Source organism: Nicotiana sylvestris, chromosome 10 (assembly GCF_000393655.2).
Source record: "Nicotiana sylvestris chromosome 10, ASM39365v2, whole genome shotgun sequence".
NCBI classification, from domain to species: Eukaryota; Viridiplantae; Streptophyta; class Magnoliopsida; order Solanales; family Solanaceae; genus Nicotiana; species Nicotiana sylvestris.
The window spans coordinates 7,316,589-7,388,677 of NC_091066.1; the positions used below are offsets into that span (position 1 = coordinate 7,316,589).

General features: G+C 39.7%; 1 protein-coding gene across 1 annotated transcript; it reads right to left on the reverse strand.

Moving 5' to 3' along the window:
• Window positions 1-9,331: 9,331 nt before the first annotated feature.
• LOC104234992 (novel plant SNARE 13) lies at window positions 9,332-19,272 on the reverse strand. The gene is made up of 10 exons (XM_009788660.2): window positions 18,799-19,272; window positions 14,616-14,708; window positions 13,996-14,089; window positions 13,086-13,123; window positions 12,377-12,471; window positions 10,765-10,844; window positions 10,603-10,659; window positions 10,424-10,516; window positions 10,254-10,328; window positions 9,332-9,827 (listed from the first exon to the last, which is right to left on the reverse strand). Exons 1-10 carry the CDS (start codon window positions 18,876-18,878, stop codon window positions 9,723-9,725), a joined length of 810 nt encoding a protein of 269 aa, XP_009786962.1. The 5' UTR covers window positions 18,879-19,272; the 3' UTR covers window positions 9,332-9,722.
• Between the last annotated feature and the right edge of the window lie 52,817 nt (window positions 19,273-72,089).

Sequence of the window (72,089 nt, forward strand, 5' to 3'; positions counted from 1 at the left end):
AAAGTCATGAAGCTAGAGAATAGAAGTTATACAACTATTCAAGGAACTAGGCTTAACTATATTTCTGAGGCAATTGATACGTCATAAAAGAAACGTAGTGTAGGGAGAATCATTAACATTCCCAAACATAGAGAGTTAGCCTCACATACCTTAACTTCCTGCTCTTGAGCATAATATAACATTCGCCAACCCTTTCAACTTTAATTTATATCAATACAAGTCAGAGGGATTCCATATTAGCAATAATACTCATGTTTTGGTCACTTAGACATTTTCTCAAACACTTGGTGGCATAAAGCTCCATAGTCCTTATTAATGATATTTTTACACCCAATAACCCATCCTCTTGCTCTTAAATAAATTCTAAAGTCTCAAATGATTATAATCAATATTTTTCTTTATCACTCATAAGGTAAACAACACCCTTAACCAAAAATCAATAATCAACAACCCAAACCTATAACCGTTCATGTTTTTCCATCAAACTCATCAGCTCATATCTCATGAACTAGAGTCTATAACCATTAATTCAATGATAGAATCAAGTAGAGGGTGAAGATATTACCTTTTTGACGTTCAATCTTCTTGAATTTGAGTTCTAGGGTTTCTTCTCTCAACAATAGTGTCCCCATCGAATGTCTAATGATATGGAAGGTTTATCCAAGACGTTGGGAAATCGAAATTAACTTAGAATCACCATTAAAACTTACCTTAGGTGGTGGAGGGACCTTTAAGGAGTTAGGTTTTTGAAAGCTTTCCTTTCTAGGGCTAGTTTTTATGTTTTGGGGTTGTGGGGGACGAAATAGGGCTAAAATGACTTCCCAAGACCGCCACCGCATCCCAGTAGGCTGAACGCGGTCCCGACCGTGGTAAATAGTTAGAGCACTACCTCACGACCGCGGTCGCGGTCAAACACGGTCGAACGCGGTGGTTACGCACTGTTCTGTAAAACGGGCATAACCTTTTGCACAGAGCTCCGTTTGGGATCCACAATATATCGTTGGAAAGATATTTCAAAGGCCTAAAATTTTCATGCTTTTAGTTTTCCCAAATTCCTTACAAGTTTTCGCTAAACCCTACTGGAAGACGAACCTTCTGCAAACTTAGTCGATTTTATCGAATCTTATGCACCTCACTTTTCATCTTGATTTTGAAACAACTATTTTCACTCTATAATCATCCCGATAGGACTTCATATGTCCAAAATATAACCTTTTTACTCTTTTAACCCATTCATACCTAATCCAAATGTGCGGGGTGTTACATTATCTCCCAATTGGGATCATTCGTCCTCGAATGATTGTCCTAACTGTAACTTCTGCTAAGTCCGGACCTTAAACGGGTCTGGTGGAAACAGGAACTTTCATAAACACTTGCATACTAAACTGAATGAATACATGACTACTGAACTTTTGAGATAGTGAACTGAATGACCACCACATTGACTGAATATTGGTCTGCCATGGATACGTAAATACTGAACTAACATAGATATATGAATATTAAACTGGCACGAATATTCGAGTATTGAACTAACGTCAATATCAGAGTACTAAGCTAGCATGAATGTCTAAGTATTGGACTAACATGAGTAGCTGAGTATTAAGCTGACATGAGTATCTGAGTACTGAACTGACATGAGTATCTGAGTACTGAACTGACATGAGTATTTGAGTGCTGGAAACTTGAATGTTATAACATGACACATGAAATACTGGTTGTATCACCGCTAACTCTGGTGGTAACTCCAACTCATAAGATAATTGACCGATCCTTCACAAGATTCTATATGGCCCAACATAGCAAGGACTATGCTTCCCCTTCTTTTCAAATCTCATAACGCCTTTCACAGGCAAAACTTTCAGAAACAACCAATCATCAACTTGAAACTCTAGGTCTGTATGCCGCACATTCGAATAGGACTTTTGGCGGCCTGAGCCATCTTCAAATGCTCTTGAATCAACTTAACTTTCTCTATAGTCTGATAGACCAAATTTGGTCCCATTAACTCCCTTTCACCAACTTTGGACCAACCAATTGGTGATCTACACCTTCGGCCATAAAATCATGCTTTCAAAATGAGCAAGATAATCCTATTATAAGGCCCATATTTACCATTTACACTCAAAATATGTGTATTCTGTGATAAACTGGGCTTTCTGTTGCTCGACTTTCACTTACTGATAATTCGGATACTAGTCCATAAAGTCTGCAATGTTCTTTTTCATGTCGTTCCACCAATAAATCTCCTTAAGACCATGATACATATTTGTGGTACCTGAGTAAATAGATCCTCCTTATTCCAAAGCTATCATTTTATGCCTGTGAATCCCCTCTTTCAGCTACAACAAGTAGGGATCATCAACTATTTCTCCTTCACTTCGCCTACTGGGGGGGGGGACAGGTCATATTCTAGACAACAACTCTACTATCTTTGGAGTACGCAAATTGAACTCCTTGCTAGGCTAAGCGGTGAACTTCTTTTACTAGAGTTGTCTTATCTACCTCGATCCTGAGTTATACTTCCCACACTTGATTATCTTCTTAAGCACTTCCTAAAAACACTTATAGAATTATTGTGAGCTAAGTTTATACTCCGAAGATTAGAGTCTCATGCGATGGCACTACCCTCGTAATACATAACAGGGCATGATTTTTTTTATAGCTTTTTTGTTATCACTTTATCATCAATAACTAAGATCGGTGATCATTCTACTCACCTTCTGTTTCTTACACATGCTAGACATAATCCCTGTGGTAATTATACAATTTTCCCTCATTACCGAACTGATTTTCTTTTTCATATCCCATGGTACTATTCGAGTTTCAGATCTCCAACCGGACTTACTGAAAATTTTCACATCACCCCTTAGACCAAAGGTCTTATACTTCTGGATCCTTCTCTTTTTTCTGGGATCCAAATAACTTACCTTATTCTCTGCAGTTCTTTGCACTCTACGTCAACGACGACTCATCTTCCAACTTACTTCTGAGAAATCTTTCTTACTAGGAAAAACTAAATTATTCACTTAACGGAAAGCTAATGTATTCACAACTATCATATACAATCTTAATAATTTAACTCTACTCACACTGTCAATCCTGGAGAAACCACATTACGATAACTCTTAAAGGGTATTCTTCTATAGTTTGCTCTCTCACTGCTAGCTGATTTTTTTTCCACTGCCACTGTACTTTGGGTTTAACTTAAACTTTTTGGGTTCTAACACATGTTCGGTATTTCAAACTGTCATCCACTCTCTAGGGTTAACTTGGCTAAGTGAAATCTTACCTCTACTAGCCATGTTGAGCTAATTCACAGTATCTACTCAAAACTTACTTACTATTCTGTTACTAACCACCTGCTAGCGTCAGGTGTTCATGATTTGCTTTGAATAACTAAAGTGAAGCATAAGGTTATTTCTAACTTCTCTCATCATACGACCCTATTGTGAGGTCGTATACTATCTTTTTTTTTAAAACTATGTACATATATCACACTTAGGGAAAGTTCATATAAACGAAATTGGAATATCTAACCCCCAAACTTTCTATATACTTCAAAATCACTTCAGACTATAAAACTTCGGCCTAAACACATATTCACATCATTTGAAGGGGAACTGTCATACCTTTTATCTCACAATAATAGCCATTTCTTATAGTAACTTACTAATGCGGTACTTCTAGTTCTGATTTGTATAAATCTAAACAACTTAAAATCGTTCCCTGAAATTCACTATTGGATGTTCTTGGTTCTCATTGCATACATCATTTCTTCTAGTCATTTGCATGAGTTCTACAAAAATACATCTCTAATAATAACAATTATTTTTGACTCCTAGGTATTTTACCTTTAGGCTCTTTTCTGTCCAAACTATAGTGACCAATGTTAGGGTCTGACATCTGAACTATCATCATCCAACTTGTGGCTCCATTTCGAAGAATTAAAAGAAATTGCTCTCTGAGGTAAAACACATACGATTATCATACACAAACTTATTCTTCAGCGTATACCATCATATGATAAATCACTTAATGCACCATCCGGTGAGTATTTGTCTTAATTCTTAACACATGCAGAGATTTTGCTATAATCACTGTTACTTACATTTTCTTTGAGCATCCATATGCATCATCGTATACTCACAAGTCTCCAGAAATTTTGATACACTAAAATTCGGAGATATGGTAACTGAATAACAAATAACTAGCATACTGAACAACTATAAACCTGCTAACTGAAAGATTGTATAACTGGTAACTAAGGTAAACTGATAACCATAAGACATGATGACTGCTTTTGCACTTTCTAATAAGGTTGTGCTCTAATATGTACTACTACCCATTACATCCCACTTTTAACATCATCTCATGTCTCATTTGTTACCAACCTACACTCCAAAGGAAATCATCTTCTCTAAGAACTTGAGTATTTTCCTGCACGTCTTTTGGGCATTCGATACGTTTGGAATAGGAAGAGAAGGTTAACTATTGCTCTAAGCTTCATGGCACGATCTAGAGTAGAAAAAAATGAGACAATCCTGAATGTCTTGGTAGTTAGCCATTTATATGAGTGGCCGACACACACATATAAAGAAAACTCTACTGGACACGGCTTCATAGACTCCCTAAGACACTTGAACCTAGTGCTCTGATACCAAGCTTTGTCATGCCCCAAACCTAGGCCTGGACGTAACACGACACTCGGTGCCTGATAACATGTGACCGAGTGAACCAACTGGCTGGCTGAATCAACATGTGATATCATAATATACTGAATGCGGAAGATAAACTAACACATGCTGATATACTGAAAGTCTGGATGATATAAATCAAAGTGCGAAAATACTAATACAATTCTGAAACGTATTTGTAGCCAACATAGCTTAACATGAAAAGCTTGAGACTCTGTCTAACTGTTACTGTAGTCTATGAAGCCTCTATTGAAGCACTGAAACCACGAACTATCTATAAATATTGAAAGGCTATAAAGTAATGATAAAGCCCCGAAAGAACTGGGATCACCAAAAAACTGATACGAGAGTCCTAGCGCTCTGAATTGTCAACATCTATTGTGAGATGCAGGCCCCGGACAAAAGGGACGTCAGTACATTTGAATTGCACTGGTATGTAAAGCAACTGAAAGAATGAACTATAACTGCTGAAACTAATACTCAGCTGATAATTGAGAATTGATAATTGATAACTGAAATGATAACTATTGAAACTGAAACTAAAACTAAAATAATAACTGATAGCTAATAACTGAAATGTTAACTGATAACTAAAATGATAACTGATAACGGATAACTGAAATTATAATTGATAGCTGAATTGAACAAAGGAAGTAAGGTTATGAATACTCCCTCTTCTGAATGATGAACAACCTGTTTATCTGAATAAGCTACGACCTCGGGCCCAATATATATGTGCACAAGCCACGGCCTCAGGCCCAAGTATACGTATACACAACTACGGCCTCAGGCCCAAAAATGCATAAAGCATAAACTACGGCCTTAGGCCCAAACATGCATAAAGCATAAACTACGGCCTCAGGCCCAAGTATGCATAAAGCATATAAAATACGGCCTCGGGCCCAAATACAGGTGTTCAACATTCAGGAATTTAAAATCAATAACTGAGAATCATACTGCAATACATGATAGTGAAGTACTGAATAACGCTGAGTTAGATGGTACTGGAATACTGGATCACACTGAGTTACATAATACTGGAATACTGAATAGGACTAGAATGAGACATGTTTTCTTGAACTAATTATGAACACTAAAACTTCAACTCTTTATGACATGCTGAGTAAGCTATACTGAGACTTAGGGACATCAAACCTAAGTCTATATTGAATACAAACTGAGCTCACAACATTCAGAATGAAAGTCATGAACGAGTTATGAAGGTAGAGAATATGAGTTATACAACTATTTAAGGAACTAGGCTTAACTATATTTCTGAGGCAATTAATACGTCGTAAAAGAAACGTAGTGTAAGGAGAATCATTAACATTCCCAAACATAGAGAGTTAGCCTCACCTACTTTAACTTCCTGCTCTTGAGCATAATACAATATTCGCTAACCCTTTCAACTTCAATCTATATCAATACAAGTCAGAGGGATTCCATATTAGCAATAATACTCATGTTTTGGTCACTTAGGCATTTTCTCAAACACTTGGTGGCATAAAGTTTCATAGTCCTTATTAATGGTATTTCTACACCCAATAACCCATTCTCTTGCTCTTAAATAAATTCTAAAGTCTCAAATGGTTATAATCAATATATTTCTTTGTCACCCATAAGGTAAACAACACCCTTAACCAAAAATCAATAATCAACAACCCAAACCTATAATCGTTCATATTTTTCTATCAAACCCATTAGCTCATATCTCATGAACTAGAGTCTATAACCATTAATTCAATGATAGAATCAATTAGAGGGTGAAGATATTACCTTTTTGACGTTCAATCTTCTTGAATTCGAGTTCTAGGGTTTTCTCTCTCAATAATGGTGTCCCCATCGAATGTCTAATGATATGGAGGGTTTACCCAAGATGTTTGGAAATCGAAATTAACTTAGAATCACCATTAGAACTTATCTTGGGTGGTGGAGGGACCCTTAAGGAGTTAGGATTTTGAGAGCTTTCCTTTCTAGGGTAAGTTTTTATTTTTTGGGGCTGTGGGGGACGATATAGGGCTAAAAAAACAATTTCTCAAGACTGCCACCACGTCCCAGTAGGCCTGACCATGGTCCCAACCGCGGTAAATAGCTGGAGCACTGCCTCACGACCGCTGTCGCGGTCAAACGCGGCCGAACGCGATGGTTACGCACTGTTCTATAAAACGGGCATAACTTTTTTCACAGAGCTCCGTTTGGGCTCTACAATATATCGTTGTAAAGCTATTTCAAAGGCCTGCAACTTTCATTCTTTGAGTTTTTCCAAATTCCTTACACGTTTTCACTAAACCTTGTTGGAAGACGGACCTTCTGCAAACTTAGTCGATTTTGTCGAATCTTATGCACCTCACTTTTCATTTTGATTTTGAAACAACTATTTTCACCCATAATCATCCCGATAGGACTTCATATGTCCAAAATATAACATTTCTACTCCTTTAACTCATTCATACATAATCCAAATGTGCGGGGTGTTGCAAAGAGTAATAGGAAGTCATGATCATCTTTTCTTCAAGTGCAATATTTAACAATAATATGGAGGAAGCTACTACAATGGCTGGGAATAACAAGAGATGTGCAGGGGTGGAATGCTGAGATTCAATGGGGTGTAAGGCATGCAACAGGGAAGAAGCAAATATGTGTAATCTATAGAATGTTGCTAGCTTGTATTGTGTACTACATTTGGCAGGAAAGAAATTGTAGAACATTTCGAGGAACACAAAGGAGTTGCGAGGAGCTGATCAGAGTGATAACTCAAGAGGTGCACTATCGAGGAAGTTTGAATTCTAAGATAGTTAGGAAACTGCAGGAGTTCAATTTTTATCCATAGATATTGTAGTTGAGTAGTCATGTAGAAATGAGGGCACTAGATTTGGGGCTGCATGTCCAAATCTAAGTGAGATTTGATAGGTTTTTTTTTGCTATACTTGTAAATATTTCTCCGGTAATAATAAAATTAATTACAAAAAAAATAGGTTGGATACTGAACTTTTTAAAAATGAGTTAAATATGGATAAAATCCATATTATCCACTATAAAATAGATAATCAATAAGTTTAACTTTTACATTTACAAAGATTCAAATTGCAAAGCCTCTCAAGTTTGGAAGACTAGGAACTCTCCCAAAAGTAATTTTTATATCCATATTATTCGCCGGTTAACCATTTTCGATTCGTATTAGATATGGGTCAAGCCGATTACAGTATCCGTTTTCGACCAGCCCATATCTGACCTGAACCGCCTGTTTGCCTTCCCTAGTCATACCCACGCACCTTCTTTGTTTTATCCCTATGCCAAATCATTAACCGGAGACAATTCAGTTATAGCTTTGAATTTTTTTCATCACAATCATCGCAGATAATGATTGCAGATAGGAATTCGATTTTCAACAGACATAAGAAATCACTACGTGATCTCTTCCTGTTTGTTTAACATCAGTGAACAGAGTTATTCAATATCTATACTAACGGAAAATAATAAGTATCCAATGAAATAGTCAAGGTATGCATAAACGGACTAGATACATCCATTAAGTTTGAACTCATCTTCATAAAAGAATAGCGAATATAACGATATTTTAAACTCACTAACTTTAAATCCTAAATCCGTCTATCCCGACCCCATGGCTCAGCACTTGGCACCTATTAAGGGAATAGCCAGAGGGTCCTTTGTATCTGCAGTTCCAAGTAACCAAAGGAGAAAATTGCAAACCAAACTTTGCATCATAATCCATGTGCATTATCTGCACATTTAGTCATCACTACCAATTTAAACTCTGACCATTCTTCAGAACTGTACCTAGACAGACAAATTAGCACACAGAATGAACAAGAAGTCAACTTTGGATATTTCTAGTGAATAGCAGTTTCAAGTCCAACAGCTTCATGTCACCAATGGGGAAAAGACACCGAAAAATGTGGGGCGGGGGGGGGGGGAGGGGGGGCACCATTGGCACCCGAAGAGGGATTTACCACTTCAAAGATAAAGAAATAAACGAAACTCATTCACGTGGTCATCTAAATCGACCTCAAAACAGCATTGTTGGACATACATACATGAAGAAATAGCATAAATGAGTATAGTAGTTGTTTTCTAAGCCTCCTTGCAACTCTTCTACACTCGAGAGTTTACAGAATGAATCCAATGCACCATAAAATCGAAAAGAAGGTGAATACAAGACAAATATCGTGTATGATTTACATAATAGAAAAAAGGAAACAAAAGAAAAAGAAATGCACTAACTTTAAATCCTAAATCCGTCTATCCCGACCCCATGGCTCAGCACTTGGCACCTATTAAGGGAATAGCCAGAGGGTCCTTTGTATCTGCAGTTTCAAGTAACCAAAGGAGAAAATTGCAAACCAAACTTTGCATCATAATCCATGTGCATTATCTGCACATTTAGTCATCACTACCAATTTAAACTCTGACCATTCTTCAGAACTGTACCTAGACAGACAAATTAGCACACAGAATGAACAAGAAGTCAACTTTGGATATTTCTAGTGAATAGCAGTTTCAAGTCCAACAGCTTCATGTCACCAATGGGGAAAAGACACCGAAAAATGTGGGGCGGGGGGGGGGGGGAGGGGGGGCACCATTGGCACCCGAAGAGGGATTTACCACTTCAAAGATAAAGAAATAAACGAAACTCATTCACGTGGTCATCTAAATCGACCTCAAAACAGCATTGTTGGACATACATACATGAAGAAATAGCATAAATGAGTATAGTAGTTGTTTTCTAAGCCTCCTTGCAACTCTTCTACACTCGAGAGTTTACAGAATGAATCCAATGCACCATAAAATCGAAAAGAAGGTGAATACAAGACAAATATCGTGTATGATTTACATAATAGAAAAAAGGAAACAAAAGAAAAAGAAATGCACAACAGAGCAAATACGGTATGCACAACTCAGGCAAGGAGATCACAGTAAACAAACAGCTCTCCATGAATAGCATTCCTCTGATACTTCTTTACAGTGGCACCATATAGAAAATTGGATGGATCCATCCTTACAGATTTACACGAAATCTTGTCCAGGCTTTAGATATAGCAATCTCCTTGAAGGCGCTGGAGGAGCCAGTCCAGGGATATCCCTTATGTCTTTGTTGTGAGGATTCACAATCTGAAAACATAAGAAAAGAAGCCGTTAAACAGAAAATTTAGCACATAGTCAAGTGAAAAGCTTAACAGATTGCAGACATTGAATGCAGAAATAGGCTAAAAATAGTGAGAGCCCGAAGATGTCACCAACTACAATCAACACCTTTTTTCCCTCAGCACTTGCATAGAAAAATATGAGCCCTTTTATGCATCCATGCAGACAGTAGACACTAAAGCATAGCAATAACATATAACAATCTCAAAAAGTGGAAAGCCTTATTCCGAAGTTCCATGACCTACACATCTACAATTTTAAGCAAAACGGCAGCTCCTTTTTTTTTGTAGGTGATAAGTGGCAGAACAGCAATATGTGGTCTTGAGTTGAACAAAGCAAGGATATTGACAATATATTTATTTGCTTAAACTAACCCATGGCATGAGAGACTACCTTCACAACAATAATGGCAACAACACCACAGACAATGAGGAAGAGGAAAAGCATGATGCATTTATCCGTGGCAACCTGAAAAAGTTGGGAGCTAGATTAATTAATCTACGAAGAGAAAGAAAGAACACAAAAAGTCTATGGCACAAATATGGGGGAGTTTACAAACACACCTGCCGTCCAATTTCCTTGACAAGCTGGGATGCCTTTTTAATGGAGAATTGAATTGTGTCAAGCTCATTGACAACACGACCCATTTGATCAGTCTGCGTAACAAAGAGACTACCAAAAATTATACGGATTTCCTAAAACCAACAAAACAAAGGAGATGAACAATTATGATGATACTCACTTGGCCTTTCAAGGTAGTAGCAGTTTGTGTTCCCACTTCAATTGTTTCGTGAACAACCTACAGATTAGATATAAGCTTAAGATATGAATGGTAGATATCCCAAAATAAGCTTAAAATACGGATGATAGATATCCTGAAGCAGCGCCAAAATGAACTATGTACCTGTTTGGACCGTTCAATGGCTTGATCAGTTTCATCCATTGTCTTATTTCCAGCACTGATAAGCTCCTGATTTGACATTGCTGCAAGAAAATTTAAATGAATGAGAAGACCAGAAAATGAGTCCACAAGTTGCTTGGATGCATTCTCATAACGATAAATTAAGATATGAAGTATAAACAGTCAAGTGATGCATCCAACTATTGCTAGGTCAAATTGGATATGCACAGCTAGTATAAACACAAAATTGACACATGAACATGGATGATTTTCCGCTCATCTTCACATAGATGCGGAGCAGACAAGATATAAGACGGAAAGCTTATCAGCACCATTACAAAATAGAACAGGCTGTGACACATAATTGAAATAGTGACTCCTAAGGTAGTAGGGGTAATTAGTCACATGTTATCGTTGCCGTGCCGGTAAAAAAAGATGGTGGCAAGAAAGTGCAGCAGGTCTTTTTGCAATCACAAAAGGCAAAAGGTAATATTTTAATTCTTCATAGCTTCTTAAGGTTGTTTAACAGATGCATGCCGCACTCGTGACAGACTGCCAACGATAGACAGGAAGAAAGGCGGAGAGGACGTCAAATCGGCAATGGCCCTCATGGGCTGGGCTATGCACGTGCTAAAGTGGCAATTACACTGGAAAGGAGGGCTGTAGGTGAGCGAATCCAGAGAGATTGTCTCAGTTCGGATTGTTCTCTACAACTCAGGAACGTGAAGCTGGAATCACTAGTAATCGCAGAGCACGCCGACCGGGGGATATGTACCAGGTGTTCCGGCTTCTAAGATATGGTTAAAAGGAACAAACATAGTTGAATGGAACAGCAGGCCATATACACGTTCTACAGAGCCCATATAAACACTATGCCTCTTTTTTGGGGGGGGCTAATACAGTATAAAGCAATGCATATTAAGATCTATTAATGGAAAACTAAGCAAAAATTACTTCAGAGAAATGCTTCCATCAAAGTCCGAACAATTGGAAAAGAGAAGCTAAACGAAGTCAGAACTTTATTATAAATATGCTCCCTAGACCTCTCCCCTTCAGTCAATTTTGTTTTGACAGTTAGGATTTCTCTTCAAACAAAGGGAAATGGAGCACTTTCACAAGCAAAAACTGTGACATATAGTAAAACAAAAAGCTATGTATACAAGTTGACTGTGTGAATCATGGCTTTCTCATTTCAGAATCTAAACATGGATACATGCTGAAGAGTCGTGCATGACTAGGTGGTGTTTTGTTCAGACATGATATCACACCCAGTTTCCTCCTCTTTTCCTTTTCATATAGAAGTCTATTCCCATTCCACGAATCCATGGCAGCCAATTCTTCCGTCAAGCTTTTTAGACCCCAATATGCCAAGAATCAGATAGAGGGGAAAATGAAAACAACAAGAGTCTAGTTATAAATCTATCTTCAGTTCGACTCTACAACAATCACACCTAGATGGAATTTGAAAATATGGACCACTTTGCCTCATATGTCCTAAGTTTGTGCATTTCAGATTTTGTAGCTTGTGAATTCTTGATTTAAAGTAAAATCTAATGATTTTCCCAGTTGAACCTTTGTACAAAATTTCGCTGTACTAATGGGTTATTGTTCCAACCTGATGCCATTTGGACATTTTCCTCTGCTGTTGGTTCACTTGCACCTCCCATGTCAAATAGTTCAACCCTCTTATTGCCAAGACTGCTCATATACCTGCATAGCAGCAACGGAAAGAAGAGAGGTAACAGATAGCATCCATTAACTGTATCAAAGACCTAAAATAATAATCAGATATTGAAGGAGCAGCATCAGGTTTTTAGGAATTCTTTTCGAGACTCAAATAACTATTCATTGGCCACAATTTTCTTGAACTTTTAAAAAATAAATTCCTTTTCAAAAACTTTGACTTATTAAAAATGTGGGTCTGTACTACTTTTCCATAGTTTCCAAATAGAAGAAATTTTCTTCTGAAGAAGTTAATCTAATTGATGTCAAAAACCAACCCACGAATTAGAAGGTTAGAACTTTGAATGACAAAATCGTGTCAATCAATTTTTGTAGAGTAACTTTATTGACAAGTAATAGCCTATTGATGTATACTGGGATTGCAGCCTTGAGTCGGCTTTGTGTATACACATTATATAATGGACAAACCAAGCCATGCAAATCCAAAAGTTCATTAACAGCAAAGTACATATCCAGCCTCCAAACATTCTACACAATCAAATTCTACGTGATACGGCACCCAAGTTGAGATAAAAAGAGATGAAACTTTTCTGGGAGCAGAAACCAGAGTGGAGAAAGAAAAATTGGAGGAGTTAACTCACGTTTTTCTCAGGGCCACATATGAGTTTAGCTCTTTGATCTGCAAAATTAAGCAAATTTAGAACAGTATTCCGCAGAAGTGGTATGCATAATATTAGTCCAGTAAATGGACCAAACCAAAATGTTAGTCTGGCAAAGACTACTGCTACTATTACTACGCCTCGGTCCCGAACACATTGGGGTCCGCTAAGACAATGCCCGAAATTGATATTAGCACCCACTATCTTGATCCCTTCATAACAACCTTTTTTATGGAGATCCAAAGTGGAAAAGTGCAGCTTGTGATTAATAAGAGAAGACAGACACCGAAAGACAATAACATGATGGTTTTGAAGGATGTGCCACAGGATTGGTGGCTCAAGTTTTATGTGGATTCACAGACAGCTTGATAGTACACTTGGAAGCAAAGAAAATATGAGGAAAGCAAAAATAACCAAAACTATAATGCCGAAGTGCACAAATCATGAAAGTCTCAATTCAATTCCTGTTAAAAGCATAAAAACTTATGTCAATTAGGAACTCATTGCTTATCCAGTAACCCTAAAATTGAGAGTTTAGTAACATAGAATGTCCCTTCCAAAAGTAAACAATGTTAAGTAAATCAAAAGGGATAATTGTTTCTCCATTCAAGGTAATTGCATTTTTTGTAACTACAGTAGGCTGAGACTGTGCGCTTAGTTTTGTTGGTTATTTATTATTTTTCAAATCTCACTCTTTGATAAAAGCTTATGTTCAGAACGACAGTGGCCATAGCGCAGCGCACAGGAAAAGGGAAATGGATGAATCAAAATAAGCATATGGTTATAGAATAAACTAAGATAATCAACCATTGGAGTGCATGGGTTGCTTACCACTGCAAGCCCATATGGGATTCCGACAAACCCCTTTTCTTAATAAGAGATTCCAACTTACCATTGATTGCTTCTCATCATTGAGTTGTTTGCTGATCTCAGGAGGATTTCTACTCTCCTCATCTTTAATTTCACGATCAAACTCTTTAATTAACCTTGAAGAATTGGAAAGTAAAAGTATTAATGATCACTATAACAGGAAAACTAATTATTCGAATTCACAAGTAATAACACAGTTACTTCTGATAAAAGTTGAGCATTCTAATAACCTTAGTAAACTAGAAATAAGAACTCGTAAAGAGCAGACACAATTCAGGAGCAAATAAATACTATAATGTCTTTTGGTCGGTATTGAGTTTTTAAATCTTGAGACCTTTTAGAACATCTCCAAATTCTCTCCATGTAAATTTGGTTTTCAGTGCAACCTATGTACTGATATTTATAATATATACAATAGTTACCAATTCAAAAAAAAATCTTGAGACCTTTTTCCAAAATTTAGAAAATAAAGTTTATTCGGGTTAGACATAAACCCAGTATCCTAATTGTTTGAATTCCTTAATTTATTTTGAAGGATCAAACATAATTCTCGAAAAATTGAAAGAACAAATGTGTCATCACTAAAGATGGGCAATTCCATCTATACAAGTATGGAATCGGGGAGAAGATAAAAAGTGCTACCTTTTACATTCTCTCATCTTCCCTGTAAGCTCTTCCAACTGTTTACTCTGTCTGTTGGAATCTTTGATCTTATCCAGCTTTTGAAAACCATTTCTGAGGAAAAATAGAAAAAAAAACATGCAAATAAGGGTAAAATGTAGTGAAAAGAAATGGTCAGGTCCATGCACAGGTATTGCCTGTTAAGGAACAAAAATCTGGTAGGAAAGAGAAAAGCACCACAAAGCACTCTCAATGAAACAATAGAAACAAAGCACAATCTCCAAGCTAGTGGGGACGGCGTCATGATTAAAACCAGCGAGCTAACAGTTACAATAAAATATCTTCACCGGCAGGCAAAAAGCACAATCTTAATAAGACCAGGCATCCTTTGTAACTAACAAACTATTAGAGCAAGAATGGAATGAACATAATGTATCCCCTATGTACAACTAACAAACTGGAGTATTACAATCTCTCTCAATCCATTAACTAAAGTATATATTTCAAGTTTGTCGTTTAGTGCACTACGTAACGATCTAAAAAGTTTCAATTATGAATGTATTCATAGCCGTATAAGTCTTTCAATATTTTACCATTTTAATTATAATGTCATATCATCCTTCAATTTTGTTCTTCATAATGGGATCGGGGAAAGCGGGTACGGGGATCAAACCTATACCTAAAGTTTGGAAGAATCCCACTGATACTACTAGACTATAAACCTTGGTGGTGTCATATCATCCTTCAATATTTTACTATTTTAACCAAAAAGTTATGAAGAGCGCAATAATGGACAAAGAAGCAAATAGCAATTATGCGGACACGAGTAACAAATGAAAGAGCATTAATTTGTGATATCATAATCTCCTATTATCTATCCCGGTGGAGTTCTGGAAATGCATGGGTAGGACAGGAGTGGAGTGGCTGTCCAGGTTGTTCAATGTGATCTTCAGGACTAAGAGGATGTCGGAGGAGTGGAGATGGAGTACAGTGGTGCCCTTGTATAAGAACAAAGGGGACATCCAGTGTTGTAACAACTATAGGGGTATCAAATTACTAAGCCACACCATGAAAGTCTGGGAGCGGGTGGTTGAGGCGAGGGTGAGGGAGATGATGCCTATATCCGTGAATCAGTTCGGTTTCATGCCGGGCCGCTCCACTACAGAAGCTATCCACCTTGTCAGGAGATTGGTGGAACATTTCAGGGATAAGAAGAAGGACCTGCACATGGTATTTATCGACTTGGAGAAGGCGTACGACAAGGTCCCAAGGGAGGTGCTATGGAGGTGCCTGGAGGCGAAGAGCGTGCCGGAAGCCTACATCATAGTGATCAAGGACATGTACGATGGAGCTAAGACTAGGGTTAGGACGGTGGGTGGCGACTCAGACCATTTCCCGGTAGTTATGGGGCTTCATCAAGGATCTGCGCTTAGCCCCCTCTTATTTGCTTCGGTGATGGTTGCTCTAACACGCCATATTCAAGGGGATGGGCCATGGTGTATGCTATTTGCTGATGACATAGTCTTGATAGACGAGACGAGGGTCGGTGTTAACGAGAGGTTGGAGGTCTGGAGACAGACTCTCGAGTCTAAGGGTTTCAAACTAAGCAGATCTAAGACAGAATACCTAGAGTGCAAGTTTAGCGCTGAGTCGAGCGAAGAAGAAGTAGGCAGGGACGTGAAGCTTGGATCTCAGGTCATCGCCAAGAGGGACAGTTTCAAATATCTTGGGTCGGTGATTCAGGGGGACGGAGAGATCGACGGGGATGTCACTCACCGTATAGGGGCAGGGTGGTCGAAATGGAGGCTTGCATCAGGAGTCTTGTGTGACAAGAAAGTGCCACAGAAACTCAAGGGAAAGTTTTATAGAGCTGTGGTTAAACTTGCCATGTTGTATGAGGCGGAGTGCTGGCCGGTGAAGAACTCTCATGTTCAGAGAATGAAGGTTGCGGAGATAAGGATGCTCAGGTGGATGTGCGGGCTCACCAGGTTGGATAAGATTAAGAATGAAGTTATTCGGGAAACGGTGGGGGTGGCCCCAGTGGATGAGAAGCTGCGGGAAGTGAGGCTCAGGTGGTTCGGGCATGTGCGGAGGAGAGGCCCCGATGCCCCGGTGAGGAGTTGTGAGCGGCTGGCGGTGGTTGGCGCGAGTTGAGGCAGAGGGAGGCCCAGGAGGTATTGGGGAGAGGCGATTAGGCAGGACATGGCTAGAATGCGGGTTTCCGAGGACATGGCCCTTGATAGGAAAGTCTGGAGGTCTAGTATCAGGGTTGTAGGATAGGGACTTCTAGAATTTTTCGCACTTCTTTCCCGGGGTTGGGCGGGGTTTGGTGGGGCTCTCCATAGATGATTTGTGTATTGTATTGTGCCCCCTTATGGTAGTTACTGGTCGTTGTTATTGCATGCCATTTTATTTATGGTTTATGGTTACATAATTATTTATGTGATTTCTGCTGGAGTTACTAATGTCGTTTTGTTTTTTGTTTTTGTTTATCTTTTCCTTTTGCATGCCATGTTATTTATGGTTTATGTTTACATAATTATTTATGTGATTTCTACTGGAGTTACTAATGCTATTTTGTTTTTGTTTTTGTTTTTTTCTTTTCCTTTTCCTTTTCCTTTTCCTGAGCCGAGGGTCGATTGAAAACCGCCTCTCTGCCCTTTCGGGTAGGGGTAAGACCTGCGTACGTATTACCCTCCCCAGACCCCACTCTGTGGGACTATACTGGGTAGTTGTTGTTGTTGTATAATCTCCTATTATCTGTTATTGGTCCTACGTACAGTCACTTAGTAAACGCCATAGTTTCTCATTCTCCATTAAGATAATTCATTTAGTAATTCAGTCTCTAACATTTTTTGTCTCATCTATAAAACATCTGGGGCCCATATTATGGGCTTATTTGACTAGCTAAAAAAGTAAAATGGGACTATTAAATCAAGAGCAATAACTTGACAATCATTCCTCAGAAAGAAGAGTTTAAGCAACTATAATAACTAACAAATTTACTAACCAACAAAGATAATTACTCAGTAGATACTGAAACCACATCAGAATTCATGACATGTTAGAAGACATCTCTCAAAGGAGCTCCACCACAAACTAACTTAAATCTCTAACTGACGCCGACCAAACCCCAAGTCCAAATCAATCAATTAACTAACCTTCAATGCCAAACAAGTTGGAACGGGCTATACAAAATCGTGTGTGTCATAATTAGACTATTTGTTTAGTCTAGTCATCAACCTACCACGATACTTTCCTGTGTCCAAGCTCTATGCTTTTGCACATGCACGTAGGCTGAGTTCCACCCCACTTCAAATCAATGAATCACCTAAACCTCAACCCCCAATTAGCTGGGTTGGCAATAAGAATCCCCTATATCATTAGACTATTTGTTTAGTCTATCCATTAACCTACCACAACCATCTTTTCTAATCCAAGTTCTATGCTTTTGCACATGCACACAGGTGGAGTTACACCCAAGACATCAAAATGGGAAAAAAATAAAGATTTAACAATCCGGGTTTTTCATTATAGCTATTCTGCTATGAGAGGGAGACTTCTCACATTTCATTGTTGAACCATAAGAATATAAATCAATTAAATTCAGAGCCCTTCCCGCAAAGGAAAGGCAGCCAGGTTTCATTATATTTTATAATATCTCAATTAATTGCTCTATCCTACAGTACAAGCCTGAAAGATTCCATTATTATCTCTACAACGAGAAACAACAACTACAATAACTTCAATCATATCTGAATTAACTGCTCTATCCTACAGTACAAGCTTAAAAGATTCCATTTTTATCTCTACAACAAGAAGTAACTACTACAATAACTACGACTCAATCCGAGCAGAGGCAACAAACAGTAGGTGGCTTTTTCCCATTTGCCTAAGCTTTGGCATGCAAAGTTACCCGGTACCAGTAAGGTAGCAGGTACACATCGGAATGGTTGGGGTACGCACAAGCTGGCCCAGACACCATCGTCATTAAAAATAAAATAACTATGACTCAATCCAAAACTAGTTGTGGTCGGCTATATGAATCCTCTATACCCGTGCTGCTTCATTTAGGCCCCTTTTATTTCAAATTATTATATCTAAACACAAATAATGCACATCAAAATTGGAAAGAAAAAAAAAATCAACAGTATTCAACTATTCATTAAATGAAAAAAGAATAAGAAAAGAAGGGAGAATTTACGCTAGGGCTCGGAAATTATCACGAATTTCTCCATGGATCTGCTCCATTTGTGGGTTCATTTGCAAGTCCAAATTCGCCATTTTTTGGGCCTCCAATTGTCTCCTCTTCTTCTTCGTTTATTGCCGGATTAGAACCCCAAACAAATTCCTCACCGGCAGATCAAAGATATTACAAAAATATCCAACTCTGCAAAATTTGAAAATTTACCCAGAATTCACACCATTTTTAACAAATTAGATATTAAAAGTGGCTATTTTTGCAAATAACTGAAATTGAAAACTGACAGCTCGCAAGTTAGGGTTTTTAACAAAGGACGGGAAATTACATAGAGGGAAAAGAAATTGGATTTGGAATGGTTTAGGGTTCTTGAAAGGGGAAAAAGGGGAAAAGAAGGGAAGAGAAAGAGAAAGAAAAATAAAAGAATTGATTATTTATTTATGTGTTTGGTAATAAGAAAAATAATGATGGAAGTACAGGCTGCCAATGGACTCTTTTTTCTCTTCTTTTCCTTGTCAATGTCCACATGACACCCTTGCATTAGTTTGCTACTATTAATTATTTTGACAAATATATATATATATATATATATATATATATATATATATATATATTACTTTTTAGCTATTAAATGCCATTATTTTGATCGACCGGCCAATTTTATATTTTGCCTAATTATTTTTGGGCTCCTTAAAATTTTGATTTATCTAGTGTAAGATTCATTAAGGATCGGTTGGGAAGGTGTATAAGAATAATACTGAGTATTAGTAATGCTATGATTAGTTATGCTAAATTATTTTCCATCGACTATTTGGTTTGGTATATTAAAAATGACATGCATCCCATTATTTTTTTTTAAATGATTTGTTTACAAAAATACCCTTCAACAATTTAAAAAAGATTTTGAAAAGGCAGTTTTATCTTTATACATGCTTATCCATATATTATGTCATAGTTTGATATGTATAAGAATAATACTGAATATGACATATAACTAATAGTACATACTTATTATTTTCTAATATATCCTGCCAAACGACTCTTAAAAATAGAGCACTTTCTCTTATAATTTTTTATTATTTTTAAGGCTCAAATCTAAGACGTGTGATTAATAATAAAGGAATTTTATTTATTGCACCACAATTCTTAATAGTGGCTCCTAATCTCCTGTAGTACTATCACATTCTTCAAAGATAAAAATAATAAAAAGAAAAGAATAAGTATACCTACAGTTAGTGGTTTTTGTTTATTATTGGGATAAAATCTCATGTGAGATTTTTGCCTGATGCCAGTTGATGCAACTCTACTAATAGGGGTGGGCATCGGTCGGTTCGGTTCGGTTTTAAACATTATCGGTTTTGCCTATCGGTTATCGGTTTACAAATATCATAATCCGATAACAAAACCGATAAGATATTGGCTATCGGTTAATCGGTTATATATCGTTATTGGTTCGGTTATCGGTTTACCCGATAACATAAAACAACTAAAAAAATTTGCAACATATAAAACAAAGAAATCAAACTGCCAGAACGTGTAAACTGCCAACTTTTGTTGTTTCTTAACAAAAGCACGCTCCCACTTCTGTGCAGTATCTACTGATGTCTGGCGGAGAACTGGTGGTGAGTCTTGCGTCTTGACTCTTGGGGGCTGCGACGGAAACAAGAATGAGAACTGAGAGACAAACGACTGAAGAGTGAAGAGGGAATTAGGAAAATAAATAACCCTAGTATATACTTAAGGGTAAATTAGTAAATTATATCATTCTTATTGGGTTATCGGTTTTTACCCAATAACAAAAATGCAAACCGAGCCTGAACCGATAACCCAATAAAAAAAAAATTAACTCGTTACCAAACCGTTAACCCAATACCCAATAAAGAATTAACGGTTCGGGTTATCGGTTTTACCCGATATATGCCCACCCCTACTCTACTTTACTTTTAACTCAAATACCTAGCTTTGTATATAATATTAAAATTCGAATTTAATATGTACGTCTAATCATTCAGATACCAGTTTATATTTATTGGTTTTAGTATAGTTTAATATTTTTAACATGAACCATAAATATAAATTTGAGAAATTACTAAAATTATATAATAAATAACATATTTTGAAGCTATAATTTAAAAAATATAATATGTTCATGAACCCATCAAATTTACATCTGAACCAAAACTACCTACTTATGGAGTAGTTGTTTTATCCGTCCAAAAGTTGTGTAATCAGAAATTAATTAATAATATAGCCAGTACTTGAGCTGGCAATAGACAAGAATCATTACCGTTAAGAAGTCCACTAATTACAATATTTTTCTAACAATCACTTACTTTTGAAAATATATGATTTCATCCTCTAATTTCTTAATTATTCTAATCCATGCTTTCGAGAAACTTATGTTAACTAATTAGGAGAGTCAACCAATGTTTACTGCATTTTCCAGGAGCATGAGTTTTACATAAATACACTTGTGTTTACCATAAAACGGTACAGTTGAATTTATACGTAATTTATAGATAAGCGAATTAATTTAATCTAAAAATTTAAAGATAAATTAGATAGAAATATAAGATTTAGCCTTAAAATTAAAATAGACAACAGATTTTTTGGTTCCGGGCGCAGAGCTATCGGGAGCAATAAGAACAAAGCAAATAAGCAAGAAAATAAAGTGTTATTGAGTTTTTGATAGCATATAGTATATGTTTGTCAGAGAAATCGTGTCTTTTACAATGATGATAGAGCTCACTATTTATAGTTGTACCTAAATAACAAGGTCCTATGATTAAGCTCTACTAGGATTAAGCTTCTCTTTAATGACAATTTTGAACGCCATTAAAAGGATATGTAACGGTGGCAATGAATGTCATATTCTCTGTAACAGACCATGCATTTAATGTTGTAGAATATTCTTCATTGAATGCTACCAGATGACGACATTAATTTTGTCGTTATGAGCATCCTTCTCTCCGGTGACAAGCGAGATCATTGCCTTCGGGTTTGACTATCTTCTGCATTCGGTTCCACGTGTCGCGTTCTCGTGCGATCATTAAATACGAACATATTTTACCCCATGCAAATAGTCTCCCTATTTCCGGTGACATAACTTTGTGTCATCGGGAAGTTGGTAGAAGTACCTTTTTTGGCAGGAAATTCTCTGAGCCCCCCTGAAAAGTTTCTGATGGTTCATTTGACGCATGTCTCTCTGCATTTAATGCCCCGAACACGCGTCATCCTACGACTTAACATCACTTTTGCTGGTTATTGAGGTAATTATGGCCACGATTTGAGCCGCATGTATCTTTACATATACGCATCAAACCTCTTCATTTATACTTCATAATTCTCTACACTTTCTCGAAATCTCTTTTACTCAACTCGTACTTTGTCTTTAAGCTTTCTTTAACCTTCTTCTTGAGAGAGAACTTCCCTTCTTTTCTGAAAAGAAGTGGCCTGCTCTTCCAGAAACCGAACAAAGGTAAAGCTGATGACGCCAGGAGACGGGAGAAGAGCTAACCTTAGCTCAATTGATGAACAAGTGCGGCCACCATACTCTGCTATCCATCATGGATGATGACAATGATCGTGGGTGGACCATTGTCACCAGGGACATTACTCCGGCTACGGCTTCATCCTTCTCGAAATTATGGAATCGCACTCGTAAGTTCACCATTTCTCTTTTATCCCGTTAAAGATCATTCCATATCGTTATTAACCCATTTTCTTTCGCTTATTTCAGTGACTCGGTGGATTTCACCTAGGGTTGGAGGCCTTGATTAGTGGGTCTAGAAAATTTTGGACGTTACTACACCTGATACTTGTACGTGGAAGGAAATGTCCCTTAAATATAGGTGCAAGGCCAAAATTCATGGTAAAGTAAGCTCATCTTGTTTTTACCTTTTCGTATCAGGAAGTTGTTTAACTTTTCTCTCCTATTGGACTCAGGTCTACCCAAGGCTCAGTTGTCGTCCCCGAGGAGGACATTTTTCCCAGTCCTATTGATGCGGCGAGGTTGCTGCAGGAGGCTTTTACGCATATAGGTGTCCCCGGGCTTGCTTTTGGTATGAGTGCTTCTTCTCGAAGTCCCCCTGTAACGACCCGACCGGTCATTTTTTGAATTTACGCCCCGATCCCCCATTAACTGCTTCCCTTAAGTTTATTTATGCTATTTTGGTTTGCTGGGACGTCCGGTGTTGAGTTTTAGAGAGTTTTGGGACACTTGGTCCCTAAATGAGAGCTTAAGTGTTGGAAAGTGGTCCGTAGTCGTAACAGTGTGAAGACGACCTCGGAATAGAAATCCGATGGTTTTGTTAGCTTTGTTAGGTGCTTTCGGGGTTGGGAGCATGTCCGGAATGTATTTTAGAAGTCCGTAGCTAATTAAGGCTTGAAATGCTGAAGTGTGAATTTTTGAAGTTTTCGGTCCGATAGTGAGTTTTTGATCCGAGGGTCGGAATGGAATTCTGGAAGTTTCTGTAGCACCGTCATGTCATTGGGACGTGCGTGCAAAATTTCAGGTCAATCGGACGTGTTTTGGTTGAGTTTTTTATCGAAAGCGTGTTTTGTTGAAATTTGAAGTTCTTAGGCTTAAATCATTGATTAATTCGAGTTTCAAGCATTTTTTAGGTGGTTTATGGATTGGTACAAGTTTGAATGATAATATGGGATATGTCCGTACGGTTGGTTGAGGTCCCGGGAGCCTCGGGTGTGTTTCGGATGCTCAACGGAGCATTTTGGAGTTTGAAATATTGCAGAAAATCCTTCAGCTGTGCAGGTCCCAGTTTCTTCTTCGTGTTCGCGACTCCTTTCCCGCATAAGCGTAGTTGTGGCCAGTTCCTCTTTCACGTTTGCATAACCCTTCCGTGTTCGCGAAGTTTCACTTTTTTCTCTTCGCGTTCACGACGTCGCGTTCGTGTAGCTCATGACCCCCAGGCCTTCTCGTTCGCACTCTTCCCTTTGCGATCGTGAAGGGCATTTTTGGCAACTCAGATATTTCCTTTTCGCGAACGTGACTTTACTCCCGCGTTCGCGATGCATAATGGACATGAACAGTACTTAACATTCAAAAATGAGGGTTTTGCCATTTTTATCAAAATACAAGTTTGAGAGCTCGGATTTGGGAGAAATTTCAAAGGTTTTTCGAGGGCAACTACTGGGTAACGATTCTCTACTCTCTTATGCTTATAACCCACTAATCTAATCACAAATACCCCCTTAATTTCAGATTTTTGAATGAAAATTGGGAAAAATTTCTTAGACCAAACTATTGAGTTTTGAGTGGGTGTTTGACCTCCGATTTGGGAGATTTTTATATGGTTAGACTCGTGAGTGTACGAGGGTTCCAAAAATATGAAAATTATCTGATTCCGAGACGTTGGCCTGAGGGGCATTTTGGTCATTTTACCTATTTTCGCGCCTTAGCCTTGAATTAAATAGTAGAATCAGTTGCTTGCGATGTTATTTATGATATAGAATTGAATTGAATAGATTTGGGCCATTTGGAGTCAGATACTCGTGGCAAAGGCATGGTTTCTAGTTGATTTTGTGCCGGTTCGAGGTAAGTGGCTTGTCTAACCTTGTGTGGGAGACCTTTCCCCTTAGGACATGATTTTTGATATTTGAATGCCTCGTACGTGAGGTGACGAATGCGTACTTGAGCTAATTATTGGAAATCCGTTTCTACTTGAAGAATTTAAATTGAGTTTCCTGCTTACTTGTTTATTCTAAACTGTAAGTTTAACCTGTGTTAGCTTAGAGAAGTATGTTTAGTTGACTACTTGCTTATTTGCTTAAACTATATTACTTGTACTCTGTGAAGCATGTTAGGGTAGAATTTACTATTACTTGTTCGAACTTTAGCATTTAGTCTGATACTTTGAGTTATTATTGTGTGTTTAAATTTGGGACTACGGGACGACATCCCGGGATATCCCTTGCACATGTTATGTTCTGAACTGAGGGTGCGGGATACCAAGAGATCCCTAGCACCGATGTCATATATATATATATATATATATATATATATTGAGGATACCAAGAGATCCTCGGGATACCAACAGTGGCGGAACCACTCATTGGCATGGGGAGTCAATTGATACCCCTTCGCCGGAAAATTACACTGTATAAATATGTTAAATTCTTAATTTTATGTGTATATACTATACGTTAACTCCCCTTGATTTTTTTGTTTGCTTACTTATTTATATTTTGACTCTCCTTAGTTAAAATCCTGGCTCCGCCACTGGATACCAAGAGATCCATGGCACAGATGTTATATGTATATTGAGGATACCAAGAGATGACTCGTGTATAAGATGAGGATACCAAGAGATCCTCAGAATACCAAAAGATCCCCGGTTATTCTCCATGTTGTGAGCAGTATTCCCTTGATTGTCTTGTTTTCTGCTTTTCTATTACTGCTTTTGCTTATTAATCCTGTTTAGATTCTCGCTGTAGATTTCATTTAAACTGTTTCTGTTATCTTATTACTTATTATATTGTTTAACCTCAGTAGGGCCCTGACCTTCCTCGTCACTACCCGACCGAGGTTAGTCTTGGCACTTACTAAGTACCGCTGTGGTGTACTCACGCCTCTTCTGCGCATCTTTTTCATGTGCAGATCCAGGTACCTCTACTCAGGCGCACTATCAGTGAGACAGGGAGAGCTACGAACATTTTGAGGTATATCTGCCGCGTCCGCAGACCAAAGAGTCTCCTTCTGATTCTATCATGTAGCATTTAGACTTCTGTCGTACTTTGATATAGACTATTCTGGAGTTTAGAGTTCTTATTGTACTTTCCATTAGCCTATGTTGCCCGTGAGTTTCCGGGTTTTGGGGTAAATTTGTAGACTTCTGCATTATTGAGTTGTATATGCCGAGCGGCACTTATATACATTTTGTTCTTCTAGCTGTTTAGTTTTAATTATTTAAATTCAGCAAATTATGTTGTTTTTTCTGCAATATTAGGCTTACCTAGTCATAGGGACTAGGTGCCGCCACGACATGTTCATGGAGGGAGAACTGGGATTGTGACAAGTTGGTATCAGAGCTCTAGGTTCATAGGAGTCACGGAACACAAGCTGGTTTATTAGAGTCTCGCTGATCGGCACAGAGACGTCTGTACTTATCTACGAGAGGCTATGTAACTATTTAGGAAAAAAATCTTCACTTCATTTGATTTCCCTGTCATGCGATATTTTTGACATTAGTTCTAACCTTCTATATTCTATTCTCTCACAGATGGTGAGGACACGTGCTACTCAGGATGATCAGGCACTCGCGCCCTCTACATCAGCCGTCAGAGGCAGGGGCCGGGGTAGAGGCAGTGGATGCGCACACGATGCAGCTAGATCACCTGTGCGAGCTGCCGCTGAGGTACCGCCAGCAGATCCAGCCGGAGTTCAGGCACCTGACACGCCTATAACTACTACTACTACTCTAGCCCTTCAGGAGACATTAGCTCAGTTCATGTCTATGTACACCACATTGGCTCAGGCGGGGTTGCTTCCCCTCGCTGCAGCCACATCCCAGGCCATGGAAGGAGCCCAGACCCCTGCAGCCCGCACTTCTGAGCAGAGAGCGCACATGGAGCAGGTTCCAAAGATCATTCTTGTACCGCCTGCAGCGCCAGTACAACCCGAAGATGTGTCAGCTGTTTCAAAGGAGGAGCAGTTGAGGCTTAAGAGGTTTAAGAAATACAAGCCTCCTGTCTTTAGTGGTTTAGCATCGGACGATGCCTTGGGATTTCTAGAGGAGTGCCACTGTATTCTTCGCACTATGGGTATAGCAGAGTCCAGCGGGGTTTCCTTTACTACCTTTCAGCTTCGGGGAGCCGCCTATGATTAGTGGCGCACTTATGAGATAAATTGTCCAGTCGAGGCAGCTTCACTGACCTGGACCCAGTTCTCCGATATGTTTATGAGAGAGTTTGTCCCTTAAAGCCTCAGGGACGCATGGCGCGCGGAGTTTGAGCATTTGCGCCAGGGTGCTATGACTGTTTCAGAGTATTGTATCTGTTATACCAGATTGGCTACGCATGCACCGACCTTAGTTGCTATAGTCCATGAGAGGGTTCATCGGTTAATTGAGGGTCTTATCCCACCCATCAGATCTAGCATGGCTCGAGAGTTGGAGATGGACATTCCTTATCAGTAGGTAGTGAGCATTGCTAGGAGGATCGAGGGTATGCTCGCCAAGGAGCGAGAGGAGAGAGAAGCCAAGAGGTCTCGAGAGTCGGGCCACTACTCTGGTTCCCGTACCTCAACAACAGGTCGGCATGGTAGGGGTTATATGGGTCACCCCATTCATTCAGCTCTTCCATCAGCCAGCAGTGCTCCAGCTCCTCCTAGACCCCAAGAGCCTTACTATGTACCTCCGGTTTCTAGCGCTCTTCCTGCGCGGTGTGATTTTAGAGGTCAGTCCAGCAGACCTGGCCCTAGCCAGTCACAACCACCACGTCCTCCTAGAGCTTGTTTTGAGTGTGGTGACGCCCGCCATGTGGTAAGGGATTGCCCTAGACTTGGGAGGAGTGCACCTCCACAGACTGCTCAGCCACAACGTGCTCCTCAGAGTTCTCAGGCCACGATCATAGCTCCAGCTGCCACCCCATCTGCCCAGCCAACTAGGGGCAGAGGTCGAGGAGGTAGAGGTTGCCCTCGAGTGGGAGGCCAGGCCAGATATTATGCCATTCCTGCTCGTACCAAGGCTGTTGCCTCTGATTTTGTCATTACAGGTATTATACTCGTTTGTCACAGAGATGTATCAGTTATATTCGATCCAGGCTCCACCTATTCTTATGTGTCTTCTTATTTTGCTCCGCATTTGGGTATAGCCCGAGATTCCTTGAGTTCCCTTGTTTATGTTTCTACTCATGTGAGAGATTCTTTTATTGTGGACCGCATTTATCGGTCGTGTTTGGTTACTATTCGTGGTTTTGAGACCAGAGCAGATTTATTATTACTCGGTATGGTTGATTTTGATATTATTTTGGGCATGGACTGGTTGTCGCCCCATCATGCTATTCTTGATTGTCATGCCAAGACCGTGACGCTGGCTATGCCAGGTATTTTGCGTATTGAGTGGAGTGGTACTTTAGATCACACTCCCAGTAGAGTTATCTACTTTCTTAAAGCTCAACGCATGGTTGAGAAGGGGTGTTCAGTGTATTTAGCATGTGAGAGATGTTAGTGTTGATACCCCTTCTATTGATTCTGTCCCAGTGGTACAGGATTATCCCGATGTGTTCCCAGCTGATCTTCCGGTTATGCCACCTGATAGAGACATTGATTTTGGCATTGATTTGTTGCCGGGCATTCGTCCCATCTCCATTCCCCCGTATCGTATGGCTCCTCCTGAGTTGAAGGGGTTGAAGGATCAATTACAGGAATTGCTTGATAAGGGTTTTATTCAACCTAGTGTTTCATCGTGGGGGCTCCTATCTTGTTTGTGAAGAAAAAGGATGGTTCTATGCGCATGTGTATCGATTATCGTCGGTTGAACAAACTTACAGTGAAGAACCGTTACCCCTTGCCTCGTATTGATTATCTATTTGACCAGCTTCAGGGTGCACATGTGTTTTCTAAGATTGATTTACGCTCAGGTTATCACCAATTGAAGATTCGGGAGCCGGATATCCCGAAGACTGCCTTCAGGACTCGGTATGGTCATTACAAGTTCCTTGTTATGTCATTTGGGCTGACCAATGCCCTAACAACTTTTATGCATTTGATGCACAGTGTGTTCAGGCCCTATCTTGACTCGTTCATTATTGTTTTCATAGATGATATTCTTGTATACTCTTGGAGTCGGGAAGATCATGAGCATCACCTGAGGACCGTTCTTCAGACCCCGAGAGAGAAGAATTTATATGCAAAGTCTCAAAATGTGAGTTTTGGTTGAGTTCTGTGGTATTCTTGGGCCACGTGGTATCGAGTGAGGGCATTTAGGTGGATCTGAAGAAGGTAGAGGCCGTGCAAAGTTGGCCCATGCCGTCCTCAGCTACTGAGATTCGCAACTTCCTTGGCTTGTCGGGTTACTACTATCGTTTTGTGGAGGGGTTTTCATCGATTGCGGCCCCTATGACTAGATTGACCCAGAAGGGTGCTCCATTTCAGTGGACAGAAGAGTGTGAAGTGAGCTTTCAGAAGCTCAAGATAGTTTTGACTACAACCCCTATTTTGATATTGCCCACTGGTTCGGGATCTTATATAGTTTATTATGATGCCTCATGGGTTGGCCTTGGAGCGGTGTTGATACAGGACGGTAGGGTGATTGCCTACGCGTCCAGACAGTTGAAGATACATGAGAAGAATTACCCTGTCCACGATCTTGAGCTAGCTGCTATTGTTCATGCCTTGAAGACTTGGCATCATTATTTGTACGGTGTGCCTTGTGAGATTTACACTGACCATCGGAGTTTGCAGCACTTGTTCAAGAAAAAGGATCTAAACTTGCGCCAGAGGAGGTGGTTGGAGTTACTGAAGGATTATGATATTACTATTCTTTATCACCCGGGCAAGGCCAATGTGGTAGCCGATGCCTTGAGTTGACGGGCGGAGAGTTTGGGGAGTTTGGCATATTTACCAGTTTCAGAGAGGGCTATGGCGATGGATGTTCAGGCCTTAGCTAGTCAGTTTGTGAGATTGGATCTTTCGGAGCCCAGTCTGGTTCTAGCCTCTGTGGTTTCTCGGTCTTCATTGTTCGATCGTATCAGGGAGCGGCCGTATGATGACCCTCATTTACTTGTCCTTAGGGACACAGTTCAGAATGGCGATGCCAGAGATGTGACCATTGGATATGACGGGGTATTGAGGATGCAAGGTCGAATTTGCATGCCCAATGTTGATGGGCTTCGGGAGTTAGTTTTAGTAGAGGCCCATAGTTCGCGGTATTCCATCCATCCGGGTGCCACGAAGATGTATCAGGACTTGAGACAACACTATTGGTAGAGGCGGATGAAGAAGGACATAGATGGTTTTGTATCTAGATGCCTCAACTATCAGCAGGTGAAGGCTGAGCACCAGAGACCGGGTGGGTTGCTTCAGTATATGGAGATTCCGGAGTGGAAATGAGAGAGGATCACTATGGATTTTGTAGTTGGTCTCCCTTAGACTGCGAAGAAATTCAATGCCATTTGGGTTGTTATAGATCGGCTGACTAAGTCCGCTCATTTTATCCCTGTGTGTACTACTTATTCATCGGAGCGATTGACGGAGATTTATATCCGGGAGATTGTTCGTCTGCATGGTATTCTAGTTTCTATTATTTCGGACATAGGTACTCAGTTCACATAACGGTTATGGAGAGTCATTCAGCAGGAGTTTGGTACTCAAGTGACGATGAGCACAACATTTCACCCCCAAACGGACGGACAGCCCGAGCGTACCATTCAAATTCTTGAGTATATGCTCTGTGCATGCGTGATTGAGTTTGGAGGGTCTTGGGATCAGTTCTTGCCATTGGAAGAGTTCGCTTACAATAATAATTATCAGTCCAGCACTCAGATGGCACCGTATGAGGCTTTATATGGTAGGAGGTGCAAATCTCTGGTGGGTTGGTTTGAGCCGGGTGAGGCGAGACTATTGGGCCTAGATTTGGTTCAGGATGCGGTGGAGAAGGTTAAGGTGATTCAAGACAGACTCCGTACAGCCCAGTCCAGACAGAAGAGTTACGCGGACCGGAAGGTTCGTGATGTTTCCTATATGGTTGGTGAGTGGGTTCTGCTTCGGGTTTTGCCTATGAAAGGCGTCATGAGATTTGGTAAGAAAGGGAAGTTGAGTCCGAGATTTATTGGCCCTTTTGAGATTTTGAGGCGAGTTGGGGAGGTTGCTTATAAGCTTTCCTGACCTCCCAGTTTGGCCGGGGTCCATCCAATATTTCATGTTTCAATGCTCCGAAGGTATCACGGTGATCCGTCGCACGTGTTGGATTTCAGTTCAGTCCAGTTGGACAAGGATCTATCTTATGTTGAGGAGCCATGGCTATATTGGACAGGCATGTCAGAAAGTTGAGGTCAAAGAACATTGCTTCAGTAAAGGTTCAGTGGCGGGGTTAGCCGGCCAAAAAGGCGACTTGAGAGACCGAACGGGATATGCGCAGCCGATATCCTCATCTTTTCACTACTTCAGGTATGTTCTTTATGCTCGTTCGAGGATGAACGAATGTTTAAGTGTAGGAGGATGTAACAACCCGACCGGTCGTTTTTGGAATTTATGCCCCGATCATCCATTAACTGCTTTCCCTAAGTTCATTTCTGCTATTTTGGTTTTCTGAGACGTCCGGTGTTGAGTTTCGGAGAGTTTTGGGACACTTAGTCCCTAAATGAGAGCTTAAGGGTTGGAAAGTGATCCGTAGTCGGAACAATGTAAAGACGACCTCAGAATAGAAATTCGATGGTTCCGTTAGCTCCGTTAGGTGATTTTGGGGTTAGGAGGTGTCCGGAATGTATTTTGGAAGTCTGTAGCTAATTTAGGCTTGAAATGCCGAAGTTTGAATTTTTGAAGTTTCCAGTCCGATACTGAGTTTTTGATCCGAGGGTCGGAATGGAATTCCGGAAGTTTTCGTAGCACCGTCATGTCATTTGGGACGTGCGTGCAAAATTTCAGGTCAATCGGATGTGTTTTGGTTGGATTTTTGATCGAAAGCGTGTTTTGTTGAAATTTGAAGTTCTTAGGCTCAAATCATTGATTAATTCGAGTTTCCGGCGTTGTTTTAGGTGGTTTAAGGATTGGTACAAGTTTGAATGATGATATGGGATATGTCCGTAGGGTTGGTTGAGGTCCCGGGGGCCTCGGGTGTGTTTCGGACGCTCAACGGAGCATTTTGGAGGTTGAAATATTGCAGAAAATCCTTCAGCTGTGCAGGTCCCAGTTTCTTCTTCGCGTTCGCGGCTCCTTTCCCGCGTACGCGTAGTTGTGGCCAGTTCCTCTTTCGCATTCGCATAACCCTTCTTCGTTCGCGAAGCTTCACCATTTTCTCTTTGCGTTCGCGTACACGATGTCACGTTCGCGTAGCTCATGACCCCCAGGCCTTCGCGTTCGCACTCTTCCCTTCACGATGGCAAAGGGCATTTTTGGCAACTCAGATATTTCCTCTTCACGAATGCGACCTTACTCCCGTGTTCGCGATGCATAATGGACCTGAACAGTACTTAACATTCAAAAACGAGAGTATTGCCATTTTTATCAAAATATAAGTTTGAGAGCTCGGATTTGGGAGCAATTTCGAAGGTTTTTCAAGGGCAACTACTGGGTAACGATTCTCTACTCTCTTATGCTTAAAACCCACTAATGTAATCACGAATTCCCCCTTAATTTCGTATTTTTGAATGAAAATTGGGAAAAACTTCTTAGACCAAACTATTGAGTTTTGAGTGGGTGTTTGATCTCCGATTTGGGAGATTTTTATATGGTTAGACGCGTGAGAGTACGAGGGTTCCGAAAATGTGAAAATTATCTATTTCCGAGACGCTGGCCTGAGGGGCGTTTTGGTCATTTTACGCGCCTTAGCCTTGAATTAAATCGTAGAATCAGTTGCTTGCGATGTTATTTACGATATGTAATTGAACTGAATAGATTTGGGCCATTTGGAGTCGTATACTCGTGGCAAAGGCGAGGTTTCTAGTTGATTTTGTGCCGGTTCGAGGTAAATAGCTTGTCTAACCTTGTGTGGGGGACCTTTCCCCTTAGGACATGATATTTGATTTTTGAATACCTCGTACGTGAGGTGACGAGCGCGTACTTGAGCTAATTGTTGGAAATTCGTTTCTACTTGAAGAATTTAAATTGAGTTTCTTGCTTACTTGTTTATTCTAAATTGTAAGTTTAACCTGTGTTAGCTTAGAGAAGCATGTTTAGTTGACCACTTGCTTATTTGCTTAAACTATATTACTTGTACTCTGTGAAGCATGTTAGGGTAGAATTTACTAGTACTTGTTCGGACTTTAGCATTTAGTCTGATACTTTGAGTTATTATTGTGTGTTTAAATTTTGGACTACGGGACGGCATCCCAGGAGATCCCCTGCACGTGTTATGTTCTGAACTGAGGGTGTGGGATACCAAGAGATCCCTGGCACCGATGTTATATATATATTGAGGATACGAAGAGATCCCCGGCACAGATGTTATATGTATATTGAAGATACCAAGAGATCCTCGGGATACCAAGATATCCCTCATGTATAAGATGAGGATACCAAGAGATCCTCGGAATACCAAGAGATCCCCGGTTATTCTCCATGTTGTGAGCAGTATTCCCTTGATTGTCTTATTTTCTGCTTTTCTATTACTGTTTTTACTTATTAATCCTGTTTAGATTCTCGCTGTAGATTTCATTTAAATTGTTTCCGTTATCTTATTACTTATTATATTGTTTAACCTCAGTAGGGCCCTGACTTTCCTCGTCACTACTCGACCGAGGTTAGGCTTGACACTTACTGAGTACCACTGTGGTGTACTCACGCCTCTTCTGCGCATGTTTTTCATGTGCAGATCCAGGTACCTCCACTCAGGTACACTATTAGTGAGACAAGGAGAGCTACAGACACTTTTAGGTATATCTGCCGCGTCCGCAGACCGAAGAGTCTCCTTTTGATTCTATCTTGTAGCATTTAGACTTCTGTCGTACTTTGATATGAACTATTCTGGAGTTTAGAGTTCTTATTGTACTTTCCATTAGCCCGTGTTGCCCGTGAGTTTCCGGGTTTTGGGGTAAATTTGTAGACTTCCGCATTATTGAGTTGTATATGCCGAGCGACACTTATATACATTCTATTCTTCTGGCTGTTTAGTTTTAATTATTTAAATTCCGCAAATTATGTTGTTTTTCTGCAATGTTAGGCTTACCTAGTCATAGGGACTAGGTGCCGTCACGACATGTTCACGGAGGGCGAACTGGGGTCGTGACACCCTCAGCTGGAGAACAAGCATCCAAAAGAAGATGTTCTTTCGCGGCCAGGGGAAAAAATAAAAAGGTGAAGAGTGCCACTCCCGAGTCGTCTCCGGAAGTTATGGTGATGAGCCCCCCGCCCTAGCTGGCCATAGACATTGTAATAATTGACGATGATGGGGAAGCCAACAAGGATGAGGCTTCTCTAGATAGAAGATGACGACCTTCCTCAACTCAACAGACTGCTCAATCTGTTGAGTTAGTTACACCAACCGAGGATGATGCCTCAGCCCTCTAGGGAGTATGAGATGGTAAAAATGCTAACTGTTGCTTCCGATTTCCGCTCATCATTGATAAGTGGGGATTTTGACTACTTATTAGCGTCTTTTACCTTTCGTTTTAGTCTAAAAGCGTTTAATTGTATTCCCCAAAACTGATGAAATATGCTTAATTGGAGGAGTATTGGAAAATGAACCACTAAGATGAAATCCAACTCAAGAACAAAAATCAGGCACAGAAGCTCAAAGTGCGAACTGCAGATTTCCATCTGCTACCACAGATTGTGAAGGAAAGTTTATCAGAATCCAAATGTAAAGTGCAGTCCGCACATAAAATGTGCGGCCGAAGAAGCTATGCAAGAGCATAAGTTCAGAGAATGTTCTCAATTATTGTGCAGCCGTAGAAGTCAGCTACGCGGTCGGACTCAGAAATGTATGGTCCGCAGAAAAGCCATGTGCAGCAGCACCAAGAACTGTGCGGACCGCAAAATATGAGAGATGCGGCCGCGGATCAGAATTGTGCGGCCGCGGATTCAACTTCTTATCAAGATTGAAGCAAAGTGCGGACCGCACATGGAATTATGCGACCACAGAACTTTTGAAAGGGCATTTTTGTCCGAAAATTCCAGCTTTGTGTAATTAGAATAGTTTCACAAAATTAGGTCAAGTTTTGATTATTCAAAGTGTTGTAGCCGTTTCTTCTTGCTTCTTTAGGAACTTTAGGTTATTTTGGTGATTTAACATTGGGTTTCTATCTTTTAATCTTTCAATATGAGTTCTTTTATCTTTTCTTCTTTGTTTTCTTCTATACCCACTATGAGTAGCTAGATTTTTACTAGGATTGTGAGCCAACCTTAGTGTGTAAACCTTATAGGTGATTAATTTTATGCTTGTTTATGAATGGGTGCTTGTAATATATTTAGCTAGGTTTATGCTTCAATTGTGAAAGTAATGGTTGCAAACATTGATTTATGCCTATTTGACTTAGTCTCTTCTTGAGAAAAAGAGACCTAGTCTATGTTAACTTAGCTAATAAGGAATTGAGTCAATTGAAAGATTGATTAACCCAATTAAAGGGTTCAACCTAGAGATAGTAACAACCCGACTTGAGCTCTTATCAGCCATTTTGGTAGATATCCATTTGGTCTTAAGAAAGCCAAATTGGGCAAAACCACTCTCTGACCAAGAGGTATTGAGTGGACAAGATAGTGTTGTGAGCTATATCGAGTCAATAAAACAACATAAAATCTTTATCCTATTAGGCAAACACCTAGATTATGGTCATAAAACTAGGCCTTTTTATATCTTTGAAAATCAACCAAAAATAATCATCTCTACTTTTATTCCGTTAGATTTGCAATCTTTAGTTAATATTAGAAGTAAAAAACAAAACATGTTTGTAGAAGTGCAATCTAGATACTTCACGTACTCACTCCAAATATATACTACTAGTTCCCATCTTTGCTCCCTATGGATTCGATCCCGACTCCTTGTTGGGTTTCATTATTGCAAACGACAGTGTCATACCTCATTAGAGGTGTGCATTTGGACGTGATTAATTTTTGGCATCGTTGCCGCAGAGCTAAAATCAGATTTAGCTATATATTTGGTTTTGTGTGTGAATTATCTTCTTTTCCTTCCGTGTTACTAATATTTTTTGTAAAACAATTGTAGGTGCAACAATGGCTCTCAACAACAATGACCCACTCGGAAACATGCCTATAGGGGACGCGGACGTAGAAGATGACCAAGTTGAAGAGGTTCCTCTTGAACCTCAAGCAAATAGACGAGGCCGACCGCCTCAAGTCTACGTCCTAGTTCTACCCCCACCTCCTCCAAGAGCGGCTCCACACTGGGTGTTTCTGAATGAAGGATATGCAAGTGTTATAGTCCCGCCCCGCATTAGGGCAGGCAACTTTCAAATCATGAATGTAATGCTCACATAGCTAGAGCAACAGGGATACTTTACCGGGGCTCCGAGTCAAAATGGATACAAACACTTGAAGGGATTTGTGGACACTTGTTGGGGGAGTAAATAGACAAACGTCTCCGAGGATGCTTTAATGTTAAGGCTATTTCCTTTCTCTCTATGGGGGAAAGCCTTGTATTGGTTAGAAAGATTGCCAAACCATTCCATCCATACATGGGATGAATTGGCGGAGAAATTTATTTTCAAGTTCTTTTCTCCTGGGCATATGGCTACTCTTAGAGACGAGATTCTAGCATTCAAACAATATCCCAATGAGTTGTTGCATGAAATATGGGAGAGATACCGAACTATGGTGAAAGAGTGCCCAAATAATGACATGACGGAGGCTATGATCCAACAAAATTTCTATCGGGGATCAATACTACCAATCAATGCATGGTCAACCAACTTGTCAGTGGAAATTTCATGACAACACCGTATGCAGAAGCTAGTAAGATTTTAGATGAAATAGAAGATACTTCATCGACATGGCAAAGTAGAGCAAATATTCCTCAAGGTGATCCGAACGTGATTCACCTACATAAAGAATTGCATGATCATGGGCAAGCCATTGCCGAGTTGACCACCATGATGAATCAATTGTCCAAGGCTCAACTTCAACAAGTGCAAGGTCCTAAGCAAGTCAATGCAATGGAGGGAGTTAGTATGATGGTAAACAAGAGAAGATAAAAGGGTCCACAAGTGCAAAATCGTGTGGAGAATTATGTGAAAGAAGATGGTAGGTTTGATCAAGATGAATCTTACAATGAACAAGAAAAGGAAGTACAATATGTGAACAACTTTCAAGGGCAAAGAAATAACTCTCAAGGACCGAATCAACAACAATGGCGTCCTCAAGGTAATTGGAATGGTGGCAACAATCAAGGGAATTGGAATAATAACAACAATCAAGAAAATTGTAATGGTGGAAATAACTAAGGCAATTGTAATGGCAACAACCAAGGATATTGGAGAGGAAACAACCAAGGGGGATGGAACAATAACCAAGGCAATCGGGGGTCGAGTTTTCAAAGGCCCCTAATGTACCAACAACCGAACAACTCGCCTCATTATCCTTCCCATGGTCCAAGTTCTTCCAACAATGAAATGGGTCGAATTGAGAATATGTTCAAATAAATGATGGAGAAGAATGCCGACTCCAATGCTCAACTAGACTCACATAACACATCAATTCGCAACTTGGAAGTTCAATTGGGGCAAATCTCTCAAGCTTTAAATACTCGTCATAAAGGGGCACTACCAAGTGACACGGTGGTGAACCCAAAGGGTGGGAACAACACGGAACATGCCATGTCCATTACTACAAGAAGTGGAAAAGGTGGGGATGCACCCACCTCGAGTCAAAGAAAACTTATGGATGATGAGCAAATGGTACAAGAAGATGAGATCCCGAACAATTTGGCGCAAACAAATGATGAAGTACGGATTGATATTGATGATAATGTAGAGGAGACTTAAGAGGAATTGAACCCGTCTAGGGATCACATTATTGACATACCGAAATAGGTAGTGTAAAAGGCTAAGGCACCAATGCCTAAGCCTCCTCCTCCATATCCTCAAATGCTTGCCAAGAAAAATGGCAAGAATCAGTTCAAGAAATTCATTGACATGATGAAGAATCTATCTATCAACGTGCCATTGGTTGAAGCTTTGGAAAAAATGCACGGTTATGCAAATTATGTGAAGGATTTGGTGACAAAGAAGTGGTCGATGAATTGTGAAACTATAAAGATGACTCATCAAGTGAGTGCAATTGTACATTCAATGGCTCCTAAATTGGAAGATCCCAACACTTTCACAATCCCTTGTACCATTGGAAGTGCCGAATTTGCTAAAGCTCTTTGTGATCTTGGGGAAAGTAACAATTTGATGCCCTATTAGATTTTCAAGACTTTGGTAATTGGGCAACAAAGACCCACATCTATGAGTTTACAAATGGCCGACCGTACCATGAAGATACCATTGGGAGTGATTGATGATGTGTTGGTTCGTGCTGATAAATTCATTCTTCCGACGGATTTTATCATTCTTGATTGTGAGGTTAACTATGAGGTGTTGATTATTCTTGGGAGACCTTTCCTTGCTATGGGGAAGGCTCTAGTGGATGTTGAAGCCGGAGAACTTACTTTCTGGGTTGGTAATGAAAAAATGGTTTTCCAAGTATGTAAGTCTATGAGGAAACCCAATAGCAATGAGGTGTGCTCTTTCGTGGACTTGGTGACCGACGTGATTGTGGATGAAACAAGTGTTGTGATAAAAGTTGATGATACATTGGAGTCCGTCTTGCTCAATTGTAATGATGAAGTGATGGAGGGTTACATGAAATGTGTGAACTCTTTGCAAGAAATGGGCTCGTACACTTATGAGCCCTGCAAATTGTCCTTGGATATTGAAAATAGAACCACTCCTCCAACAAAACCTCCAATTGAGGAGCCTCCCATCTTGGTATTGAAGTCATTGCCTCTATGTCTTCGATATGAATTTCTTGACCCTTCTTCTGCTTTACCGGTTATTATTTCCTCTTGTTTGACTAACGTGTAGGTAGATTCTATATTAAAGGTGCTACAAAAGAGGAAAAAGGCTATTGTATAGACATTGGCGGATATTCGGGGGATAAGTCTCGCATTTTGCATGCACAAGATTAACATTGATGAAGGTTCCAAACCATCTATTGAACATCAAAGGAGACTGAATGAAGCCATACAAGAGGTTTTCAAAAAGGAAATCATCAAGTGGTTGGATGTCGGGGTTGTTTACCCCATTTCTGATAGTTCATGGACTTCCCCGTTCATTGTGTCCCAAAGAAAGAGGGCATGATGGTGGTCACCAATGATAAGAATGAGTTGATTCGTACAAGAACGGTGACTAGGTAGAGAGTGCGTATGGACTATCGTAAGCTCAACAAAGTCACACAGAAGGATCATTTTCCACTTCCCTTCCTAGATCAAATGCTTGATAGATTGGTCGGCCATGCTTTCTATTATTTCCTTGATGGGTATTCCGGATACAATCAAATTCTTATTGCTCCGAAGGACAAAATAAAACTACTTTTACATATCCTTATGTTATTTTTGCATTTTCGCGGATGCCATTTGGGTTGTGCAATGCACCGTCGACTTTTCAAAGGTGTATGATGGCAATTTTCACGGACATGGTGGAGTATTACCTTGAAGTTTTCATAGATGAGTTTTCGGTGGTCAGGAATTCTTTTGATGATTGTCTAGCAAACTTGGATAAAGTGTTGTCAAGATGTGAAAAACCAAACTTGGTGCTCAATTGGGATAAATGTCATTTCATGTTTGAGGAAGGTATTGTACTTGGCCACAAGATCTCAAAGAATGTAATTGAAGTCGACAAGGAAAAGATTGAGGTGATTTATAAACTTCCACCTCTAACTTCAGTGAAAGGCGTGCGGAGTTTCTTAGGCCACGTGGAATTTTACCGATGTTTCATCAAGGATTTCTCTAAAGTGGTGAACCCGTTGTGCAAGATTTTAGAGAAAGATGCCAAGTTTCATTTCAACGATGAGTGCGTGAGAGCCTTTGAATTGCTAAAGCTCAAGTTGGCTACTACTCCCATCATTACCGCTCCAAATTGGAGTGTTCCTTTTGAGCTCATGTGTGATGCAAGTGATGTACGAGTAGGGGCTGTTTTGGGGCAACGTTCAACAAGATTTTTCATCTGGTCTATTATGCAAGTAAGACCATGACCAAGTCTGCCATACCATTATAGAAAAATATATCTTTGTCATTGTGTTTGCTATTGAGAAGTTATGCCCGTACTTGATAGGTGCAAAAGTAATTTTCCATACAGATCATGCGGCAGTTCGCTATCTTATGAGCAAGAAAGATTCCAAATCTCGTTTGATGAGATGGGTACATTTGTTGAAAGAATTTGATATAGAAATCCAAGATAAAAAAGGGAGTGAAAACCAAGTGGCGAATCACATGTATCGTTTGGAGGAGGAAGGTAGGCCACATGATGGCCTTGAAATCAATGACTCCCTCCCCGATGAGCAAATATTGGCTATTTCAATGAAAAAGGTACCTTGGTCTGCAGATCTAGCAAATTATCTTGTGAGTGGTATCATTCCGATTGAGTTCTCTTCAAAACAAAGGAAGAAGCTCAAACGGGATTGTCAAGATTATTATTGGGATGAACCGTACCTTTTACGGATTTGTACGGATGGAGTGATTAGAAGATATGTACCGGAGGAGGAACAAGTTGAAATTCTTGGGGCTTGTCATTCTTCGCCATATGGTGGTCAGCATGGTGGATCATGAATGATGGCCAAAGTGTTAAGTTGTGGCTTCTATTGGACCACTATTTATAAGGATGCAAGTGATCTCATCAAGCATTGTGATGAATGTCAAAGGGCTGGTGGAATCTCAAAGAAAAATGAAATGCCCCTCACCACCATTTTGGAGATTGATATTTTCGATGGGTGGGGTATTGACTTCATGAGTCCTTTTGTGAGTTCTTATGGAAACACCTACATCTTGGTTGCGGTCGATAATGTGTCCACATGGGTTGAGGCAGTTGTTTTATCCAACAATGAAGCGAGAAGTGTGGTGGCGTTCTTGAAGAAGAATATTTTTTTACAAGATTTGGTACTCCAAGGGCTATCATAAGCGAAGGGGGATCGCATCTTTGCATCAAAGATTTCGATACCTTACTCACCAAGTATGGTGTCACTCATAAACTCACGACCCCCTATCATCCTTAAGCTAGCGATTAAGTGGAAGTCCCTAACCGGGAGATAAAGAGTATTTTTTTCAAAACAGTGAATGCTAACCGGATGGATTGGTCTAAGAAACTTGATGATACTTTATGGGCTTATTGGACGGCTTACAAAATACCGATTGGAATGTCTCCATACCGGGTGGTGTTCAGAAAAGCTTGTCATCTTCCGGTGGAACTTGAGCACAAAGCCATGTTGGGCTTTAAAGAAGTTGAATCTTGAGTGGGATGTCGCCGCCAACTTAAGGGTGGCACAATTGAATGAGTTGGATGAGTTCCGGTACCAGCATACACAAGTTCGTCTTTATACAAAGAGAAGATGAAGTACCTCCATGACAAGTACATTCGAAACAAGAAATTTAAAGAAGGTGATCTTGTGTTGTTGTTCAAGTCTAGGTTACAAATGTTTCCAAGAAAGTTAAAGTCTAAATGGACTGGCTCATTTGAGGTTGTGGTTGTGACACCCTTTGGTGCATTGGACTTGAAGAATAAAAATGATGAGGTGTTTAGAGTCAATGGTCACCGGGTGAAGCATTATTTGGGAAAAGTTGGTGATGGCCACGTCGTGGTAGTAATTCATTTCAAGTGATGGTAATCTGCATCGTGTCATGACGTTTAATCAGGCGCACCCATGTTTCTTTTTTTTTTTTTCTTTTTCTTTAGATAGGTCTTATTTTGTGCTAACTGGTTTTGAAATGTATTGCAGGAATGAGTGTGCTTTATAGGGACTGTACTAAAAAAAATTGGCTAACTATGAAAAAAGTGCGGACCACACAATTTGAAATGCCACAGCAAAAGGGATCTGCGGCCGCACAATTCTTGTGTGCGCACTACTGGAAAGCAAAAATTGCACTCTCTGAAGTTTGCCTGTCAGAGAAATGGCCAAAGTGTGGCCATACAAGGAAAAGAGCTGTCCGCACTTAAATCTGTGGTCACACAAGTAATTCTGTGGACTACAGATCATTAAAGGGAAAATGCACAACAAGTATCAGAGTGCGGACCGTAGAAGGAATTCTATGACCGCACTCATCTCTTGAACTCTTGCCGAACGCGTTAAGTATAAATAGTGTCCTTCACTCTACTGTTAGAACTTTATGCTCTCTGAGAATTAAAACAAAGGCAAAAACATTACACTCAACTGATTCACTCATCTGACACTTAGTTCATCATCTTTGATCATTCCTTAACACCACTTAATCATTGGTATGTTCAATTCACCTTTAGAATTTTTCAATTTTCTTAATTTGGTTTATAATTTGTTAAGTTTGTGTTAGACCATTTGTCGAATTAATAACCACGAGGGCTATAATTTGTGTTGGGTAAACTCCTATTTGCTATATGGGGGATGAGTATTTGGTTGATATTGTTTAATTGCTACTACTATATTAAATTTGTGTGTAAAAATTAAAATCTGAGTTCACTTCCCGATTGATTTTAAATTGTGCGGTCGCACAAGGAATTGTGCGGTCTGCATATCAGTAGGATAGGTCACTTGGTGTAGTATTATTGTGAAAATCACACTTAAAATTGTGCATTTTGCAGAAATTCAACCGCGGCCGTAGAAAAGTATGTGCGGCCGCAGATCAAGAAATTATCTGTCTTCAGAGAGTTGTGATTTTTGAGATCCCATTGTGCGGCTGCACTCAAAATTTTGCGAACCGCACTTGATGTGCAGTCACACTAAAAAATGTGCGGACCACAGAATCATAATTGCGGCCGCACTTTCAAATTGTGCGGTCCGCACAACCCCATCTGCGGAAGCGCTAAAAAATGTGCAGACCGCGCTTCCTTACCCTGCATAATGTTTTTGTCTGCAAATTTTGCTTATTTATATTTGATCTACCAATGACTCTTGTTGCTATTTATTACGGAAAATAGTTAAATCTCCAGGGCGTGGTGATACATCAAAGGGGAGGGGTGTACCCTCCCGAGGCCGTGGCTAGAGTACTTTACCACTCGCCGTGCAAAGAGTTATAGCCAATAAGGTGACATCCGGGATAGCTCTAGAGAATTCTGAGTCTAGTTTATTTGTCCCGTCAAGGGAAGCATCGGAGGATGACTCTGTGCAAGAGCAACATGATGCTCAATCACAGCCACAACAGCTTCAGGGGAGATTTCAGCTCCGAATGAGCCTTCCACCTCAGCAAGCACTTATGAGGGTTCGGAAGATGATAGTGAGGGTTTAGATCCCTCATCTACACATGCCCCTACTGCACCAACTACTATAGTTTATGATGATGATATTTCGGATGATGGCCGAGGGGGTGATACCGGAGTTGTCGACCTTGAGAGGTCAAAGAAGAAAGAAGTTTAGGAAGATAGATTCATGATACTGACTGCATTCAACAGATTCTGAGAGTGGTGGCCTTAGATATCACTAACTCTTGAGCGTAAGTTTTTTACTGAAAGATTTGGATAGGTACAACCCAAATGTGTCAATACAATCTGGGAGAGAAAAGGGTGGACATGGTTCACTCAAAGTGTGGTGGATGCTAAGGAGCACTTGGTCTGGGAATTTTACACCAAGGTGGCACATATAAAGAAGAGGACCAAGGTGACGAAGGTGAGAAATTTGAAACTAAGGTTCGATCAGAGCACCCTGAACACATATTTGGGGCTTGAGGATGTGGAGCCGGTGCAATATTTGGAAAAATTTGCACTGGGTGATGCAGCTCGCCCATGGCTAGCTGAGATTTTGGTAGCTCCATGAGCTCCACCACTACGGATCACAGTAGGGGTTCCTATTCATCGAAACACCCTCAACTTTAAAGCAAAAGGATGGTAGAACTTTGTGCAATCGACTAGGTCTGTGCCAGAATGACACCAATCTCCCAATCTCGAGGGCAGTTCTAGTTGCTTCCATCATGGTCGGGTACCCAATCAATGTGGGTGACATGATATCGCCCAACATGCCTCTGCTTGGTAGGCAAGGTGACAACTCCTACCCGTATCCAAACACTATAGAGTATGTTATGAATGCAGGGGTGAAGTCGAAGAGCTTTGACACGAAGGTTCGGGCGAAGAAGCCCTTTACTTGGTATTCTCTAAAAGACCCAAGGAACCTTAAGAATAAGGGTCAGCTGACTACTACCGTAGGCCAGTCTGATGAGCCTTCGATAGTAGTTGCAAATTCAGCAGACATGCCTTCTACTGCAGTACAACTGACATGCCTCCACCTCCATCTTCAGGGTCGTAAGCATCAGTCCCCTCCACTTCCACTTTGAGGCCGGTGCCTATGTTTTCTCATCCACTTTTTTGTGCTGTGAGTCTCCCAGACACTAGCGAGCCTCAACAACCGGATGCAGATAACTACTGCAAAGCCGTCTGACCTATCGGGTGCTGTTGCAGCACAATATATACCCCGACACCCTAGAGTCCTCCGACAGTAGAGGACACTTTAAATAAGATTTTGGAAAACCAGAAGACCATCCTGGACACTTTGGTGGCACGTGGAGGAGTGATTGAGGAGCTTGGGAAGTAGGTAAAGAAGATGAGGAAATCCCAGACGTCCAAGAAATCAATGGACAGATTGATACGAGAGATCACCAAGATAGTTGTCGCTGGAGATCTTCCATTTGATTTGCTGATGGAGATAGCTCCAGAAGCACAATAGACCCAACAACACCATCATCATCTAGCCAGTCTGAGGAGCCAAACCTGGATGTCGATACTGCTGAGGTGGTGTGACAGATATTCGCAAACCTAGCTACTCCCTGAGAAGAGGATGATGAGAGCTAGTTGGAGGAGCCTGAGGGTCGTGACGCTACTATGGACACATATATGTCCAAGGCCACATAGGGAGTCCTCTTTACTCTTTCCCTTCCCTATTTTTATTTTGTTAAGCATTGGGGGACAATGCTTATTCTTATTCGGGGGGTGGGGGTGGAGTTTATTTGATTTGATATTTGACATTGGTTTGTAATAACTGATAACATTCTCTTTTTCTTTTAATTATGTACATATTCTTCTCTCTCTCTATTAATGTATATATTTTCTTTCTTCCTCTTTTATTTTGTATATTCATTTATCCTTTCAGTAGCTTACTTTGTAGCTTCTTTATTTTTTTTTAATAGTTAATGTTTAATCTAATAGCTACTTGTTTACTTTAATAGCTTCTTTTTAATCTAGTAGTTTCATTTCATGATTAAGTGATCAATAAGCCTTTGGTTTTCTTATTGCCACGGTTCTTTTCAAAGGTAACTTTTGTGTGAACCGGTTGACTCTTCTCAGTGATGGATGGCATGATTATCTTCTTAAAGGATTGAGTTCGTTTTTTATGTTTAGGTAAGAATAGTAGTAATGAATAAAAATACCTAACTGAGTCATACTAGATAGGAATAATGACACTTGATAGGAAGTTGTGGAGGTCGAGTATTAAGGTTGTAGGTAGTTGACTCTTGCGTTACTTAATACCTTTGTGAGACTAGTCTGGTAGGATTTTTGTCTAAGATAGCTAGTGACAATGTTGTGTCTTACTATTTTTAGTGCATGACCTATTTACTAGCTATCGCTTTTGCTTTGCATCTTTCTTCAGGATTTCATGTTGTTCCTATTTTTTCTATGATTTCTGCGGTGATACTAATATTGTCTCCTTTTGTCTTTTTGTTCTCTTGAGCCGAGGGTCTTTTAAAAATAGCCCCTCTACCTCTTCGGGATAGCGGTAAGGTCTGCGTACACACTACCCTCCACAGACCCCACTAGTGGGATTTTACTAGGTGGTTGTTGTTGTTGTTTTTTGTTGTTGTTGTTGTTGTTGTTGTTGTTGTTGTTGTTGTTGTTGTTGAGTCATACTAGAATAGTCAAACATGCTTCACTTGGTATCAATACACTTAACTACGTGCTTATGATTAAAAACAAGTTCTTAGAAATAAATAGCTCTGGTGAGTGACCTTCTAACTCCTGTGTTGACTTAAGCAATCATCAAGTGGTTTAGTCAAACCATTAGTGATTTTAAATCTTGAATATGGCTGTTGTTCGACTCTATCCTCCTTAACAATCTAGCTGTGTGAGAGGTGAGATGTTTTGTTGCAAGTCCAAGAACCCATGCGAATGGTCTAGAACTTGCCCCAAATGTATTTCTATGTGAAAGTTTAAGTTTTGCTTGGCTTGAAAAGTGATTGTAGGCTCTCCTTGACCCGTTTGAAATTTTTCATGTCCCACCAATGTTGTTATCCCTAGTCAACCCATTTGAGCCTAAACCTTTCCATTTGATAACCATGTTACAAGCATTTACCCGTTTTGTAGTAACCCTCTTTTGGCACCCGACCTTTTCTTAACACTCTTGAGAAACAATTGGTTAAAATATAAGTTTGGGGGATAAACGAGGAGTTTGAAAAAGGTATCAAGGCACAAAAAGAGAAAATGAATAAAGAAAAGTAAAGGCAAAGAAAAATAAAAAAAGAACAAAATGAAAAATGCAAAAAAAAGTGAATAAGTTGACGAGTTGAAAGGATTCAAAGAAAAGTAACGATGCAAAGCATGGATAAAACAAAGAAAGAGAAAATGAATATCATGACCAAAAAAATAGTGATGTTAAGTCTCTCTAGTTCCCCTAAGGAAAAAGAAAATGCCTCAATGAGTCGGCAAAACATGAGCCAAAAAGAGAAGATGGAGTGCTTAAGGAAAGATGAACCCGTTCTATTCCAACATATCCAACATTAGTCCAAAAGCCTTCATTACACTTTGAAAAAGCCCTATGTGATTTCAAGCCGAGTGAACTTACATTAATGGTGATCTACATGAGGAGCAAGCATATGGTACTTAGAGTCGTACTTGTGACATTCTTTTGAAAGAGATGAACGAACTTTTCATAAATCTTTGAATTGAGTGCTACATTCTTAAGTGAGATATGCTAACGGTGAGTAGAGGAGGAGGAGTTTGGGATCCACAATGACTTACATGAAAGAGGGAGCTTCCTTGATGAGTAAAGTCAACTCTTGATGCTCAAATGTCACATTAGAGCTATTTGTTCTTAAAACTTCACATCATTACCTTGTTGATACTTCATAAGTGTTGTGGGTAATTGTTTGTCCCAATTGATGTGTGATTGATGCATCTTAGATTAGCTGGAATAAATCTTAACTTGTGGAGGTGGGAATTACCTTATTTGCTTGAGGACAAGCAAAATCTTAAGTTTGGGGGAGTTGATAAGTTGGGATTTTGACTACTTATTAGTGCCTTTAAGCTTTCGTTTTAGTCCAAAAGCGTTTAATTTATTCCCGAAAACTGATGAAATATGCTTACTTGTAGGAGTATTGGAAAAGAACCACTAAGATGAAATCCAACTCAAGAAGGAGTGATCTGAACTCAAGAACAAAAATTAGGCACAAAAGCTCAAAGTACGGACCGCAGATTTCCATATGCGGCCACAGATTGTGAAGGAAATTTTATTAGAGTCCAAGTGTAAAGTGCGGTCTGCACATAAAATATTCGGCTGCAGAAGCTATGCAAGAGCGGAATTTCAAAGAGTGTTCATGTCAAGAATCGAAGGAAGTGCGAATCGCACAATTATTGTGCGGCCATAGAAGTCAACTACGCAGCCACACTCAAAAATATGTAGTCCGCAAAAGAGCCCTGTGCGGCCGCACCAAGAAATGTGCGAACCGCAGAATATGAGAGATGCGATCGCGGATCAGAATTGTGCGATCACAGATTCAACTCCTGTAAAGACTGAAGCAAAGTGCGGACTGCACATGAAATTGTGCGGTCGCAAAACCTCCGAAAGGGCATTTTTGTCCGAAAATTTTAGTTTTGCATAAATAGAATAGTTTTTACCAAATTAGGCCAAGTTTTGAATATTCAAAGTGTTGTAGTTGTTTTTTCTTGCTTCTTTAGACAACTTTAGCTTATTTTGGTGATTTAACATTGGGTTTTTATCTTTTAATCTTTTAATATGAGTTTTATTATCTTTTCTTCTTTATTTTCTTCTATACCCACTATGAGCAGCTAGAGTTGTACTAGGGTTATGACCCAATCATAGTGTGTAAACCTTAAGGGTGATTAATTTTATGCTTGTTTATGAATGGGTGTTTGTTATTTAGCTAGCTTTATGCTTTAATTGTAAAATTAATGGTTGCAAATATTGATTTATGCCTATTTGACTTAGTCTCTCCTTGAGAAAGAGAGACCTAGTCCGGGTTAACTTAGCTAACAAGGAATTCAGTCAATTGAGAGATTGATTAACTCAATTAAAGGGTTCAATCTAGAGATAGTAACAACCCGACTTGGGCTCTTATCAACCGTTTTGGTAGATACCCATTTTGTCTTGAGAAAGCCAAATTGAAAAAAACCACTCTCTGATCGAGAGGTACCAAGTGGGCAACATAGTGTTTTGAGCTATAATATAACCCAGTCAATAAAACAACATAAAAGTCTTTATCCCATTAGGCAAACACCTAGATTATGGTCACAACCCTAGGCCTTTTCATATATTTGAAAAACAACCAAAAACAATCATCTCTAGTTTTATTCCTTTAGATTTGAAATCTTTAGTTAATATTAGAAGTAAAAATAAAACCCTTTTTGTGGAAGTGCAATCTAGATACTTCAGGTACTCACTCCAAATATATACTACTAGTTCGCATCTTCGCTCCCAATGGATTTGATCCCGACTACTTGTTGGGTTTTATTATTGTAAATGACCGTGTCATACCTCATTAGAGGTGTGTATTTGGACGTGATCAGCCATGCCCGATACTGTGAGGCTGAGTATCGAGTCCCATCCGTCTTCAGTTGATGAGCAACCAACAACCAGCGATGCGCTTGCCGTAACCACTTCTCATCTTTCAAGGCCATCAACTCATCTTCTTCTTTACTAATTCTTCTTTCATCACCAACAACTGCTACATCACCTCCACCGACCGCAACTGCCCGAGAAGAGGATATAACTTTCTCGTAGTCCCTAGTTCATGGTAATTTAGGGCAAAATTATGCTGCCCCTTCTGAAGATCCACCAAATGAGAATAAACGTTAATCTCTCGGTTTCCACCGGTGCCACCTGTTGTCTGGCCAGTGGAACTTGCAAACTATCTTTGGATTTACCAAAGATCTGCCTCTGGCTTCAGAAAAATATAGGAAAAAGATACAAGCTCTCTCGGGAGAGTGTTTGTTGAACAATACTATGCACAATGCAGCAGCTATATATTCTCCACTGCCTTTGTTGTCTCTTCTATATTTGATATAGTAGGATTTTGAATTTGTATTTTTTGTTTTGCAAGCCAACTTTCTTGCTTCCAAGGGACTCCAAAGGTTGATTCGAGACAAGGAGGAACTTAACTCTGAGCGGGATTGACTTTTAGCCGAGCTAGATCAAACTGATGCTCGCCTCTAGCAGCTGGTGGCTAAAGCAGCTGAGGCCGTTGTGTTGAGGCTCGGTTGCTGCAAACCAAGCAAGAAGTAGAGACCCTTAGAGAAGAAGTTTCCCCACTGAGGGTTCAGTTTGAAGAAGTTAGGGCAAAATGTGTTGAAATCCGCAATGCCGTTGTTGCTGCACCTGATCGTGAGGCTTCCTTCGCTGAAAGATTGAATAATTTGGAGGCAGCCTTAAACTCTAAAACTGAAAAGCTTGCTGCTGTCGGGGTGAAGTATGCCCGATTGGAGGTGAATCATAAAAAACCATTGAGCATAATAGACTTTCAACTCTACTGTCTGTGATCTTGACGTCAGACTCCGGTCCGTTAGATCTGCACGGGAAAGCCTATCTGTCGAGGCTGACCATACTTAAAGAAGAACTCAAGCACCGAGTGGCTTCCCTCGTTGTTGAGAAAATATATGCTATGTTCAACATGAGGATAAAAATATTGGAAGAGGCTAAAGCGGGTATCATTGACTTCGATGCCGAAATCTCTAAAGCCTGTGAGCTGGAGTTGGCTACTAAAAAGGGTCTTCCGCCCAGGACTAATGCTACCGATTCTTCTAGTACTAGTTCTAAGTTCTTGAGTGTCACACCTCCTTTTTCCGCCCCCGCGAGGGGCGTAGGGAGTTTTTTCCAATAAAAGGACAATCGAAACGGGATTTATTTATTTATTTCAGAGTCACCACTTGGGAGATTTAGGGTGTCCCAAGTCACCAATTTTAATCCCGAATCGAGGAAAAGAATGACTCCATATTATAGTCTGCGTACCAGAAATCCGGATAAGGAATTCTGTTAACCCGGGAGAAGGTGTTAGGCATTCCCGAATTCCGTGGTTCTAGCACGGTCGCTCAACTGTTATATTCGGCTTGATTATCTGATTTTTATACAAATATGAACTTATGTGCAAGTTTTATCTTTTTACCGCTTTTATCATTATTTATTTTATTTTTACAAGAATGTGAACATTGTTTAAAACATGTCTTTGGATTACGTCACATGAAATGCACCCGCAATCCGGAACACATTTTATTCAATGTTTTGGGATTTGGATTTGGGTCGCAAAAATGCGCACCCGTGTTTAAGAATGTATTATTATTAACATCGTGCCTAAAGCGATTAACGTATTATTATTTATGGGTAAGACCGTGGAATTCACTAAACAGTCCATCCCGAATTCTAAATACTCAATTAAACATTTATTGAGGGCCCCGCAATTGGTGCATTTTATTGGGCGAGGCTCATCTCATTTTATTTTTAAAAAAAGGTCAGTCCTAAAATGCCTACATTTTTTATTTGAAATTTGTCTCTACAAAATAAAAGAGATAATATCTTAATTTATTTACATGTTATTACCTAGTTACATTATACTAGGCATGTTCTCAGTTTGTCAAATTAAAAAAATATAGCAATCTAATTTTAATCCTAGACCATTTACATGCTGAAATTAACCAATATTATTTAACTAAACAATATTTCTGCCAAGTTCCTACTAGATGGCCTATTCGTTTGATTTTTGACTCGACAGAGCTACTACACCATTTATTTATTTTTATGCAATATATGTAGATAGTTTATCTGTTAAACTATCATCGGATGTTCCACTATATGTATTAAATAGCTACATGATTCTGATTTTTGCAAGCTAAATAATTTGTACATACTAATAAAATTCAGAATATAATTAAATATGATTCAGAATTTCAATTCTTCATTTTTCGTATTCATGCTTCATATTCGGATTACAATAACCTGTGTGTCAGTTGTGTACCTGATATTGGAAGCAAAAGAAAATGAAGATGAGAATCAGCAGCACTAATAACAGTACAACACAGCAACAACAGCCCAACAACAGTAACAACCCAGGAAAAGAGTTTGCAAATCGGTGGAATAATAATCCCAAAACAAAAGCTTCAGACTTCGATCAAACAACAACAATTAATGCTGATTTCAAACAATGAAAGAAAGCAGAAGATTTTTTCTTTAGTTTTTTTATTTGAAAGTTTAAATATTTTTCGGAATTTTTCTCTCTCTCTAAATATTCAGCCCTTTTTTCTCTCTCTCTCTATCTGTCCGTTTTTTTCCTATCTCTCTTATTCCCTGTCTGTGTTTTTTTTTCTCATATTCGTTCCTCTCTTGTTCTCCTCTCTTTTCGATTATCTCCCCTTATTATCTCTTCAAGACCTCTATATATAACCTCAACCCTTTAATCAATTAAAATCAAACACTTTCTCCTACCAAACCCATTATCTTCCCACTCATCCCCATTACATTAAATAAATATATCACCCCACCCCATTATATTTTGTACCCCATGCCTAACATAAACAAATACAAGATTCCCCCACACTAAAATTTGTCTTGTCCCCCCTTTATATTGAACAACTATATCACAACCCACCCCATTACATTTTGTCCCCCATGCTTCACATAAAAAATTACAAAAATGTACAATTACTAAACTACCCCTCCGACCTTATTACAATTACTATTTTACCCCCAAACGTACTGCAATTTACCAAATTACCCCATCAGCTATAACAAATCAATTAATCAAATTCAACCAAAATATAGCCAATATGACCAATTTCTACACAAATTCACACAACAAATCACATGAACATGATTTCTTCAATATTTCAACAACAAATCACATGAACATGATTTCTTCAACATTTCATCAACAAATCACATGCACACAAATTGAACAACAAAGAACAACTAAAATTTGATTGAACAATATTTTTAGCAACAAACAAACCTATTTTCAGATTCAACAACAATAATAACAAACAAGTATATTTAGATTTCTAAATTCAATAATATTGAACTTAAAATTAACTCTAGCAACATTACAACTAACAATTCCTATATTAAACTTAAACAAGATTATGAGACAAATTCAAAAAATAATCATAAATAATAAACAAGAAATCAAACTATACAAATTTTGGATTCAAGATCAACCAAACAAAGTATGAACATGAATGAATCTATTTTTTTTTAAACAACAAATATGACGGATTAAATGACTCAAACAACATTAATAATTTCTGGAAAATACATAACAACATGAAACAAATTGAAGAAATAATCAATTAAATTTCAATTTGAATCTAACAAACATTAAACTAACAAATTTTTACCTAAACAATAAACAAGAACGATAAAACAAACATGAAACAAACTGAAAAATTAATTAATCAAAGTTCCATTTGAATCTGAAAATTTAATCAACAAAACATATGAACAAACTAGAAAATTATTTCAACGACGAACAAACCAAACAAGAATTGAATCATTTATCGATTTTGGATCCGAAAAATACCAAACAAAAATATGGACGATAAATGAGATTCAAAAACCAACTAACCGGAAATGAAACGACGAACAACGATTGTAAACAAATCTGTCCGGGCCTCGACTCAACGAAAGACCTTCGAACTTTGACGATTCGAAGAAGATGAAGCAACGGCAAAACAGAAGCAACTGCTGCGACGAGCAGCAGCAGCAGTCCATCGAGTGAGGAAGAAGAAGCAGCATGAAGCAGATGCGCCGGCAGCAGCACGACGGAGGAAGCAGAAGCAGCGACAACGGGCTGGCAGCGTTTGCGGCAACGGAGGAGCTGGTCAACGGACTATGGTGAAGCAGTAGCATCTCGTCGAACTCAAACTCGATGAAGAAAAAAGAAGCAGGCAGCTATGGGGTTCGTTTGGATGCAGCGAGGGGGAAAATAAAGTAAAAACAGTTAATAACTTCTTTGAACGCGCGGGGGCTGCTGGAGGTCGACGAACCATTCGTCGTCGATGAATGGATGTAGCAGCTGGTCGTTTGGACTTGGGGTTGAAGGCAACCATAGACGAGCCTGAGCTCGCCATGGAGAAGATGAAGACGATGAAGCAACTCATGTCGACGAGGTGGTGGTTTGGACGTGGGGTGGGGTTTGCTTGGAAGTTGGCCGGCTGTGTCGACGTTGGGCAGCCATGGATGATGCTTGGAGAAGCTGCAAGGGGCAGCCATGGGAGGGTTGGAAGGTTTGGAGAAGAAGAAACCAAAGGGGGGGGGGGGGGCGGATGAGTTAGTGTATTTTTTAGGGTTTTCTTCTCTTTTTTTTTGTTTTGTGTTGTAAAATGTAAGACAAAGGGGTTTGGGTCTTTTGGGTTATGGACTGGGTCGACCCAGTTCGAAATGGACTGGGTCGTAGGGAAGATTGGGCCATTTTTTGGGCCTATGGCTTGAAATCGAAGAAGAGGCCCAATTCCGACTTTCTTTATATTTTCGCTCTCTTTTCTTCTTTTATTTCTCTAAAACTAAATTATAAAAATACTTAAACTATTATTAAGAACTAAATTAAGTTATAAAAGCGCAAATTAACTCCAAATAACAATTAACGCACAATTAAGTAATAATTAAGCATAAAATTGTATATTTGGACATTAAATGCTAAAAATGCAAACGATGCCTATTTTTGTAAATTTTTATTTTTTGTAAAACAAACTTAATTACTAAAAATTGTATAATTAAATCCTACATGCAAAATGCGATATATTTTTGTATTTTTTTAATAATTTAACAAATAAACATGCACAGACAAACATACAAATAGTTACACAAAAATATCACAAAATATCACAAAAATTGCACACCAAGAAAAATTATTTTATTTTTGAATTTTGTTGGGAGTAATTCTCATATAGGGCAAAAATCACATGCTTACATTGAGAACTGAAAAAGAACCAGAAAGTGAAGATGCTAAAGGCCAAAATGACGAAAGGCAGGATATCAAACCGGCGGGGGATCTACCCACTTCCCCTGGGGCGGGGATGCTTATCTTCCTCCAGGTTCCGGAGATGCATAAGCTTAATTTTTTATTTCTTTATTGCTGTTGTTTGGCACAACTATTGTAAATAAAAACACTTTTTTGTTCAAGTATCGTATAAGTCTCATTTTCTGCGTACTTTCATTTTGTACATTTGCACAAGTTTGTCTTTTGTATCTTTTTTTGTTTAAGTGTTTGTGCAGGTTTTACTGTTTGCGTCTAATTATGCAAGGCTTTGGGTGTATTTTCCCCTGAAAATATATGGATTTTGGGCATAAGTTCTTCCGAAATCAAACCTTTAACATTAGGGTTTTTATAATAGAGGGCCCTCTTATGTTTACAATTCTCTTGAAGATGACGTCTCTTGTTCATTATGACACTACCATTTGAAGTACTTGTTTAAATTTCAAATAATAAAATCAATTCATTTTTTAGACAAGAAACAAGATAGAAATAAAGGACTTTACTTTATTCCTTCCATTTTCAAAGGTACATAAGTATTCGTTGTGCTAAAATGAAATTGCCATTTCTTGTGGCTAACTTGTACAACTTGTTTCTACGAGACTGGTCGTGCAATCCCCGGTCTCGATGATACAATTATATTTCTGGGTTTTGTATTCCGGTTAAAGTGGCAGTTATTATTTCCATATCCTCATATCATCCCCCCCAAGTGTTCAAATGCAAATTATAACATTGGGAGTTTTACACCTTCGAGGATTCCACTTATGAATTACTAGATAATCTTCAGTTCGGTAACAAACTTCTATTCCCCTTAGGAGTTTATGCTATCGATCCAAAGATTATCTACTAATCCCCTAGTGTCTTACACTTGTGAACGGTCGGGTAATCTTTGTTCGACAACAAACTCAACTTCCCAGAAGGAACTTTGCTATCGAGAAAAAGACTATCTAACCGCTCCGTAGTGGTTATTCGCTTGTGCGCCTTGTCATTAAAAGGTCTTATTACTGCTGTTGAAACTTCCTTTGCAATATGTTTTTCGTTGCTGCCTCGTTAAAAACTTTGCCAGAAAAATCCAATCGGGATAAAAACTTGACGAAGGAAGAAAGAGTGTAGCACATACTTTCAGTACATGTGATGTTCATCAGCAATAATATCTCTTAAGGTGTGCCACGTTCCAGTTGCTTGGCAACTTTTCTCCATCTTTATTCTCTGACACGTATGACCTTTTCCTGGTGACAGCTAAAACCCGGTGGGGGCCTTCCCATGTTGGACCTAGCTTTCCCGCATTGAGTTGTTGGGTGTTCTAAGTTACTTTCCCTAAAACCAAGTCTCCCACTTTGAAGTAACGGATGTTGGACCTTCGATTGAAATATCTCTCTATTCGCTGCTTTTGAGCTGCCATCCTTATATGCGCCAAGTTCATGCGTTCATCGAGCAACTCAAAATTAACTAACATTGCTTCATTGTTTGGTTCTTCGTTTGACCAAAAATATCTCATGGTAGGTTCACCTACTTCCACAGGGATCAGGGCTTCTGCCCCGTACACAAGAGAAAAAAGAGTCTCCCATGTGCTTGATTTGACTGTCGTTCGGTATGCCCATAGTACACCTGGATGCTCTTCGGGCCATTTTCCTTTAGCTGTTTCTAATCTCTTTTTGAGATTTTGTATGATCACTTTGTTCGTTGATTCTGCTTGGCCGTTTGCGCTCGGATGATAAGGTGATGATATGATCCTCTTAATTTACAAATTTTCGAAGAATTTGTGATTTTTGAACCTATCAACTATGGCCCAGTGTCGCAGGCTATTTTTTTCGGTATCCCAAATCTGCAAATTATGTTCTCTCACAAGAAATCTACTACTTCACGTTCTCCAACCTTTTGATAAGGACATGCTTCAACCTATTTAGAAAAATAGTTAGTTAAAATCAAAAGAAATCCTACCTTACCGGGGGTTGGGGGCATCGGTTCGACGATATCCGTTCCCCATTTCATGAATGGTCATGGAGACAGAACTGAATGCAGTGTCTTTGCCAGTTAATATACCAACAATGCATAGTGTTGGCATTTATCGCATTTTGAACATAAGCTTTGGCGTCTTGTTCCATATGGGGCTAATAGTATTCTGCCCTTATTAACTTCAGTACTAAGGAATCTGCGCCCGAGTGGATTCCGCAGATCCCTTCATGGACTTCTCGCATAACATAGTTAGTCTCGGAGGCTCCAAAACACCGGGTCAGCGGGCCTTGGAAAGATTTTCTGTATAATTGACCTCTTTTTAAACTATACCATGCGACCTTAGTTCGTAGCGCCCGAGATTCCTCAGGATCCTCAGGCAATTTTCCGTGTTCGAGATAGTCAATAATTTCGTTTCTCTAGTCCCATACCAAATTAGTCGTGTTTACCTCGTAATAGCTATCCACATCCAGAACCGAGTGCATAAGTTGTACAACCATACCGGAGTCCGATGCTTTTATTTCTGTGGATGATCCAAGGTTAGCTAATGTGTCTGCTTCTACATTTTCTTCCCTCGAGATATGCGTGATTGACCACTCCCGGAACCGAGCGAGTAGAGCCTGAACTTTCATTACGTATTGTTGCATGCCTTCCTCCTTGGCTTCGAAGACCCCGTAGACCTGATTTACCACCAACTAGGATTCACATTTGAATTCTATGACCTCGAAGTCTAGTCCCCGGGCTAATTTGAGTCCTGTAATCAAAGCTTCATACTCTGCCTCATTGTTAGTCAACAGGCCTATTCTTATGGCCTGCCTTAAGGTTTTCCCCGATGGTGTAGTTAGTACTATGCCTATCATGGTCCCTTTTTACATTGGAAGATCCATCGTGAATAGGGTCCAAACCCCTGATGTCGATTCTGACGCCAACAGTCCTAGGTTATAAAGTTGGCCAAAACTTGTGACTTGATCACAGTCCTAGGTTTATATTTTATGTCAAATTTACTCATTTCGATAGCCCACTTGTCCAGCCTACCCGAAAGTTCGGGTTTATAAAGGTAATTCCACAAGGGAAAGATGGTCACAACAGCTATCAGATGACGTTGGAAATAAGGTCTTAGTTTTCGAACGGCGACTTCGAGAGCTAAGGCCAATTTTTCTAGATGTTGATAAAGAGTTTCTGCTCCCGTTAAAATTTACTAACATAATAGATAGGATATTATGTACTTTTTTCCTCACGGGCTTGAACAACACTTATCGCTACCTCCGAGACTGCTAGGTAGACCAACCATTTTTTGCCTTTTTCTAGTTTTGATAGCAATGGAGGACTTGACAAATACCTTTTCAAATCCCTCAAAGCCTATTGAAATTTCTGGTTCCATTCGAAGTTCTTCTTGTTTTTGAGCAATGAGAATAAATGATGGCATTTCTCTATAGACCGGGAAATGAATCTGCTCAAAGCGGCCAATCTATCGTTAGCCTCTAAACTTCTTTTACGCTTGATAGCTGGTTTTCGATGGCCTTGATTTTGACGGGGTTAACTTCGATCCCCCTTTGTGGCACCAGGAATCCCAAGAACTTACCGGAGCTAACCTCAAAACCGTGCACTTCTCGGGATTAAGCTTCATGTTATGCTTCCTTAAGATGTCAAAAGTTTCTTGCAAGAGTTTGAGATGATCACCTGCGTTCAAAGACTTAACAAGCATATCATCTATGTAAACTTCCATAGTTTTCCCTATTTGCTTTTCAAACATCTTGTTCACGAGCCATTGATAAGTGGCTCCGGCATTCTTCAGCTCGAAAGGCATCATGTTGTAACAATATGTGCCAAAATTCGTGATGAATGAAGTTTTTTCCTGATCCTCCGGGTCCATTTTAATTTTGTTATACCCGGAGTAAGCATCAAGGAAACTCATACACTCATGCCCGACTGTTGCATCAATCATTTGATCAATGTTTGGAAATGGGAACGAGTTTTTGGGCACGCTTTATTTAAGTCTTTATAGTCTATGCACACGCAAAATTTGTTATTCTTCTTTGGAACTACTACTATGTTAACTAGCCAGTCGGGATACTTTACCTCGCGGATTGAACCTATATCAAGCAGGCGAGCTACCTCTTCCATGACAAATTTATTTCTGGCCTCGAAATAAGATATTTTTTGTGTCTTATTGGAGGAAATGATGGGATCCAAGTTTAGCTTGTGTACGGCCACTTCCGGTGGGATACCTGTCATATCGAACAATGCGACTTGTTCAAGTTCTTCTAATGTGGAATTTGTTGCATCTGTCTCTTCACGTACCTAGAAATACCTTGGCATCTGATAGGACTCTGACGCCCCTTCCCCCTAGTTGATTTTGCTTGACCTGGGAACATACGCCTACTCCTGTAATTGCTATGATGCATGCTTCTTCCCTTTGCTACTGGAGATTGAGATTGCATTCATCTCCCTTGCTGTAGGTTGGTCACCTCTTATTTGTTTAACTTCCTCGGGAGTTGAAAATTTCAGCAATTGATGATACATTGACGGCAAAACCTTCATTTCAAGCAGCCATGGTCTCCCCAGAATAATATTGTAACTCATATTGCTGTCCACTACCTCGAAAAGGATCGTCTTCATCACCCCCTCGGCATTCATAGGCAACAAAATTTCTCCCCGGGTTGTCACACTTACCAGATTTGAACCCGGCGAGGAGTTTTATGGCCGGAATGATACTTCCGATGAGCTTGGATTGCTCCAACACTCTCAATTGGATGATATTGGCCGAACTTTCTAGATCTACCAGAGCACGTTTAATCTTGAAATCTAAGACATTTAAAAAAATTACCAGGGTGTCATTATACGGTAGCAGTAATTCATCAGCGTCTTCCTCCATAAAAGTGATGTCGTCTTCAACAACTTCCTGAAGTCTTTTGTTGCGGGTCACTGATACTTTTGCCTTTTTCGCTGCCAAAAAAGTAACCCCGTTGATCTCTTTCCCCCCAAAAATCATGTTGATCGTCAGACGCGTGGGATCTTCTCCTACTTTTGAAGATCCGCATGATCACGAGTGCGACCATACTTGTTTTTAGTCTGGTCACTTAAAAATTCCCTTAGATGGCCATTTTTATCAATGTCACCACCTCTTCGCGCAGATGTCGGCAACCCCAGTCCGGTGACCGTTTGTCCCGTGATATTTACACCACAAATTAGGAGCCCTCTGGTCGGGATAAGATCTTATAAGCTTCGGTAACCGTGCTTCTTTAATATTCCTCATATATGATGCAAACTACACTACGCTAGCGCTAAAGTTGTATTCGGAAAGTCTAGGGTAGCAAGAATCTGACGTTTCCTTGTTCTGCAATGACTTATTATTTTGGCCGTGATCGGTTCTCCTATCGACAACGATTCTATCTGCCGACCGAAAACCTCTCCCACGCCCTTCGACCCGTTCATAAGGAAAAAACTTACTCCCCGAAGACCTAGATTCTATGTCAAAATCGTCTTTCGGTTTCTTTTTATTCTGCTCCCGGTCCCGACCTTTAATCGACCCCAAGAAACCGAGCTAATCATCTTTAATTCTTATTATAGACTCGTACCAATTGTGAACTTCCACCCAAGTTATTGCCCAAGTCTCGAGCAAACTTTCTTAAAACTTCCATGAGGCGTCAAAACTTCTCAAATTCAGGCCATTGGTGAATGCTTTGGCCGCCCATTCGTCTGGAATGGCCAGTAGCAATATCCTTTCCTTTTAGAACCTAGTTACGAACTCCCGTAGCAACTCGAACTCTCCTTGCGCAATCCTAAATATATTGGCCTTTCGGTCATGTACCTTTTTGGACCCAGCATGAGCCTTGATGAAAGAATCTGTGAGCATCTCAAAAGAGTCTATGGAATGCTCGAGCAAAAACGAATGCTCGAGCAAAAATGAATACCACGTAAGGGATCCCTTCTAAGAGTCTCCCTGAATTTTTTTAGCAAAACAGACTCGATCTCGTGAGGAGCTAAATCGTTTCCCTTCACTGTTGTTGTATAAGTGGCGATATGCTCATGAGGATTCGAAGTCCCATCATACTTCAGCACGTCTGGCATTTTAAACCGCTTCGGGATCAGTTCTGGTGTCGTGCTTGGTTTGTACGGCAATTGTGTGTACTTCTTTGAGTCCGGCCCTTTCAGTACTGGTGGTACACCGAAAATTTGATCTATTTGGGCGTTCACTTCCCTCATAAATCGCATGAGTTTGACTTTAACAAGATCACTCGTTGTTATGACCGGATCAATTCTCTCTGGTCCATCAGAGTTGACCTTGTCCTTCGGAGTGTTGTTGTCAACTCTCTGCGTTGCTTGGTTTGCGGGAGCACCGGGGAGAACTGGGTCTCGCCCATTCACGTTGTTGGAAGCGCCCGTCAATGCCTACTTCAGTTCTGTCATGACCTTATCCTATCGTGTGAGATGCGACCTATATTAGTCTCTTGTTGCTCTTGCAAGACCCTGACCGCTTCGACGATGTGCTCTTCTTCAACTTCATCAGGAGTTGCCTCCCGAACATGTCGCGAATATCGGTCGTTGTGGACCGGCGTGGCCTCGTTCCCCTCATTGCAGGCATCACTAATTGAATCCTCGTGCTGAGGGTGATTTCCTTGGGCTACAATGTTGTGTGTTGTTAACACCATTATCTGTCATTTTTAATAATGTTTTGCTAAGAACAAAGAATAAAACAAGTTAGTAACAAATGAGGGATCAATTCAATTACACGACTGTATATGCCCTACGGTGGGCGCCAAACTATTTATGCGTAAAATGGTACAGTTGAATTTATACGTGGTTTATAGATAAGTGAATTAATTTAATTCAAAAATAATAGATAATTAGGCAGAAATATTAGACTTAACCTTAAAATTGAAATAGACGACAAATATCTTGGTTCCAGACGCAAAGATATCAGGAGCAATAAGAACAACACAAATAAGCAAGAAAATAAAGTGTTATTGAGCTTTAGATAGTATATAGTGTATGTTTGTCAGAAAATTCGTGTCCCTTACAATGATGATAAAGCTCACTATTTATAGTTGTACCTAGGGAACAAGGTCCTAGGATTAAGCTCCTATTTAATGACAATTTTGAAGGCCATTAAAGGATATGTAACAGTGAGCAATAAATGTCATATTCTCTATAATGAACCATGCATTTAATATTGTAGAATATTCTTCATTGAATGCTACCAGACGACGGCATTAATTTTTTCGTTATGAGCATCCTTATCTCCGGTGATAAGCGAGATCATTGCCCTTGAGTTTGGCTATCTTCTGCCTTCGGTTCTACGTGTAGCTTTCTAGTGCGATCATTAAATACAAACATATTTTACCCATACAACTTGGTCTCTCACTCGCATTCTGTACGCGCTTTAGGGTTTGGCGTCTAATCTGAATTCGCACCGAAAAATTTCATTCTAAGTAAAATGCTACTTGCGATGACTATATATTTAAAGTCGAGCCCCGCCAAGATCTACCAATTAAGGAAAAAGGAGTAACACTACCTCCGACCACTATTTTCAGTGTGATTACTAGCTATATTAAGATCAATGTAGACATATGGCTTACTAATCCAAGCTAATTAATTAGGTAGAGTTACAAGACTTTAATATACTTAACCATTGAGTTAAAATGCCTAACATATGTAGTTATGACTTTTTCTTTTTTTGTTGGTTTAAATTCGAATCATTTGCTTTGGTGGAAAATGAGGGGTGGTGAAAAAGGGCGGTGAACAAGATATTGATTGTTGGGGTAAAGAGTGAGGTGATACTGGTTCATGTAATGAATCGGGAGTGTGGTTATCAAGAATTGAATTAGTGAAATTTGGTGGATTATTTTCGTGGATAATTATATCATCAGAGCAATGATGTGCCTTGGATTTCTGAATATATGTTGAGATTTGGTGGGTAATAGTGGGACTAGGTATAGTGGGTAGGGAAGATGATGTGGCTAGTAGTGTAATTTAGGGCTTGGGAGTCTACGTGGACAGTGGTGGTGGTGTCCGAAATTGGGAGGTTATTACTATTGGGATTTGTTTGTGGTGGGCTAGATTGTGTTTGAGCTATTATTTGGGCGACTGGGCTGCCTATGTTACGGGCTTGGGTGATGGAGTCCGACGGAGGATTTGATTCATCTAAGTGAATATTTGCAAATTTATTAGAGTGTGGGTAGAGAGGTAGGTCTTCCTTATCATAATTAGCATTAATTGCTTGTTAACCATATTTATTAGGGGGTATATTAATTGGGGGTAGAAGAGTAGAAGATGTACCTGGTCATAGCGCGTGTGGGATCTTTTTGGAATTCGTCGGTGTTAGGCCATCTTCAGAGTGTTGGTTGGGGACCCCTATGTTTTATGACTGATTTCCTGGGAAAATGTACCATGTGCCATTCATTTAATTCTGTGGTTGCTATTGTGGAATTTGGATTGGGTGTAAGTGTGTGTTGGGGGGGGGGTTAACCAAAGTGGCGTTTGTCGGGCAATTTCTTATTAAATGACTTAGCTTTCCACATGCAATACAAAGAAGGTGAATACTTTCATAGAGAATAACCTGTCTATGAGTACCTATATAGAGATGTGTTTTGAGGGGTTTCTCCAACGGCACCTCAATGCATATTCTGGCGTATTGACCTCGCATTATTCCAGAGGTACAGGTGTTGATTTTCAACAACTTGCCTATTTTGTTATCTATTTTGTGAAGGACGTCAAGGTCATAGAATTCAGTAGGTAACTCGGGGAGACGAACCCAAATTGCAGAGTGTGTGAGCTTAGTAGTGGAGGCGAGGAATTTGGGCTCCCATTGCCGAACTGAGATGAAATAATTTAGTATAAACTAAGGACCATCACGCAGAGCATGAAGCATGTTTTCTTTCTGTTGATATTTGAGCAAAAAAAAAATCATATCCAAGGTCAACTAGTAGGACATTTTCAGTAGGTTTCCACAGGGTGTAAATTTTTTGGCGTAGTGTTTGATGGTTAACTTTATGCCCAACGACCTTGACGATGACCGAGAAATGTCATGGAGAATAAAGACGGGATTTATCTGTAGCTGTTAAGGGGATAAAACTATCTAAGTTTGTGGAGGGGTTAGTTTTATCAGTGAGGTCCATCTTAGTGAGTTGGAGGTTTGGGTTACTAAGGGCAGGGGATAGTTGACTATTTGTGATTACCTTTTCCAAAAAGGAGGTTTTTATAGTGATAGTTGGTGATGAGGGATGATCAATCTGCAAGGTGGTGGCAATTGGGGTTTCGAGTAATGGGGGATTGTAGTTGGGGTACCAGGATCCATGATTATTGGGTTGAGTGGGTGGAGTTGCTGTTAGTTATGGTACAACTGAGAAGAACTGTTATTGGGAGTGGGAGTGGAAGTAGAGAGCATTTTGCTTTCAAGATTTTTCGACCTCTCGACAAAGAAGAAAAATGGTAGAAATGGTCTTCTTCTTTACCATTGGAGCCACACCCTCTCGATCTCCTTTTTCACAACCAGATTCCCCTATCTCATTTCCTACTACAAAGCAAGACTAGCCCACTGATTTTTCTCTTATTGCTCCTATTTTCTTTTCCTGAAAAGAGAAAATTTCTCTCAAGACTTACAAACTACTATGACCATGGCCCCTTTCTCTTCAATATTATCACTTCGTCAAATTGAAACAAACACACAAACATAAATCTAGCATACAATTTCACAGAGAAATTCAAGAATACACCCAACAATAAAGAAAGAAAAATGCACACCTAGCTTCGGAAAGAAGAATTTTCGGCTCATCACAATGTCTAATTTCATTTTGCTTTCGTAATTATTGAAGAATTCTCGTTGCTCTCTTTGGGGCTGGTGATGTAAGGTTTGTTGGTTTATTTTCAAAATACTAACTCGTACTTCTATTGTAAGTAGACCTAGAAGCATTTTTTTTCAATTAGTTGCTTCATATTCCATAACAAATTTAGCATTGATTATCCAGTTAGAAAATAAAAACGTTGGCCATAATTCGGTGGATCACACATGACATCTCATCGAGAATGATCTTCGATATGATCTACCAGAGGGAAGTCTTAAAAAAAAGGGGGGGGGGGGGAGGGAATCTTGTGGGGAAAAAGGCCGATGGAAAAAAAATCAAAAACTAACAGAATAAGCTATAAATATTACAAAACTTAGCTCAAAGTAATAAATAGACAAGAATGTAGGGAACAATAGAGATGCGATTCTTATTTCTTCCATGTATTCAAGTGTGTACAATGTGATGCCCAAACCCTCTATTTATAGGATGATATAGGTAATACAAAGGGATGCCATGAACATGGTATTAACTATTGAGAATATGGGGGAAGATCATAGAGGTGTGAGAGTTACATACATAATGGTAAGAAGTAGTGGGAGGTTAATGGAGAAGAGTAGTGGGTGTTACTCCCTTAGGAGTTATGGACATCCACCATAATCAAGTATATCATAACACTCCCCCTTGGATGTCCAAAGATAATGTGCCTCGTTAAAACCTTACTAAGAAAAAACCCTGTGGGAAAAAATCTTTGTGAAGGAAAAAGAGTACACATATCTTGTAATACGCATTACTTGCTGCCTCATTAAAAACCTTGTCAGAAAAATCCAAAGGGTAAAACCTTAGATAAAGAAAAAAGAGTACAACGCATATTTGCCTCCCCCTGATGAAAATATCACTTTATTTCTCGGAGACGATGAATTTCAAGCTTGTATAACAACTTCTCTAATATTGAGATCGGCAATGCCTTGGTGAATTATTCTGCCAAATTATCACTTGAATAAATTTCTTGAACATCTATTTCATCATTCTGTTGAAGATCGTCTCTGCAAAGAAACTTTGGCTAAATGTGCTTTATTTTGTCTTCTTCAATATATCATTCTATCAATTGAGCTATGCAAGCAGTATCGTCTTCAATATTATTGGAATCGTCTCTTCAAAGAAAAGTCACACGTCAAATAGATTGTTTGAACAACGAACTATGCCCTGCATTTGTATAACCAACACAACCTTGACAATATTTATTAGAATAAACAAATCTATATCAAGAATTCCTTTTGCAATATAATACTAATCATATTTCAATATCTCCATATAGCCTTGATACATTCAGCTGTTTGGGAGTATTCGTCCAACTTCATATTTTTCAGATGAAGTCGATTTTCACTGTATATTTTTCATTTGCCCAATCATTTATCTATCCAAATTTCATGACAGATTTGAGATCAAGATCCTCATCAATATTAATAATATTGAGCGCCACATTATATCAACAACATTGTCGTCGATTATTTTACGTTGGTTCCATCCTCAATCAATAAAGACATAACTTATCGAGATCTCATTATTTTCATGTACATGAGCCTCTTTCATGAGGTCTTATAAAGTGTTATGTCATGGTGCTCTTATAAAGCACTTGCCTCCTTATTATGAACACCTTGAACATTTTCTCCTCTCCTTCTTCAAGGAGTTTTATCTTTGGAACCGATTAGTCTATTACGCTTCATGCATCCCATAGACTATGTCTATCATGGAATTTATTCTATTTGGAGCATTAACAGATGAAATATGACATTTAGCTTTGGGTCAGCAAATGGGCCTGGAAATATAATTTTGCCTTTAATAACCTTTTATAAGACATGGCAAAATATTTTTTGCGTACCACATGTACGCGACCAATGACATATTCATATAACCACATTGTGATATTCATTATCTTTATTTCTCTCAAACCTCCCTTAGAGGCGAGTTGTGGTATTCATCCAAGCATGCATTGCACGTATTTATTCATTACTTTTATCACATATTGTCACATTCACCTTCAGGAATGGGTTTGCATTCTCAATGCTTATCAAACATCACATCCTCTTCAAGGAATGGATCATAATCAGCGACGTGCTTTATTATTTTTCCATACCAATTTGATGGTAAACATTGCCTTCACATTTTGAAGGACTATTTTGAGAACCATTCTTGTTCTTATTTTTATAATTATCATAATGATGACTATTATTATTTTGGTATTTGATACGCCCACATTCATTCGTCAACCACTTATCTTCATTTAGACTTACTACGCACCGCTACCTCATTCACTTCAATAATGGAGCATATCAAGTGGGACAAGCTTCATGCTTTTTCAAGAAAAATATATTATTTTTCTTTAGTCATCATTATATCATTAATATAGTGTGTAATGACCCGACTGATCGTTTTGCATTTTAGAACCCCATTCCCTTAAATAAAACTTCCCGCACTTGCTTTAACTAATTTATGACTTGCGGGGACGGGTGGTTCAGAAGTTAGAAGAGTTTTGAGCAAGAATATGTCTGTCAGGACCCAAAAATCCACTAAGGGTCGTGATGGCGCCAGACACTGCTGTCATGCAAGCCAACCAGATTACTTAATCAAATCTCATTTTAACACTTTTGGAAATACATGATTTTTCTTCCATATTTAAAAATTATAAAGAATTCCATTTTCAAATCAAATTTCTTTTAAAGTTAAGCAATTAATACAATATTTCAAACCATCCCAGAACCCGGAGTCACAAGTGCATGAGCATCTACTGATAAGAGAAAAATAAAAATACATCATATGTCCGGAATACCGTGGACGGAAAATAAATACAGTACTGGAAAAAGGGACTACCCTAGCTGCGGCCGTCTCGAATGATGCAAATCTCTAGTCCCCAGAATCATCCGTGCTGCTACGTCCAGTAGACTACTGAAATCACATATACCTGTGCAACAAAATGCACAGCAAGTGTAGTATGAGTACAAAAACAACGTGTACCCAATGAGTGACCCGCCTAATCCCGAAGGAGTAGATACGAGATAGTCAATCCTCACACTCACTAGCAGTCCAATGACTATTTATCCTTAAAATTATATCCAAGCAGTGAATTTGTTTTATAAACAGGATTCTAATCTAGATATGGGAAAACAGGTAGTCATACAATTCTTTCATGGAAAATTTCCTTAGTTTTCTTGTTATTATTAAATAAATGATCTCGAGCCATAATGTGGCATTAAACAACTCAAATGAGTTCAAGATAACAGCACAAACATGCGCAAATAATGCCGAGGCGACGGCCCGCTCCAACAGAAATATAAATTTGTGCACTGCCGAGGGTCGAGCGGCCCGTACCATAGATGCATCCATTTCACCGAGGCGATCGGCCCGTTCTAACAGAAATATAAACACACGCAGACAGATAATCAGTCAAACAGTCAGCGTGGAACAAATATCCAAGTAAGGTCCATTCCCTTTTAATAATTTGAGAAAAATATAGCTTTAGTCTTTTTAGAAATCCGCTTATTAATTTAATATGATTAAAGCATTTCAAGCCATCAATGATTTATAAATGATCCAAGTATAACATGCTTTTGGGTCCTAGACTACCCGGACAATAGCATAATAGTAGCTACGCACGGACTCTCGTCACCTCGTACGTACGTAGCCTCCACAAATAGGAGCACATAATCAGCTTAACTCACCTATGGGGTAATTTCCCCCTCACAGGATTAGAAAGGAGACTCACCTCGCTCCGAAGACTCATAACCGCCGCTTCACATCTTTTTGAAAGCTTGAACTAACGCAAAAATGCTCCAAAACTAGCCAAATAACGGCAAACTAATGAGAATATACTCAAATACCCGCTAACAATTCAAATTATACAATTTCCCAACTCCACTTTGTGAAATGACCAAAATGTCCTCGGACCCACGTGCCCGGATTCTGAAAATTATTGAAAATAAGTATTACCCATAACTCATATGGTGTATATCCAGAAAATCATCCAATTTCGTCCATGAATCGACCCTCAAATCAAGGATTTACCATTTTTCAACTTTGGGGCTCAAAATCCCAATTTCTACCATCCAAATACGGATAAAAATAGAAACCAACAGAAATAATCATGGAGAAACATCAAAATAAATGTCAGATATTTACCTCCTTGTTGAGACGAGAACAACGCCGCGAAAATCACCTCAATCGGAGCTCTAGAACTCAAGATATGCCCAAAATACTAAACTTCTCGGTTTTAAACACTGTCCAGACCCATTTTCCGCTTTTGCGGTTCCGCATCCGCGGTCAAATTCCGCTTTTGCGGTTCTGATAGACACCAGCTTCTCCCGACACGGAAGTGAGCATAACTCCCTCATACGATGTCCAAATTCAACGATTCCTTTTCCTATGGCTCCGAAATTTCGATACGGATCTAATGGTTCAAACAAAATAGAATTTGGAGCTCATTTACTTAATATGATACCCCTTTAAGCCCAAAGATACGGCGTTGAAATGTCAAATAAGAGCGTGATCACAACCCGAAACACACCCGAGGCCCCCGGGACCCTAACCAATCATACCAACCAGTCCCAAAATACATTACGGACTTGCTCGAGGCCTCAAATCACATCAAACAATGCTAAAATCATGAATCAACCTCCAATCCAAGTTTGATGAACTTTGAAGTTTCCAACTTCTATTTCCGATGCCGAAACCTATCAAATCACGTCCGATTGACTTCAAATTTTGCACACAAGTCCAAAATAACATAGCGAAGCTACAGAAATTTTCGGAATTCCATTCCGACCCTCGGATCAAAATCTCACCTATCAACCGGAATTCGCCAAAATACTAACTTTGCCAATTCAAGCTTAATTCTACACCGGTCGTCACAAAAATATTCCGGACACACTCCTAAGTCCCAAATTACCTAACGAAGCTATCCGAACCATAAAATTCGCATTTCGAGCCCGATATCAAAATTTCCACTTCCGGTCAAGCTTCTTAAAAGCCTTCAAATTCCTACCTTTAGCCAAACGACTCCAAACTGACCTACGGACCTCCGAATTCACTTCCGATCGTGCTCCCAAATCCAGAATCACTATACGGAGCTACGCCCAGTCTCGGAATTCCAAACGGACAACGATAACGCTGAAATGCACTTCAAGCCAAACTTATGAAATTTTTTCCAAAATGCTAACTTCCACAATAGGCACCAAAACTCTCCCGGGTTATCCAAAACCCAAACCGGGCATACGCCCAAGTCCGATATCATTATACGAACCTGCTGGACCCTTCAGATCCTGATTCCGAGGTCGTTTAGTCAAAAATCCAATCCTAGTTCATTCTTTCAATTTAAAGCTTCTGAAATGGGAATTTTCATTTAAATTTAACTCCGATCTCCCTGAATTTAGATTCCGACCATGCGAACAAGTCATAATACCCGAAATGAAGCTGTTCACGACCTTCGACTGCTGAACGGAGTGCTGGTACTCAAAACGACCGGTCAGGTCATTACATTCTCTCCCACGTAAACATACGTTCGTCCTCGAACGTGCTGAGAACTATGCTGAAGTAGTCTGAAATCATTGTTTAGCATCTTATGCACCTTCCCGTGCTGCCACAACTCAGCTGAGCACATTAGCCCGATATATTCTGAAGATATTCCCTTTTATTCAAATAAATAAGTCTTAGAGCCCAATTCCAACATCCGGAATTCTATGTTAGGCCTGTTTTCATCTAGAGATCACCCAATTATTCACCACACGCCGTCCTCAAATATGACTGCATAACTTTGCTGGATTCTTACCTTGCAACACAAAATCCACAAAACCACGATAATATTTTATGATCAACTTAGCCAAAATTCAACGAATCAGATGCTCCCATTGCATCTCATGACCTACATAGGTCTTGTTCTAACTTTTACAACACTGACACGACGGAAGAGATGCGCCAAAATTCATAACCAACTGCTGTATCAACAAGTCATTGGGTCCATACCTCTGACAGGACCATTACCACATTCTGAACCAAATGAGGATCTCGGCTCCTTAATGTACTTCATGTGCTCAGATTGCACCGATCCTAAATTCCATAATCTCATCCCACCCAGTACGAACTGCTCAGGCAATAAGCCACCTCAGACACAATCAAGAGTCCCATATGATGCCACCATGTGCCAATAGGCTACCGATTAGGATATGATACAAGAAGAATACGAACTCTGAAACGAACATCTAATTACCCCGCCCGCGAAACATACGCGCGACACATGCTAACAACTTATACGTATTTTCCTCCGAAAAATGGGAAACAGAACACATAAAAGAAACTAGGGGGAACTGTACTGAACATCATACTGTTGCGGCGTGCAACCCGATCCAAACAGCATAACCATGGCGGCATACCACCCGATCCACACATCATAACTATGGCGGCGTGCCACCCGATCCAAATAACATACCCGTGGCGGCGTGCCACCCGATCCACATACAGGTTCACATAAGGAGATATTCATTGAGCTAAATAGCTCATCACATCAAAATACTGAATATTGGTCGTAGACACGCTAAGGGTTATAATACCATCCCTGAGGAACCATTTAGCACTATAGGCTACAAAACTCAAGCACAACTAAGGTGCAATACATGATCTGAATCTCAAGAGCCATCCTGCTCATATAACATCACCGCTACGCGAAACCACAACACATAAGAAATTTACCAAGCTATTTCATAACCCATACGGCGCACTACATCACTATCTGGAATAGCTGATGAAAAAATAACACCCCGACTGTTCCTCCATAGGGAACACTCGCTGAAACAAACACAACTAGCCGGATATAAAGCCTTGTCCACAAATAAATTAATCCACTGATCTCAAGCCGATTTCTGATTGCACCAACTTGGCTAATGACCTTTCAAGGTTCATAGTAACTCATTCTTCCTCATAACATATAGGAACAACCATTACAACCGGAGCAACCTCCTCCGTTCATATCCCAATAAACAAAGTGCCCTCCAGGCCTAAATTCTCAAATCGATGATATTACCAAAATCCTCATAATTGGTTAAATCTTTAGTCAATCAAGCAACTGCATGTCACACTTACACAATCTTCCCGTGGGACACGCTCCCACAATCTTCTGAAATAAGTATCGAGTCCGTACCTTTAAAGCTTCAGATACACTAACACTGAAAAGCTATCACGCTGAAGACAATAACAATTTACTTTAATCATTCAACCACTTCCTTGCTCACCCGAGCCCTGATATCCTTGCCAGCCCAAGCTGCAACATTGATCTTTACTTCGAATTTCCATGTTACTCGCTGCAACCAATGTGCCAACCTACGATAGAACACGATTTCCATCTCTACTCTGGAACCACTGATAGACTAACACTTCATCGTATAAAACTTTTCATTTAACCCACTTCGGGAGAACTATAGCAACATACAGGTGGATTCTCATAACCATCGAATATGCCAATCTCTATGTAGTGGTCCAAGCCACCATAACCCTTCCGGAATCCGCCTACTCATAACAGGCTATAACAGAAGAATGCTTCTGAATAACATCAAACGGCCGACAAGCATCACACGCACCGCCACACTTCACATGCATGACTTGATCACGCTGGATGAACTGATCACCACTAGCAATATGCCAAGTTAACCATGGCTAATCAATCTACTTCCTTCCACTAAATCCTTGTTTGCCTTAGAAATAATGCTTCTTCATTCAACACATAATATACTCCATCTGCACTCACCCCGAGTGACCTTGAATCACGAGACCATGCTGTCTCGAATCCCACGAACTATTTCGTATTTCTCAATTCTACCCGTAAGTCAAAATATCATAGAACATTCTGAGGACCTTCTCATAAGCTGCTACAAAGCTTGATTCTTAACTGTACCCATATGATCGAAATTACTGAGGACCACACTTGAACTCCTGAAGTCACTAGGACCATTATTGAGAGCCACCCACTCTGTCTTGGTCCTGAATATAACTCACTCCATAGCTCTTATAACTTACGAAAACTCTCTCGGCGAAACACTCGGCGAAATCACTTCCTCTGAAACCTGCATCTATATGAGGCATAAATCCTGAATCTTTTTCCAAGTCCGAACATGAGCCAATAAGGCTAACCATCGCATGCCTCCAACAATTCATTTGCTCGAATTACCACTTATGGTCTTTTCTCATAGCTGAAATAACCCATCAATATGCTAATTGTCACACCTCCTTTTTGACTACCTACACCTGCAAGGGCGCAAAGGAGTTTTTCCAATTAAAGGACAAACGGAGCGGGATTTAATTATTAATTAATTCAGAGTCGCCACTTCAGAGATTAATGGTGTCCCAAGTCACCGATTGAATCCCGAACCGAGGAAATTTATGACTCTATTAACAGTCCGCAAACCAGATATCCGAGTAAGGAATTCTGTTAACCCGGGAGAAGGTGTTAGGCATTCCTGGGCTCCGTGGTTCTAGCACGGTCGCTTAACTGTTGTAT

Bases quoted from the DNA above. Each gene is read 5' to 3' on its own strand.
- LOC104234992 (XM_009788660.2), bottom strand. From the start codon at position 18,878: ATGGCGAATTTGGACTTGCAAATGAACCCACAAATGGAGCAGATCCAT. The intron at 14,709-18,798 runs GTAAATTCTCCC...ATTTTTCCTCAG, and splicing joins GATAATTTCCGAGCCCTAGC to AAATGGTTTTCAAAAGCTGG. The intron at 10,329-10,423 runs GTGTGTTTGTAA...CAACTTTTTCAG, and splicing joins TCAAGGAAATTGGACGGCAG to GTTGCCACGGATAAATGCAT.